At 40.0% G+C, this 72,089-nt stretch overlaps 1 protein-coding gene and 1 long non-coding RNA gene across 3 annotated transcripts; both read right to left on the bottom strand.

The window, feature by feature from the left end:
* Positions 1–43,716: 43,716 nt before the first annotated feature.
* Positions 43,717–51,896, bottom strand: LOC133642858 (uncharacterized). Of its 2 annotated transcripts, XR_009824614.1 has the most exons (4): positions 51,785–51,896; positions 49,603–49,773; positions 44,306–44,428; positions 43,717–44,193 (listed from the first exon to the last, which is right to left on the bottom strand). It is a non-coding gene; the product is annotated as an uncharacterized LOC133642858 (long non-coding RNA). The 2 variants fall into 2 exon arrangements; XR_009824615.1 differs by lacking the exon at positions 49,603–49,773 and having other exon boundaries at positions 43,723–44,193; positions 51,785–51,894.
* Positions 51,897–54,994: 3,098 nt separating this feature from the next.
* LOC133642621 (transcription factor Sox-9-A-like) lies at positions 54,995–60,587 on the bottom strand. Its single transcript, XM_062036930.1, has 3 exons — positions 59,839–60,587; positions 59,320–59,567; positions 54,995–56,690 (listed from the first exon to the last, which is right to left on the bottom strand). The coding sequence occupies exons 1-3, from the start codon at positions 60,264–60,266 to the stop codon at positions 55,966–55,968; spliced, it is 1,401 nt and encodes a 466-aa protein (XP_061892914.1). The 5' UTR covers positions 60,267–60,587; the 3' UTR covers positions 54,995–55,965.
* Positions 60,588–72,089: the final 11,502 nt, after the last annotated feature.

Raw genomic sequence — 72,089 nt, 5'->3', positions numbered from 1 at the left:
TCTTTAATAAGAAAATTGAACTCATTAGAAAGGAGATTAAAGACAACGCATCCCAGCTACAACTGGGCTCTATTAACACAAATACGACTGTATATACGACGGACACTGCCCTCCAAAATAGTCTCTCTATTTTTGATGAAATAACATTAGAGGAATTATTACAGCGTGTAAGTGGGATAAAACAAACAACATGTTTACTTGACCCACTTCCTGGGAAACTTATCAAGGAACTGTTTGTATTATTAGGTCCATCAGTGTTAAATATTATAAACTTATCACTTTCCTCCGGCACTGTTCCCCTAGCATTCAAAAAAGCGGTTATTCATCCTCTGCTCAAAAGACCTAACCTCGATCCTGACCTCATGGTAAACTACCGACCGGTCTCCCACCTTCCGTTTATTTCCAAAATTCTCGAAAAAACTGTTGCACAGCAGCTAAATGAACACTTAGTGACTAACAATCTCTGTGAACCTTTTCAATCCGGTTTCAGGGCAAATCACTCTACGGAGACAGCCCTCGCAAAAATGACTAATGATCTATTGCTAACGATGGATTCTGATGCGTCATCTATGTTGCTGCTTCTTGATCTTAGCGCCGCTTTCGATACCGTCGATCATAATATTTTATTAGAGCGTATCAAAACACGTATTGGTATGTCAGACTTAGCCTTGTCTTGGTTTAACTCTTATCTTACTGACAGGATGCAGTGCGTCTCCCATAACAATGTGACCTCGGACTATGTCAAGGTAACGTGCGGAGTTCCCCAGGGTTCGGTTCTTGGCCCTGCACTCTTTAGTATTTACATGCTGCCGCTAGGTGACATCATACGCAAGTACGGTGTTAGCTTTCACTGTTATGCTGATGACACTCAACTCTACATGCCCCTAAAGCTGACCAACACGCCGGACTGTAGTCAGCTGGAGGCGTGTCTTAATGAAATTAAACAATGGATGTCCGCTAACTTTTTGCAACTCAACGCTAAGAAAACGGAAATGCTGATTATCGGTCCTGCTAGACACCAACATCTATTTAATAATACCACCTTAACATTTGACAACCAAACAATTAAACAAGGAGACTCGGTAAAGAATCTGGGTATTATCTTCGACCCAACTCTCTCGTTTGAGTCACACATTAAGAGTGTTACTAAAACGGCCTTCTTTCATCTCCGTAATATCGCTAAAATTCGTTCCATCTTGTCCACTAGCGACGCTGAGATCATTATTCATGCGTTCGTTACGTCTCGTCTCGATTACTGTAACGTACTATTTTCGGGCCTCCCTATGTCTAGCATTAAAAGATTACAGTTGGTACAAAATGCGTCTGCAAGGCTTTTGACAAAAACAAGAAAGTTTGATCATATTACGCCTATACTGGCTCACTTGCACTGGCTTCCTGTGCACTTAAGATGCGACTTTAAGGTTTTACTACTTACGTATAAAATATTACACGGTTTAGCTCCAGCCTATCTCGCCGATTGTATTGTACCATATGTCCCGACAAGAAATCTGCGTTCAAAGAACTCCGGCTTATTAGTGATTCCCAGAGCCAAAAAAAAGTCTGCGGGCTATAGAGCGTTTTCTATTCGGGCTCCAGTACTCTGGAATGCCCTCCCGGTAACAGTTAGAGATGCTACCTCAGTAGAAGCATTTAAGTCCCATCTTAAAACTCATTTGTATAATCTAGCCTTTAAATAGACCCCCCCTTTTTTAGACCAGTTGATCTGCCGTTTCTTTTCTTCTCTCCTCTTCTCCCCTGTCCCTTGCGAGGGGGAGTTGCATAGGTCCGGTGGCCATGGATGAAGTGCTGGCTGTCCAGAGCCGGGACCCCGGGTGGACCACTAGCCTGTGCATCGGTTGGGGACATCTCTGCGCTGCTGACCCGTCTCCGCTCGGGATGGTTTCCTGTTGGCCCCGCTGTGGACTGGACTCCCGCTGATGTGTTGGATCCACTGTGGACTGGACTTTCACAATGTTATGTCAGACCCACTCGACATCCGTTGCTTTCGGTCTCCCCTAGAGGGGGGGGGGTTACCCACATATGCGGTCCTCTCCAAGGTTTCTCATAGTCATTCACCGACGTCCCACTGGGGTGAGTTTTTCCTTGCCCGTATGTGGGCTCTGTACCGAGGATGTCGTTGTGGCTTGTACAGCCCTTTGAGACACTTGTGATTTAGGGCTATATAAATAAACATTGATTGATTGATTGATTTGCAAATCATTGTATTCCGTTTATATTTACATCTAACACAATTTCCCAACTCTTATGGAAACGGGGTTTGTATGTATGTACAGTGCACAGGCGCCCGCATTGTTGATTCTGAAGGCCTGTGGCAGATTTTGTACAGCATGGCAACATAAGCTTGCTGAATTCTGATTGGATAAAAACTCAGGAGCATAATATGACATGAAGAGAATATGATTACTTTTAGATATTCAGGGAAAATAAATTAAATATTACATTTATCTTTAATTATGATCATAATTTTTGGTAATGTTAGACCAGCAGAGAAGGCATTGCTGGCCCTGACTGCCCACCACTGCTTTTCAACAAATCAACGGAAAACGCTTTGTCAAGCTCCACCCTCTGTAAGGTTTGGGTTGGTTATTTCTGGAACCCTCACACAATAAGGGTACCTAACAAATAGCTAATGCCATCCGTCCAGGAAGAACCCACAGAAACAGAAGCAATGATTGGCCTGTGGCCACCATCCTGTGACCGACTGTCTTCCCGCTCGCACCTCTTGAACGCAAGCATCAAATAACCCTGCGAGTTCAAACCTCTCACTGGATGTTTGGACAAAGGGGGCTCTCCCTGTCGCCTACTTAAATAACCACTTCCCCTGGAATGAAAACAGAACCCCTTATAGGACACTGCTATCTCCTCTCCGACCGGCTCTATTGGGGACGTCGGCTTAGCGACTGGCGCTGCGATACAGAGGGGAGACTTGACCCTTCCCTGTTGACTCAGTGCTGGAAGTGAGTAGGCTGAACTTGGGGCTCGTCTCGCGAGGGATCAGCCGCACCCCCCCAATAATGACAACCAGCCCCTGACATTCTTCATAAAGGAAAACAAACAAGGACATGAGACGCAGTGCTAACAAACACCAATCCAAGGCCATCTGGGGGATTGCTGGTGCAACTCGATGGAATGAGGTCCTGATGATTAGAACTTAGGCCCCGTTTACACCAAGCCGGATAAGGTTATCCAGGGTAAATCCCACCTAACCTTATCCCTGTCCACACACAACAATGCCACCGTTTATACGACACCCGCCCCCCTCCGTCCGACGGCGCAAGGCGACTTAGTACGCATGCGCGGAAAATGCACACGTCATAGTCACCTCCAGTGTTGCTTTGTGTGCAAGTTCTTAAAGGCCTACTGAAATGATTTTTTTTATTTAAACGGGAATAGCAGATCCATTCTATGTGTCATACTTGATCATTTCGCGATATTGCCATATTTTTGCTGAAAGGATTTAGTAGAGAAAATCGACGATAAAGTTCGCAACTTTTGCTCGCTGATAAAAAAAAGCCTTGCCTGTACCGGAAGTAGTGTGACGTCACAGGAGCTAGTATTCCTCACAATTCCCCATTGTTTACAATGGAGCGAGAGAGATTCGGACCGAGAAAGTGATGATTACCCCATTAATTTGAGCGAGGATGAAAGATTTGTAGATGAAGAACGTTACAGTGAACGACTTGAGAGGCAGTGATTGACGTATCTTTTTTCGCTCTGACCGTAACTTAGGTACAAGCTGGCTCATTGGATTCCACACTCTCCTTTTTATATTGTGGATCACGGATTTGTATTTTAAACCACCTCGGATACTATATCCTCTTGAAAATGAGAGTCGAGCACGCAAAATGGACATTTAAAGTGACTTTTATCTCCAAGACAATACATCGGTGACACACTTAGCTACTGAGCTAGCGCGATAGCATCGTTCTCAAATGAAGATAGAAACAAAATAAATAAACACCTTAAAGGAAGGATAGATAGAAAATCAACAATACTATTAAACCGTGGACATGTAAATACACGGTTAATGATTTCCAGGCTGGCGAAGGTTAACAATGCTGTGCTAACGACGCCATTGAAGCTAACGTAGCAACCAGACCTCACAGAACTATGTACACTCTCCTTTTTCTATTGTGAATCACAGATTTGTATTTTAAACCACCTCGGATACTATATCCTCTTGAAATTGAGAGTCGAGCACGCGAAATGGACATTTAAAGTGACTTTTATCTCCAAGACAATACATTGGTGACACACTTAGCTACTGAGCTAGCGCGATAGCATCGTTCTCAAATGAAGATAGAAACAAAATAAATAAACCCCTTAATGGAAGGATAGATAGAAAATCAACAATACTATTAAACCGTGGACATGTAAATACACGGTTAATGATTTCCAGGCTGGCGAAGGTTAACAATGCTGTGCTAACGACGCCATTGAAGCTAACTTAGCAACCAGACCTCACAGAACTATGTACTCTCTCCTTTTTCTATTGTGAATCACAGATTTGTATTTTAAACCACCTCGGATACTATATCCTCTTGAAAATGAGAGTCAAGCACGCGAAATGGACATTTAAAGTGACTTATCTCCAAGACAATACATCGGTGACACACTTAGCTACTGAGCTAGCGCGATAGCATCGTTCTCAAATGAAGATAGAAACAAAATAAATAAACCCCTTAATGGAAGGATAGATAGAAAATCAACAATACTATTAAACCGTGGACATGTAAATACACGGTTAATGATTTCCAGGCTGGCGAAGGTTAACAATGCTGTGCTAACGACGCCATTGAAGCTAACTTAGCAACCAGACCTCACAGAACTATGTACTCTCTCCTTTTTCTATTGTGAATCACAGATTTGTATTTTAAACCACCTCGGATACTATATCCTCTTGAAAATGAGAGTCAAGCACGCGAAATGGACATTTAAAGTGACTTATCTCCAAGACAATACATCGGTGACACACTTAGCTACTGAGCTAGCGCGTAGCATCGTTCTCAAATGAAGATAGAAACCCATCAACAGCCGTGCTCACCTGCATTCCAGCGATCAACGGCACGACGAAGGACTTCATCCGTGGGTTTGGCGGCAAGCATCGGCTAGGCGTCAGGGTAAGTAGTCCTTGTTGTGTTGCTGCAAGTATTGTAATGCCCCGCAGTGGAGAAGGAGTCACACAGACGAGGAAGCGCTGCTCAATCGCTTTATTAAAAAGCGGTAACTGGTTGTAGTTCAAAAAGTAACGCACACACATACACGAGCTGCTGTTAGCCAAAGCTCACACACACAAGTTCTCCGCCAACTCACTCGCGCATGCGCGTTCCCCAAACCCTTAAAGACAGTACACTAATGCAAATATCACAGATATTACAGTATTGTACTTAGCCGCTAAGACACCGATCGATCCCACCTACAACGTTCTTCTTTGCAGTCTCCATTGTTCATTAAACAAATTGCAAAAGACTCACCAACACAGATGTCCAGAATAATGTGGAATTTTGTCGAAGAAAACAAGAGGCTTTTCTATCGGGTCCGATGGGGTCCAACCACTTCCGTTGCTTTTGTGACGTCACACGCATAAATCATATCCAAAGGAGTTTTTCAACCGGAAGTGTGGCGGGAATTTTAAAATTGAACTTTATAAGTTAACCCGGCCGTATTGGCATGTGTTGCAATGTTAAAATTTCATCATTGATATATAAACTATCAGACTGCGTGGTTGGTAGTAGTGGCTTTCAGTAGGCCTTTAAAATTAACTTATCTGAACAATATCCAGTGTTGTGGTATTTCAATTAACTGGAATCCAGTGTGCTGTGGGGCCCAATTGTAGTGAATCACACCTGAGACATCCTAAATTAATCAAATCTTTATTAGACACGTAAACAATGTGATGAAGAACATTTTACATCAATCAAACTAGGGATCTAGATATCTGGTCAGGACACTCCTCACTCTTTTGCCTTCATCTTCATTATCCATTAGTTTTTGGTGACTTTATATACTCTGGACCTAGACGTTGAGTCCGCGACATACATGGCGGACAATAACTGATTCAGTCTGCTTTGCCAGTCCAAATGCATTCGCCGTTTTCCTCGACGACCAGGTAATACGAAGCACACGCTATTCGTTTTATCACATCGCATTCTCGTTGACTCCCCTTTGACAAATGGACAAAGTTTTTCATTAAGTAGCATCACAGCTGACCCGGCCGGACATTGGAAAGTTCTCTTGCTGTCGGAGAAATGTTGCATCCCAAATAGCTGCAATCGCTTTCTCTTAAGGTATTCATGTGTGATTTCCACAAGCTGTCTGTACATATAGAGCATGGGTGTCAAACTCTGGCCTGTGGGCCAAATTTGGCCCGCCGTGTAATTTCACTTGGCCCTTGAGGCGATATCAAATTAACACTGGAGCTGGCCCGCCGATTATATACAGCGGCGGTGCCGCGGTAACACCGCATTCACCGCTAATTCTCATACTTGCCAACCCTCCCGGGAGACTCCCAATTTCACTGCCCCTCCCAATAATAGTCACGTCTGCTTTTCATCCAGTCCAACAAGTGCTGGCCCAGTCACATGATAAGTGCGGCTTCTGCACTCACACACAAGTGAATGCAACGCATACTTAATCAACAGCGATACAGGTTACACTGAGGGTGCCCGTATAAACAACTTTTACACGTATACGCCACACTGTGAACCCACACCAAACAAGAATGACAAACACATTTCGGAAGAACATCCGCACCGTAACACAACAAACACAACATAACAAATACCCAGAACCCTTTGCAGCACTAACTCTTCCGGCACGCTACAAGGTGTGTGTGTGAGGGGGGGGGTATGAAGAGTTAGTGCTGCAAAGGGTTCTAGGTATTTGTTATGTTGTGTTACGGTGCGGATGTTCTCCCAAAATGTGTTTGTCATTCTCATTTGGTGTGGGTTCACAGTGTGGCGTATAGTTCTAACAGTGTAAAAGTTGTTTATACGGGCACCCTCAGTGTAACGTGTATCATTTTGTCCACCAAACGTTTTATACTGTGCGTGAATGCACAAAGGTGTGGAGTGCTGATCAGGCATATTTGGTCAGTGCATGACTGCAAGCTAATCAATGCTAGCATGCTAGTCAGGCTAGCTGTATGTACATATTGCATCATTATGCCTCATTTGTAGGTATATTTGAGCTCATTATATCCTTTACTTATATCCTCTTTGTATATAATTTTGTTTTGCATGTCTCATGACACATTATCTGTATGTAGTATTGGCTGCATTTCAGATAGTTGTTCGTGTGCTGTGTTGTTCCAGACCACAGCAAACATTACCTTGCTTGCCAAAGATTGTAATAAGTCTATTAAAAGAAGACAGCCAGCAGTTTCTTTTAACTTGGACACACACATCTATTCCTTATTAATGGTTTCTAATAGAGAAGTCCGATAATATCGGCCTGCCGATAAGTGCTTTAAAATGTAATATCGGAAATTATCGGTATCGTTTTTTATTATCGGTATCGTTTTTTTTTTTGTTTTGTTTTCTTTGTTTGTTTTTTATTAAATCAACATAAAAAACACAAGATACACTTACAATTAGTACACCAACCCAAAAAACCTCCCTCCCCCATTTACACTCATTCACACAAAAGGGTTGTTTCTTTCTGTTATTAATATTCTGGTTCCTACATTATATATCAATATATATCAATACAGTCTGCAAGGGATACAGTCCGTAAGCACACATGATTGTGCGTGCTGCTGGTCCACTAATAGTACTAACCTTTAACAGTTAATTTTACCCATTAGTCCAGGATAAGAATAGACTGCAACGCATCGTACGTGCTGCGGAGAAGGTGATTGGCTGCAAGCTCTCATCCCTCCAGGACTTGTTCTCCTCCAGGACCAGGAGGCGTGTGGGTCGGATCACAGCTGACTCTTCTCACCCTGGACACACACTATTCTCCCCTCTCCCCTCAGGCAGGAGACTACGCTCCATCCAGACCCACACCTCCCGCCACCTGAACAGTTTTTTCCCCTCGGCCATCAGGCAAATGAACAAGAACTCCTAACAGCAGCTCCTTGAATTCCTTGAATCCCTTCTAAGTCTATCTGATAGCTCAGTCACAGCTCTTTTTATACCAAATATGTGTTATATGTGTTTTATGTCGCACGTTTGCACCAAGAAAAATTCCTAGTTTGTGAACCCGTTCTCAAACAATGGCAATAAAACTATTCTGATTCTGATTTTCATTAATTACTAGTTTCTATGTAACTGTTTTTATATTGTTTTACTTTCTTTTTTATTCAAGAAAATGTTTTTAATTTATTTATTTTATTTTAATTTATTAATTTAAAAAAAAAAAGGACCTTATCTTCACTATACCTGTTTGTCCAAATTAGGCATAATAATGTGTTAATTCCACGACTGTATATATAGCGGTATCGGTTGATATCGGTATGGTTGATATCGGTATCAGTAATTAAGAGTCGGACAATATCGGAATATCGGATATCGGCAAAAAGCCATTATCGGACATCCCTAGTTTCTAATGTTGTAAAAATGTTTATCCATCCATCCATCCATCCATCCATCCATTTTCTACCGCTTATTCCCTTTTGGGGTCGCGGGGGGCACTGGAGCCTATCTCAGCTACAATCGGGCGGAAGGCGGGGTAAAAACATTTCTGTCAACTAAGATTTGCTTCAGCCTGCAACACAGTCATTTTGATAGTAGGCTATTATATAGTATATAAGCCTTCATTATAAGACTTATATACGGCTTTTAATTTTTTACGGCTCCAGACATATTTGTTTTTTGTATTTTGGTCCAATGTGGCTCTTTCAACGTTTTGGGTTGCCGACCCCTGGTTTAAGGGGTTAAAGGCCTACTGAAACCCACTACTACAGACCACAAAGTCTGATAGTTTATATATCAATGATGAAATCTTAACATTGCAACACATGCCAATACGGCCGGGTTAACTTATAAAGTGCAATTTTAAATTTTCCGCCACACTTCCGGTTGAAAACGTCTCTGTATGATGACGTATGCGCGTGACGTCAATGATTGATACGGAAGTATTTGGACCCATTGAATCCAATACAAAAAAGCTCTGTTTTCATCCCAAAATTCCACAGTATTCTGGACATCTGTGTTGGTGAATCTTTTGCAATTTGTTTAATGAACAATGGAGACTGCAAAGAAGAAAGCTGTAGGTGCGATCGGTGTATTAGCGGCGGACTACAGAAACACAACCAGGAGGACTTTGAGATGGATAGCAGACGCGCTACCGTGAGTACAGCTTTGGCTTCCAAACATTCGATCGCTTGCCCGTCCGTGCGTATCGCTATGTGCATGTCACGTACGTAACTTTGGGGAAATATATGTTTCTTGCCGACTCTGATGGCGGCCGGGGTGTCGTCGAAAGCTACAACGCCGCCGTGCCGTAGCTAAGTTAGCTTCAATGGCGTCGTTAGCAACAGCATTGTTAAGCTTCGCCAAGCTGGAAATTATTAACCGTGTAGTTACATGTCCATGGTTTAATAGTATTGTTGATCTTCTGTCTATCCTTCCAGTCAGGGCTTTATTTATTTTGTTTCTATCTGCATTTGAGCCCGATGCTATCACGTTAGCTCAGTAGCTAAAGTGCTTCGGCGATGTATTGTCGTGGAGATAAAAGTCACTGTGAATGTCCATTTCGCGTTCTCGACTCTCATTTTCAAGAGGATATAGTATCCGAGGTGGTTTAAAATACAAATCCGTGATCCACAATAGAAAAAGGAGAAAGTGTGGAATCCAATGAACCCTTGTACCTAAGTTACGGTCAGAGCGAAAAAAGATACGTCCTGCACTGCCTCTCCAGTCCTTCACTCTCACTTTCCTCATCCACAAATCTTTCATCCTCGCTCAAATTAATGGGGTAATCGTCGCTTTCTCGGTCCGAATCTCTCTCGCTGCATTGTAAACAATGGGGAAATGTGAGGAGTCCTTCCTCCGGTGACGTCACGCTACTTCCGGTACAGGCAAGGCTTTTTTTTTATCAGCGACCAAAAGTTGCGAACTTTATCGTCGTTGTTCTTTACTAAATCCTTTCAGGAAAAATATGGCAATATCGCGAAATGATCAAGTATGACACATAGAATGGATCTGCTATCCCCGTTTAAATAAAAAAAATTCATTTCAGTAGGCCTTTAAACGACTTAGTGTGGACATGGCCTTAGTCTGTTTCTAAACATCTCGTGGAGGAAGAAAGTATGCCGACCTGACATCAGAGAACTTCTCCAGTCATGTTGCAGGACTGAAGAGTGAAGACACACTTCTTCCTCAGGGGTGGGATGCGGTGCTCCGCCAACCTTATGGCTTCCCCGCGCCCCGGCCTCCACTACCCTTGCCTCACATCGTTGCCCCGCTAAACGCTGACAATTGGTGACAAATGACCCGCAAACTGTGCACCGGTTGCCCCGAGAGACCGTGGCATGCTGGTGAGAAGGGGGTTCAGGGAGGGAGGCGGTCGCCGCAAGGCACAGGTGCCTGGAATCAGCATGGATCCGGCCTCTGACTGGAGCTGACAGCAGCGGAGCAACAGAGTGTGGGAGCCCACTGAGTGCCACCCACAGCTCAATTAAATGATGGAGGGTCACGGACGAGTGGAGGAGCACTGAAGAGGTCAATAGGAGGCAAACAATGGTCATACCCCGTACATTTTATACTTGCATAATGTTACGTCTCTATTTGGTACTGCAAATTAGGACTTTGTTCTCATGCTATTTCATCGTTAGTCTTGTAAAGTTATGACTATTTTTGTAATAAGTAATTTATTACAAACCAAGCCTCAAACGTGTAGCATGTTTCTGGTGATATTATTTATAAGAAAAAGTGGTAACACTATGGGCTATGGGGAACATATTCACCATTAATTAGTTGCTTATTAAAGTAACAAAGACTTAATTTAGAGTTATTTGGACACTAGGGGAACATATAAGGGTAAGGGCAATAATTCTGAGGTTATTGAGGGAAGACTCTTAGTTAATGGTTTACTGGTTGTATGCAGAATAAGGCATTAATAAGTACTTAATTATTAATTAAGAGCCAATGTGTTACTAATTTGCATGTTAATAAGCAACTAATTAATGGTGAATATTAGAGATGTCCGATAATATCGGCCTGTCGAAATTATCAGCCGATAAATGCTTTAAAATGTAATATCGGAAATTATCGGTATCGTTTTTTATTATCGGTATCGTTTTTTGTTTTTTTTTATTTTATTAAATCAACATAAAAACACAAGATACACTTACAATTAGTGCACCAACCCAAAAAACCTCCCTCCCCCAGTTACACTCATTCACACAAAAGGGTTGTTTCTTTCTGTTATTAATATTCTGGTTCCTACATTATATATCAATATATATCAATACAGTCTGCAAGGGATACAGTCCGTAAGCACACATGGTTGTGCGTGCTGCTGGTCCACTAATAGTACTAACCTTTAACAGTTAATTTTACTCATTTTCATTAATTACTAGTTTCTATGTAACTGTTTTTATATTGTTTTACTTTCTTTTTTATTCAAGAAAATGTTTTTAATTTATTTATCTTATTTTATTTTATTAGTATTTTATACAAGGACCTTATCTTCACCATACCTGGTTGTCCAAATTAGGCATAATAATGTGTTAACGACTGATACCGTATATATCAGTATCAGTTCATATCCGTATCGGTTGATATCGGTATCGTAATTAAAGAGTTGGACAATACCGGAATATCGGATATCGGCAAAAAGCCATTATTGGAGATCCCTAGTGAGTATGTGTTCCCCATACTAAAGTGTTACCGAAAAAGTATTACTTTTTCTTTTAGTTGGTATGACTTTGCTCTCCTAATTCTGCACCATAATCATTGTAAAGTCAAATGTTACTCTTGTAAAACAATGGTTTTTTTCTGCATGTATTTTAATTCCAACGTTATTCTCATAAAATATTTTGTATTTGCTTGGGTAATATTATTTTCACGACCTTTCTTGTTTCCTTAGTTTTGTATTCTCTTTCTTGGTTTACTGTTATTTCCTGTCCAGCACTCTTTTTTTAGTTCCACTTTTTGTCTGTTTCCCTTACCCGTCTCTGATTGGCAACTTAGGCACACCTGTCCATGGTTGCCAATCAGGCATCTGATTGACCCTTATCATTAATTGATTAACGTGGACCCTGACTTAAACAAGTTGAAAATCGTATTCGAGTGTTACCATTTAGTGGTCAATTGTACGGAATATGTACTGTACTGTGTAAACTGTACTGTTTCATATAATGTATTCCCTTCCTTTGCAATCTACTAGTAAAAGTTTCAATCAATCTTTATATCCCAGCCTGGCCTAGAAGATGGTCAAATGTTAGCTGTGTGTCCAATGTTGCAAACTGTTTCATGTTTTTATTGACTTGCTTATACTGCACACTTCCCTGATGCTCAACTTGCATGTGAGAATGTAAGGACATTATTACCTGCATGTCGCTTCCCGTCTCCTGCATCTTGGGGTCACAACCACCGCAGCAATTATGAGTTTATTTATGTAACATTATCACATGTTTCTTGAAATAGTACGACTACTGTACTCTAATTGCACAGCATATTTCTGATGATACTAATACCGTACTATTTGTTATGACTTTTTCATGTAGATGTTATGACTTTGCTTTGAAATTATTGCACCTTAATCATTGTAAAGTTTTAAAAGCTATTTCAACTTCAATATTTTAAGATTAGAACTTTTTCTGTTTCACCTTTATTTTTGTGATTTATTTTTTAATTCTCTTGGAATTACAACTTTTTGATTGTCATATTCAAACTTCATTCTTATAAATAATTTATTTTTTGCCAGGGAAATACTATACATTTCCTCTTGACAATTCTCAATTTTTTCTTGCAATTGCATGACTAATGGACTCTAACAAAAAAAAGGTGGAATAACTGAAAACATGTTTTATGTTCTAGTTTCTTCAAAATAGCCACCCTTTGCTCTGATTACTGTTTTGCACACTCTTGGCATTCTCTCGATGAGCTTCAAGAGGTAGTCACTTGAAATGGTTTTCACTTCACTTGTGTGCTTGAAGCTCATCGAGAGAATGCCAAGAGTGTGCAAAGCAGTAATCACAGCAAAAGGTGGCTATTTTGAAAAACTAGAATATAAAACAGGTTTTCAGTTATTCCACCTTTTTTTGTGAAGTACATAACTCCACGTGTGTTCATTCATAGTTTTGATGCCTTCAGTGACAATCTACAATGTAAATAGTCATGAAAATAAAGAAAACGTGTTCAATGAGGAGAAGGTGTGTCCAAACGTTTGGCCTGTACTGTATGTGTAGAACCAATATAACAAGATGGTAATGGCTCAACAATCAACACAACTGTGGAGGTGGGCGTGGCCTGCGGGCCTGCCACGGAGTGGGGTGTGTAAGGACCGGCCTCGAAGACAGCGGCAGGTGAGTAGATTGCCCGGCTGGGGCTTGTTATCTAATCACCTGTCGCCCTTATTAGCAGCAGCCGGAACAAGACACGGAGTTGGGAGTTGGAGCAAAGCGACACACGCACAGAGCCAGAGAGCAGAGAGAGACACGCCGGACTGAAAAGGCCTAAAGTATATATTGCTGAAAAGCAAACGAGATTTGTGTATGACAATAAAAGACTGGCTCAAACCTGTACACCGGGCTCACGAAAGATCTATCTGACTCAGGAGAACCCACCCACCATAGAGAGATTTCCACAACAACATTATAGCAAGCTTAAACGTCAACACGCACAGACACACACAAGTCTGTTTCGTGCGCTCTAAAACTTTAGTCACTATGTTGCTACAATAAAAAACAAAAAAAAGGACAATCGTTTTACCTTGTAGCTAATTTGTGGCATTGTTGAACACTATGGGAGTTTAGGAGTGATAAACTACCAGAGGCTTAATGTAGTCACCGCTAGTGTTAGCACAAACTAGCAGTGTAAGGCGATCCTTCATCGGCTTGTGTCCCGGTAGTGCCTTCTCCTTTGCTCTAATAAAAGGTCCGCTCTGACATACTTTCTGTCTGATCACAATTAAAGACTTGTTGCAGAACAAAGCCTCCTTTGGTGATAAAATCCTTGAAATGAAGGCACTGCAAGCCAGAGACTAAATAGCTAAACGCTAGCTGAAAGTGGTTGTCTAATAACCCAAAGCTATGCAGCAAGACTGTGAGAGGTGGAACACATGTAAAGTTTTTCTGATCACACAAAGTCATCCCTAAGACAGGCTTTTACAACTCTGACCGGCGCTAGGTACAACAATTGTAGAAGTAGGTCAGAAGTGCTGTTCGCTGTCGAAACTCTTCGAAATGGCCGCGGGCGTGTGTACAGGGTGTAAACAGACATTCGAACGCCGAGACATGGGTCACACACAGAGGCATATTTGGCCAACGTAAAGGTTCGTAAACCGAAAAAGTCGCAAATAGAGGCATTTGTAAATCGAGGTTCAACTGTATTTGGATTATAGTAAATTGGGTCCTTAGTCTGTACTAGGGTTGTACGGTATACCGGTACTAGTATAGTACCGCAATACTAATTAATCATATTCTGTACTATACTGCCTCTAAAAAGTACCGGTCCCCCCCCCGCCCTCTTTTTTAAACGGGCATGGCGGCGAGTCGTCGTGACAATGCTGGTTTGACGAGCATGTTCGGCAGCGCACAATCACGGAGTACTTACAAACAGACACAGCGTGTAGACAGAAAAGGGAGAACGGACGCATTTTGGCTTAAAAACCAAAGATAAAGGTGAAGTTATAACACTGAAACGCCCTCAGGAAGAGGTGCTTTAAGACATGGCTAACTAGCTAGCAGCTAATGTCCATCCAGTCAGCAGTGTTTTAGCTACTTCTAAATCACTAATCCTCGCCTCCATGGCGACAAATTAAGTATGTTTCTTACAAGTATCATGCCTGCAGGACGAGGAATAGCTAAACATGCTTCACTACACACGTCACAATGTAAACAAACGCCATTGGTGGATCTACACCTGACATCCACTGTAATGATACCAAGTTCAGGAGCGTATCTAGTCGATACTACTATGATTACATCAATATTTTTTGGCATCACAACATCTTTCGTTTTTTTTTAATTTATATTATGTTTCTAAACTCAGGAAATATGTCCCTGGACACATGAGGACTTTGAATATGACCAATGTGTGATCCTGTAACGACTTGGTATCGGATTGATACCCAAATTTGTGGTATCATCCAAAACTAACGTAAAGTATCAAATAACAGAATAAGTGATTATGACATTTTAACCGAAGTGTATGTAAAAAATGTGAAAAGAGAAAGTAAGCAGAGATTAACAGTACATGAACAAGTAGATTAACAATTCATTTTCTACCACTTGTCCTTTATAATTTTGACAAAATAATAAAATGATAAATGACACAATATGTTACTGCATATGTCAGCAGACAATTTAGGAGCATTTGTTTGCTTACTTACTAATAAAAGAAAAGTTGTCTTGTATGTTTAATGTACCGTAAGAATTTTTGCTAAAATAAAGCCAATAATTCAATTTTTGTGGTCCCCTTTATTTAGAAAAGTATCGAAATACATTTTTGTACCGTACCGGTACCAACATATTGGTATCGGGACAACCCTAGTCTGTACTAAATATTATTTCACTGGAGTGTTAAACTTAACCCAATTAACTTGAAGAAGAGGAATATATAGGGATATTTAAAATAAAAATAAAAAAACATTTTACCAAAGTACGATTTACCTTCGGTTATAAATGATTGTCGAGGATTTTCACTGCAAGGTTGGCAAGTAGCTAAATGTGACGCCTCGATATCGCTGTAGCAAACACATATTAAAAATGTCTTCGATATCCACAAATGCTGCCTCTCATAGGCTGCCAGGTAAAACGTGTTGACATGGCCCCGGACTTCAGTCGCCTCCGATAATTATATAAAACGTGTAATCATGAAAGTTCTTTGGTGTTTGCACATGGATTTGTTGAGTAGTGTTTTTGGCAGGTTTGAGTCTCTGCTTGGTGCCACCGGGCAGTCCGTGTTAATGGATCTTCAGCAGGGGGTTACCTTGATTGCTCAAGCATCTTTCATCTGGCCTGGCTGCAGAGAACCTCAGCCAGTCCCAGAACCACATTTACGGAGCTCAGCTCATGTAAACACGGGTTGACCATCCCTGGCTCCATATGGAAGACATCAGTGCCTAGACAGCAGCGTGATGCCTGTCATAGTGGGGTCACGGGATTACATATATCCCCCACCCACTCCCCTAAATATTCCCCCTGACTCCTTCCACCTCCACCCCCACCAAATAGCCCCTCCTGCAAATATATTCCGATCTGTCAACATGGCTTGCAACCTGGCAAGCACTACCGGGCCTCCCCGGGTTGGCTTTGAAAATGGTTGCTCAGGTTCAATTTAAGACTAATAAATGTTCACACTGTCAACCCCTCCTGCACACTTACGTAGTGTGGGCTGCCAGCACTGGGGGGGCAAGACAAGTACTCTGGCTCTCCACCCATCCATATAAATGCTGCAGCTGCAAAAACAGAAACAAATTAGCTTTACAATGCCCAGAATTTAAATGTTTGTTGACGTGCTGATGATCCCTTATTATTGTTTCATTTCAATTATGAATAATGATGCCAGAAACCCCTATTACTGCACCATATATAACAAAATTGTGAATTATCCTCTTAAAATATTGCCTTTGATATACAAAACCCAAAACCTGTGAAGTTGGCACGTTGTGTAAATCATAAATAAAAACAGAATACAATGATTTGCAAATCCTTTTCAACTTATATTCAATTGAATAGACTGCAAAGACAAGATACTTAACGTTCGAACTGGAAAACTTTGTTATTTTTTGCAAATATTAGCTCATTTGGAATTTGATGCCTGCAACATGCTTCAAAAAAGCTGGCACAAGTGGCAAAAAAGACTGAGAAAGTTGAGGAATGCTCATCAAACACTTATTTGGAACATCCCACAGGTGAACAGGCTAATTGGGAACAGTTGGGTGCCATGATTGGGTATAAAAACAGCTTCCATGAAATGCTCAGTCATTCACAAACAAGGATGGGGCGAGGGTCACCACTTTGGGAACAAATGCGTGAGCAAATTGTCCAACAGTTTAAGAACAACATTTCTCAACGAGCTATTGCAAGAAAATTAGGGATTTCACCATCTACGGTCCCTAATATCATCAAAGGGTTCAGAGAATCTGGAGAAATCACTGCACGTACGTGGCAAGGCCGAAAAGCAAACAGTGAATGCCCGTGACCGTCAATCCCTCAGGTGGTACTGCATCAAAAACATCAGTGTGTAAAGAATATCACCACATGAGCTCAGGAACATTTCAGAAAACCACTGTCAGTAACTACAGTTGGTCGCTACATCTGTGAGTGCAAGTTAAAACTCTACTATGCAAAGCGAAGTCCTTTATCAACAACACCCAGAAGCGCCGCCGGCTTCGCTGGGCCCAAGCTCATCTAAGATGCACTGATGCAAAGTTGAAAAGTGTTCTGTGGTCTGACGAGTCCACATTTCAAATTGTTTTTGGAAACTGTGGATGTCGTGTCCTCTGGAACAAAGGCGCAAAGATCAAAAGCCAGCATCTGTGATGGTATGGGGGTGTATTAGTGCCCAAGACATGGGTAACTTACACATCTGTGAAGGCACCATTAATGCTGAAAGGTACATACAGGTTTTGGAGCAACATATGCTGCCATCCAAGCAACGTTATCATAGACACCCCTGCTTATTTCAGAAAGACAATGCCAAGCCACATGTTAAAAAAGCGTGGCTTCATAGTAAAAGAGTGCGGGTACTAGACTGGCCTGTCTGTAGTCCAGACCTGTCTCCCATTGGAAATACCACAACGGAGACCCTGGAGTGTTGAACAACATCGAGCATGAATGGGAAAAAATTCCCACCCAAAACGTTTACTGAGTGTTGTTAAAAGAAAAGGCCATGTAACACAGTGGTAAAAAATGCCCCTGTGCCAACTTTTTTGCAATGTGTTGCTGCCATTAAATTCTAAGTTAATGATTAATGACTATCCCTATACTTTATCAAGAAATATTTGTCAAGTGATCCCGGAGATTATCCGTCAGTCGCGTTCCCAGACATGTAGAGCTATCTGGTGCTCCAGACGCCATTCCACATGACAAACCAGATGAAAACTTGGAAATGCATGGAGGTCTAAAACTTCTTTGCGTGTGGTTGTTTCAAGGATATCGATATCACGACCCTCCTGGATAAATCATGCATTGTTTTTGCTCGGGTAAGGTTGCATTTCATGATTTAACTTTGCGTCTACAGCCATGTTTGTTGCATTTTGTTGTTTAGTGTTTTTTCCCCCCGTCTATATCAAAATGTAACTATAGACTTCAATGTTGCGTAAGTGCTGAAAGCTTCATTTATGGTTTCTGCCTTTGGTAAACGCCTAACTCTTTTAGATTTTGCTCACATTTGTTTTCTTTAATTTAGACTCGCCAAGTTGGTGCATTTAAGAACGCCATAACAAGATAAATCACAAATAATATTAAGATAATACTTACATGGGAAATAATAAACGTTAACGATATATCATACAAACCTTTAACAATGTGGTCACTATACAAACTTGTGCGGTCTTCGACTCGATCTGCTCCCTTTGTCTGGAGTGTGTCTCATTTTTCTCATCATTTTTTCGTAAAATCTTGCACTCTTTCACCCTTCTTGATTACCTCTCAAGCAATGTTCCCTCTAATTTTTCATGTGTGTGAGCAAACGCAAAAACTCAAGCCCATGTGAGCAACATCAGACGCGCACACTGTGGCTACACCAGAAGCACACCTGTCCCAAACCTGACTAAATAACAAGTTAAATCTCCATCCATCCATCCATTTTCTACCGCTTGTCCCTTTCGGGGTCGCGGGGGGTGCTGGAGCCTATCTCAGCTGCATTCGGGCGGAAGGCGGGGTATACCCTGTACAAGTCCCCACCTCATCGCAGGGCCAACACAGATAGACAGACAACATTCTCTTATTATTATAATCAAATGACAGCAGTCATTTCCATGAGGTTATTTTCTAATATAAGTTTTTAGGCCCGCTTACAATGACAATAACAAAAAAAAAAGTTTTTCATGAACTGTGTACTTGTATTGTTTGTCTGGGTGGAGGTCCTGGTTTGGAAATAATTTGTACCCCTTTCAGACATTGCATTTAGTTCCCATTCAAACATTCACATGTTGCACAATGAGATGTAAGCAAGGGATCATGTGTACATTCCTGCAACTTCCTGTTTGTAAAAAATACATTTTTATTAGTATTTATTTAATATACTAACAGCATTTCATTATAAATATTTATAAATTAAGATTCCTAATAAATGACACTAGAATAAGCACACATTTGATTGGTAAATCATAGTGTAACGACCTGGAATTACACTTTGTGTGGTGTTGGAGTTGTCTGACTTTTTGTGTGGCTGTAAACGCCTCACTGGCTAAGTGCCATATGTGCATGTGTTGGCGCAAGTGAGAAAGAGCGAGCGGCTGCTGTTGATATAACAAAGTTGCTTTTGGTCTGGTTTGTACTGCAGAAAATGACCAGTTTTGCTAGATATAATTTTTTTTACTAATGTTTTGGTGATGTGTTTATGGCCGACAAAGAGTTTTGCTCAGTAAAGTGATCGATGGAATTCATGTCCTCAAAGCGTCTCGACAGACATTACAATATTTGAACAATGATGACGAAAACTGTTTTCTCTGTCGTGTCCGTGTCGTGTCGAAAATTGTTATGGGCTTATTCTTTTTATTTGATTTTGTGCGTGGCATAGATTTGCCGTGCGCAGAGGACGCTTGAGCAGTGCGCAATTGCACAGGCGTGCACCTTAGAGGGAACATTGCTCTCAAGGATCCTTTAACCTTTTTCACATTTTGAACGGCTCCAACAGCCTAAAATAACGCAAACGTAGGGCATTTTTCTTTGAGAAAGGCAAAATGTCGCCCAAAACGCTAGTGTATGACAACAAACGCTCGCTCATGGCCCACCACTTCGAGTCTCACATGTTTAAGGAGCCGGACATGACGTCAGGTGAATACAACCTATAAACAACATCCTAGTTTACATGTATGGATATATTTATTGAACCCATATTCAGCTAGGGTGAGACAATTATGAACAGATTATAATGTCGATAGATAGATAGATAGATAGATAGATAGATAGATAGATAGATAGATAGATAGATAGATAGATAGATAGATAGATAGATAGATAGATAGATAGATAGATAGATAGATAGATAGAGATTTGTTAAAATATATATGTAGAGCTATTTGAGAATGAAAACCATGTATCTCAGAAATATGTTGTTGAATAAATTCCTTAAAAATCTTCTTTGTAAACACCAAATGCGAAGATAAATGTTTTTTAATGTGCACCATGCCTTTAGTGTCAAGAGACACCCCTTTGGTGTGATAATAGCACTTGACTTAAACGACTAAAAAGTCCCTGATTGGCTAATTGTCCACTTGAGAGTACCAATCCTCTTACCAGGAATACCGGTTACCATAACCATGGCGACTTCTCAGTACAGCTAAAAGGATGAACGTTATCATCCGAATTGAGCAGTTCTTCTGTGTCTTGAAGCTCAGAGGCTAACGAGCGGTGGCGTAATTACTGTACTAACTTGTTTCTTCTCATCATGGATGAGCAGTCTGGAAATAACTCATTAGCAGCTGCCCTGCCTGTGCAATTAGTCCTTGCACCACCAATTAAATTCCAGTTTTTCGCCTCAGTGCTCCCTCAACACGATGGCCCAAGGGTGTCAGTGCCCCCAGCGCCACGGTGCGTGGCTTACCTCCGCTGATGACAGCTATTCCGGATTGATTAGATTTGTTTTCTGGATTGTGCGTGTGACATAGCAGCACAAGGGGACACAGGTGGACCTGAGTCCTCCAGATGTCTGCTCGGGTGGCCCGGCAACAATGTTGTCTATCTGGAGGCCCGAGTCACTTCAGTCTGGACTGTGATGGATGGGGGAGAGCTCGGTTAGATGTCCAGCTGAGTATGCCCAACATGAGTCTAATCCATCAACCAAACCCCCAATTCCTGCTGCACCCCCCCATAACCCAATGGGTCAAAGGTTCTCTCAAGGCATCTCCAACACCTTGCACTCGTTAATTGATCACAAACGAACTAATCAAATTAAAATAAGTGACTTTATTGGATGGAGAGTCTACTTCCTCTGTCACTTTAAAGCTTGCAAGGACCAAAACATTAAGGGTTAGGAGGTAAGGTTGGTGTTTAGGGTCGCGCTAGGAGTTTATGTTCCAGCTAGGATAATGTTTGGGCACAGGGTTAAGGTTTAGGGCAGTGGTTCTTAACCTTGTTGGAGGTACCGAACCCCACCAGTTTCATATGCACATTCACCGAACCCTTCTTTAGTGAAAAATAAAATGTTTTTTTTTTGTTCAAATTCAAGACAAAGTTATGTTTTTTTTACTAGTGCACAAAATTAACCGTGCATGAACATCACCTTGTTGAAAGAACAAAACCAACACAGTGCATGAACTCACAACAAATTACAAACTTGCAAATCAGATGGAAAATTAGAGGGAACATTGTTTGGGGTATCCATACTTAGACTTAGACTTCCTTTTTATTGTCATTCAAATGTTAACTTTACAGTACAGATAGGGCGATAGGGAGAAGTTTTTATTTACACGATTGATTGATTGAATGAAACTTGTATTAGTAGGTTGTACAGTACAGTACATATTCCGTACAATTGACCACTAAATGTTAACACCCGAATAAGTTTTTCAACTTGTTTAATTAAGTCGGGGTCCACGTTAATCAATTCATGAGTCTGGTGTGTCTTGACCGCTGCGGCGGAGGCCCTGCCGAACCCCTGAGGCCGACTCACCGAACCCCTACGGTTCGATCGAACCCAGGTTAAGAACCACTGGTTTAGGGGTTTGAGTTGGGTGATAGGTTATCATTGGGTTAAAGGTTAAGTTTAGGTTGTCGGGTTTAGGGTCAAATTTAGTGTTGGGATTTAGGGTTGGGTAGGGTTTTTTTGGATTACGATGGTGTTGGGGTTAACAGTTAAGTTAGGGATATTCTACTGTTAGGGGTTGGGTTTAGGGTCGAGATGTGATTGTGGTGGGGTTTAGAACTTAGATTTGTGTTCAGGTTTAGGATTGGGATTACAGGTGGGATTTAGGGTCGATGCAAGGTTATGGTAGGGTTAGTGTTTAGGGCCAGGGGTTCGGGTTGTGTTAAGGTTTAATGTTGTGTAGCGGCTTAGCATCGGGTTTAGGTTTGGAGTCATGGGTGATGATTGTGTAAAGTTTGGTAGTTAGCTTCATGGGAGAGGTAAGGTTGTTAAGGTTCAGAGTTGTGTTATGTTAGTGCCAGGGTGGGCTCGTTTAGGGTTGGGTTGAAGTAACAACTGGATTGCGTTATGGTTTTGAATCGGAGTATGGATTTTGATGTCATTGGTTAGGGTTAGACTAGGGACAGATTGGGGTTTGGAATCAGATTGATTAATTAATAAATCAGGGCTAATTCCCTCATTATTTATTTCCCAACATGGGTTTCCGTGGGACTTTAAAAAGTCTGAAATCCAACAATTTGAATTTAAGGTCTTAAAATTCTCCAAAAATCTCATAAAAGATCCTAAATACGATGTCGAAAGGTCTTAAAAATCTATTTACGTTACTTTTATTCAAAACATGGATAAACTTCAGTCTTGCTTTTGAATGTTTTGATTTTTGAGAGCAGTATAACGGAACCACAAAACGGAATTAAAGTAGGCTGCCTGTGCTGCCCGGTCATAATTTATCGCGCACCACCTTGTGTGCTGTGCACGCGCAACCATGTGTTGTTACAGCTTAGCATAGCAGCGGGGAAAACCTGAAGGAAGCCTGCAGCAAAGCCGAATTACATGCATAAGATGGGTAAGTACAAGTTCAGCGATTTGTGGCTCCAGAACCATCAATTTAATGTGTGGAGCGGATGTGCAGCCATCAAGGAGGGAAGCGTTTGTAAACATTGCGGTGAAAGTGATTGGAATGATAATATAAAAGTTTAAAATATGAGATAAGTCCATGTCAAAACATGCCACAAACACTTGCACAACCCTTAAGGAGTGTTATGTGGGAGCAATTGTCAAAGGAAATCACTATGAGATGTTAACTTGTGAAATCCTACTATTGCAGTAAGCACACGCTAATTTATCTCTGCTAGTTGTGTGGTCAACGCAGTAAAACTATTAAAAAAAAATATCTTGTATTTTTTTATTATTTATTTCAATAATTCCAGGTCATCTTTCTCATGCCTAATCAATTTCTCCAAGTTTATACAGCAACTGACATTAAAAGCTACAAAGGTTCTCTGTTTGGTGTTCACACCTAGTTCATGGTGGGTTGAGCAAAGCAAGGGAAATTTGTAAATGTCATGTTGTCATGCTTAAATAAAAACTAGTCCTTGTTTATTAGCAATATGTTATCAAAAAAGTCACAAAAAACAAGTACAAATGTATCCATACACACCAGATACAAAATGAGCTGAGCAAATGTAAATGTTATCCACATTCAAATTCTGTTTGAGGCTTGCAAGCCATAATCCCTTTATTTCTTTTTAGACAATTGCTCTGTCTGCATTCTCTGTTTTTCACAACTTAGTACAGTACAGTAGTTGCACTGTGGATGTTTTTATCTCTTTGCTCAATTCTGACAGCCGCAAAAACACAACACACAAAAGTTAACCACCAATTATTGTTGTGCTTTCCTTTACCATCGCCGACGTTCTGGTTGTTGTTACAGGAAAACCCTTGATATGAACCCTTCTTGGTAACACTTTAGTATGGGGAACATATTCACCATTAATGAGTTGCTTATTAACATGCAAATTAGTAACATATTGCCTCTTAATTAGTCATTATTAAGTACTTATTAATGCCTTATTCTGCATGGCCTTATTATACAACCAATTATAAACTCTAAACCTAACCCTCTAACCGTAACCCTAACCCTAACCAAATAACTCTAAATAAAGTCTTTGTTACTTACAATATGTTCCCCTAGTGTCCAAATGACTCTCAATTAAGTATTTGTTACTTAGAATATGTTCCTCATACTAAAGTGTTACCTTCTTTTCAATTAGTTTACAATAAAGAAGCTTCTGGAGCAGTTAATCAGTTCAACCATTTTGTTTTCCAAAGTGAAAGAGCTGACAATTAAAATACTGACAATTAATTACGGCCCTTTGATCTTCCTTTATGTCTTTGTCCTTTTTGGTCCGTATGAATGTGAAATGGTCTTAAATTACATTCATTGTGGTCTTAAAAAATGTCTGTACAAGGACTTTTTGGATAATTACATTCCATCATCTGTGTCTGTGCCGCAGTACACAAGGTAACTCACCAATCAAACACCTGAAACAGAGATCTGTGACTGTTGACCCCACAAATGTTCTTTTGGATGAATGGTTAAAAGCAATACATATACTGTAAATAGCAGTGGCGGGCCTTGCGTTTCCCACCTAGGCCTTCAGTGATGTCCGACTTCAATGATTACTTCTCAAAATACCATAATTGATGTCACCACATGACCATTGCTGGATAAATACTATACAGAAACACATTTATGCCCGGCTGGTCATTGAATCACAATTTATAGAACCTTTTCGACGCCATATAAGCCAGTGATACCCCTCGTAGTCGGCTTATTCGAGTGGAAATTGCGAGGATTTCCCCATTTCGTCGCCAGAACAGCTGAGCTAGCCTCCGGGGTTGGCCGACGTCGTCTCACAAGATGTAGTTTCTCTTTAAATATCCTTCTTGAAAATGGCCTTGCAAATATATATCTGCCATCTAATCAACGTTTTGTTCCCCTTTCTCTGCTATCCCGGTCTGGCTACGGCGCAACACTTCCCACTTCCTGCTAAATTGAAATCTGTGAATGGATATTTACTTTGGAATGACAAGTGAGTATCCAATCACAGTCTCGTTAACATCAGGCTACTGCAAAAACTGAAATCTAAGTAAGATTAAATATCTCAAATAAGGGTGATATTTGCTTATTTTCTGTCTAATAAGATAATTCTTCTCACGAAGCAGATTTTATGTTAGAGTGTTTTACTTGTTTTAAGTGTTTTGGTCCTATATGATCTCAGTAAGATATTACAGCTTGTTGCTGAGATTTTATGACCTATATTGAGTAAAACATGCTTGAAACTAGCATATCAACTGTTGCAAAGCTGTGTCATCAACACTCACAAGTATAAAACTACTTTTTTAAAGTAATAATTTCTTACTTCAAGCATGAAATAAAAAATCATGACTTTGACACGATTGTGTCTCATAATTAAAACAGATGACAGCCAAATGGACTTTGCTGTTTTATTTTCAATTAAACAATAGAACATACGTACTCATATAGTAGTACAGTTGGCACAGTACAGCAAACTGACAGTTAATATTTAAACATTTAACATGTGACATTTCTAACAATTTTGAACAGAAATAGTTCATGCACATTCAGATAAATTCTTCAAAATTACAATAAAAAAACAATTTGGTCGGGGGCCGGGCTGTAAATTATATATATATATATATATATATATATATATATATATATATATATATATATATATATATATATATATATATATATATATATATATATATATATATATATATATATATATATATATAATTGACTGAAAGAGCACGAACTTGGCGCGATGATGTCATGTTATCAATGGGAAAATACAAGAAATGTAATGCCGAGTGCTTATCATTATGTCAAGATAATGGCACTAGCATTTACTTCATTTAAGAATATTTTTCAACATATTGAGCAAAAAGGTCTCATATTTGTTTTTTCTACCAAGAAAAGTGCACTTGTTATTAGTGAGAATATACTTTTTTTAAGGTATTTTTGGGTTCATTGAGGTTAGCTAATTTTACTTGTTTTGGAAAGTCTTGACAAACCAAATTTTCTTGTTCTATTGGCAGATAATTTTGCTTAGTTCAAGTAAAATGCCCCTAACTTTTGTATTTTTTTTTGTTGTTTTTGAACACTGACTTTTTACAGTGTACTTACTACTGTCAACAACTTGTGATCATCCGCTAACGGTCCTGATGAGTTCCAATCTCAGGACGTAAATGTCACGTTCAACCTTAGGCCAGCTAGAAAGCCTTACTGACAACTCGTGATCTGATTGGCTATCGCAACTGTCTATCAACTGTATGTCCTCGCTCACTTACAGTGCACGGACGCCTGCATTGTTGATTCTGAAGGCCCCTGGCAGATTTGGTACAGCATGGCAACAGAAGCTCGCTGAATTCTGTATGGATACAAACTAAAACTAAAACGAGCATAATATGAATATGAATACTTTTAGATATTTAGGGAAAGTAAAATGTTTTATCTTTAATTATGATCATGATTTCTGGTTATGTTAGGCCAGCAGAGAAGGCCTTGCTGGCCCTGACGGCACACCACTGGTAAAATAGAAAGTCTGGAATTTCCATGGCTATACCTTTTTCCACTTTACAGTGTTTGGTGTCAAAGAGGCCCCCTCTGCTTTCTCCTTTTTTTCCTCTATATTCCAGTCCTCGCTGCCCATCTTACCCCCCCCTCCCCTTCGCCTCCCTCCTGCTGTGAGCGGCCTCATTAGGGAAGTGATGATGTAAGCCTTGTGTTTCACCAGGCACCGCCATTTGTCATTATGACTGACAAGTGCCAAGGTGGCCCAACTGAGGAAGAGGAAGAAAAGCTTCCCGCTGCTTTCGTATCCTCTACTTTCTCTCGCTTTTGGTTTCAGGCCATGCAGAAAAACACACGTGAAAAAAAAAAAGGCCGCACTATTATCACTGCGAAATATTTCGATTGCTGCCTGTGTGAAGTCTCGGCGCTGCAACTGACGGCCAGTGCCAGAAACCTGAGACCACTCTTGACAAGCGGAGTCTCAGGAGCATGCGGAAAAATGTGTCGAGGAGCCTATCAATCAAGGTGGAGAAGACTGCTTCAAGCTGCTGCTCAAAGATCCTGACAAGATAATACATAGTGAGGCAGTCAAAAAAAAAAGGCCTTATATTCATCATGAATGAAACTTTCAGGAGTTCAAGCATTGACCATTAAAAAGTCAATGAGTTCCCATTAGGGTACTGGTATTAGTATAGTACCGTGATACTAATGAATCATGTACGGTACTATACCGCCTCTAAAAAGTACCGATCCGCCAGTCCCCCGCGCTCCCGTTGTCATCACGTCGTGTCATTGCTGGTTTACGAGCAGACGAGCATGTTCAGCAGCGCACAATCACTGAGTACTTACAAGCAGACACAGTGTGTAGACAGAAAAGGGAGAACGGACGCATTTGGGATTAAAAACTAAAAGGTAAAGGTGAAGTTTTAACACTGAGGTGCTTTAAGACATGGCTAGCTAGCTAGCGGCTAAAGTCCAGCCGCAGTCGGCAGTGTTTTAGCTACTTCTAAATCACTAATCCTGGTGACGAATTAAGTAAGTTTCTTACAAGTATCATCCCTGTAGGACGAGTAATAGCTAAACATGCTTCACTACACAGCGTAGCTCACCGGCGTCACAACTAATCGATTAAATCGATTAAAATTGATTATAAAAATAGTTGGCGATTAATTTAGTCATTGATTCGTTGGATCTATGCCAGTGGTTCTTAACGTGGGTTCGATCGAACCCTAGGGGTTCGGTGAGTCGGCCTCAGGGGTTCAGTGGAGCAGAGGTCGAGACACACCCGACAAATCTTGTAAATAAAAACTTCTCCCTATCGGCGTACTATGGATACCCCCAAACAATGTTTCCTCTAATTTTCCATCTGATTTGTAGGTGTGTAATTTGTTGTGAGTTTATGCACTGTGTTGGTTTTGTTCTTTGAACGGTTCATTTTGTGCACCAGTAAAAAAACATATAACTTTGTCTTGAATAATAATTTTTAAAAATACGTTTAATTTTTCACTAAAGAAGGGTTCGGTGAATGCACATATGAAACTGGTGGGGGTTCGGTACATCAAACAAGGTTAAGAACCACTGATCTATGCTATGTGCATGCGCAGAGGCAATATTTTATTTTAATTTTTTTTTTTTTAAATAAACCTTTATTTATAAACTGCAACATGTACAAACAGCTGAGAAACAATAATCAAAATAAGTATGGTGCCAGTATGCTGGGTTTTTTTTTTCAATAAAATACTGGAAAGGATATAAATGTAGTTTGTCTCTTTTATCCGATTTATCGAAGTAAATCGACAGATTAATCAATTATCAAATTAATCGTTAGTTGCAGCCCTCGTCAAAATGTAAACAAACGCCATTGGTGGATCTACACCTAACATCAACTGTAATGATTCCAAGTACAGTAGTGTATCTAGTCGATACTACTATGATTACGTCGATATTTTTTGGCATCACAACATCTTTCGTTTTTCTAATATGTATATTATGTTTATAAACTCAGGAAATATGTCCTTGGACACATGAGGACTTAGAATATGACCAATAAATGATCTTGTAACTACTTGGTATCGGATTGATACCCAAATGTGTGGTATCATCCAAAACTAATGTAAAGTATCAAACAACAGAAGAATAAGTGATTATTACATTTTAACAGAAGTGTAGATAGAACATGTTAAAAGAGAAAATAAGCAGATATTAACAGTAAATGAACAAGTAGATTAATAATTCATTTTCTACCACTTGTCCTTAATGTTGACAAAATAATAGAATGGAAAATGACTCAATATGTTACTGCATATGTCAGCAGACTAAATTAGGAGACTTTGTTTGCTTACTTACTAATAAAAGACAAGTTGTCTTGTATGTTCACTATTTTATGTAAGGACAAACTTGCAATAAGAAATATACGTTTAATGTACCGTAATTTTTTTGTTAAAATCAAGCCAATAATGCAATTTTTTGTGGTCCCCTATATTTAGAAAAGTACCGAAAAGTATCTAAACAATTTTGGTACCGGTACCAAAATATTGGTATCGGGACAACACATGGTTAAATATGGAATGGTAATGTTCTGTAGGCTGAATTTTAATATGGATTGAAGGTCACTTTTTACTTTATGGGTAGTTTATGTGTAATATACACACTCTGAAATTAGGCACACAAAATATTAGAATAAGCTCTATGATGCATTGAGCTTATTTAGAAATATTATTAAATTTAGTTTCGTAATTTTTATTAGGCTTTTGAGAATTTCTTTGATAAAATAACATTTACTAATATATCATCAGTGATTACTTTCAATATTATGATTGTTGTTTTTAGCTTTACGGCTGGGAGAAATGATGAGCGTCTATCCAAGTAATCAATATGGCGATAAAACCGAAGGGAAGAAAATAATATAGATAGGGGCGGCGTGGCGAAGTTGGTAGAGTGGCCGTGCCAGCAATCGGAGGGTTGCTGGTTACTGGGGTTCAATCCCCACCTTCTACCATCCTAGTCACGTCCGTTGTGTCCTTGGGCAAGACACTTCACCCTTGCTCCTGATGGGTGCTGGTAGCGCCTTGCATGGCAGCTCCCTCCATCAGTGTGTGAATGTGTGTGTGAATGGGTGAATGTGGTAATACTGTCAAAGCACTTTGAGTACCTTGAAGGTAGAAAAGCGCTATACAAATATAACCCATTTATCATTTTATCATTTATGTAATAATTGATTATAGTAAGTGAAAAGCCTAACAGCATTGATGTCCATTAAAAAAATGTAATTACATAATTTTTTTTTGCTATTAATATGAATAAAAACATTTTGGAAATGCAGTATTTGGTTATACTGGTATTCAATAGTGTTCCATCCATCCATTTTCCTCATTCTATAATACCCAGACTTCCTTTTCTGTACACCTCCTCTGTAGAAAGGACCCTCAAGTGTTCCCAGACCCGCTGGGAGACTTTGTCCCACCAGTGTGAACTTGGTCTGCCTCTAGACCTCCTCCTGCTTGGCTATACTCTGAGCACCTAAACCATTAAATGCTTGAGTCAGTTGGCTCCTATTGGTTTAAAATGAACTCTAAGGACACAGGAACTAGTCACTCAACATCAGCCTTGGTTCAATGTCCCCACAAACCCACCATGCATGAGGACAACATGGGGCTCGGGTCACACTTGCTGATCTGGACCAAAATCCTAAAAAAAATGCTTGACGCGCACGTTGGTGCAGTTTTCTCAGCGTAATATACAGGGCCTGATACCAAATGTTTGCATGTATTAAAACATGGGCAAAGTTAAAGCTGATCTACTAAGCTCGTGCAGAGAGGATTGCACCTCATAAATGAGCAAAATAAAGATAGGAATCTAATTACTGTGTTGGTCTTTTATGTTTTTGCAGAATATTTGATGATTATTAGAATGCCCACAATACTCGGAGACTGAAACTGAGACTGAAACTGAGACTGAAACTGTTCTACAGCTACTTTTGTGAATATATTTAGCACATTTGAAACATATGTGCAAACTGGCACACTTACGCATAAATGGCTGGGAGAAAGAAGGTGATTGTGCTGCAAAAAATATTGAGAGAGAAAATATTCCATCTGTCTGCCTGTCAGAAATAAAAAATATTAGACAACTTGTCTAATCAGCAACATCATTTTATCGGTGCTGGGTGAGTTAAGAGGCTGATTAAAGCAAATTTAATTGATTTGTTTTGGTGTCTGCTTGGAGTTGTATTTTATTGGTTGTTTTACATATAGGTGATGTATTATAGGAGATATAATACATCTCCAATAGGAAAAAACAACATGTATTTTCTAGCATCTGGATCATTCTTGATTAGAGATGTCCGATAATATAAATTCTTTAAAATGTAATATCGGAAATTATCGGTATCGGTTTCAAAAAGTAAAATTAATGACTTTTTAAAACGCCATTGTATGGAGTGGTACATATCCGGTAAAACACGGACGTAGGTATACTCTGGACTGAAGCTGTGTGTCTTCATTGTTTTTGTAGCTGTTGTTTTGAGGCATGTTTAAAAAAAATAAAAATAATGCACTTTGTGAAAGTCAAAGTATAGTATTTCCCATAGTTGTAATGGGTATCAGGATTATCTCAGGGAAAGCATCTCCCAAATTCCAAGCTGTTTTGAGGCATGTTAAAAAAAATAATGCACTTTGTGACTTCAATAATAAATATGGCAGTGCCATGTTGGCACTTTTTTCCATAACTGGAGTTGAAGTTGTTCTCTTATTTTGGAAAACCTTGTTTTTGATTGATTGATTGAAACTTGTATTAGTAGATTGCACAGTACAGTACATATTCCGAAAATTGACCACTAAATGGTAACACCCGAATAAGTTTTTCAACTTGTTTAAGTTGGGGTCCACGTTAATCAATTCATGGTAAAGTTACATTGTTTAATGCATCCAGTGGGGCATCACAACAAAATTCCACGACTGTATATATCGGTATCGGTTGATATCGGAATCGGTAATTGAGAGTTGGACAATATCGGAATATCGGATATCGGCAAAAAAGCCATTATCAGACATCTCTATTCTTGATGCACTATCGAAACAACGCAGCCTTTCCCAAAGCGCACCTTCAGCATGCTAAAATTAGATTCCGTTGTCTAAATCAGTGATCCCTGACCTTTTTTGCACCACGGACTGGTTTTATGTAGACATTATATTTAGGGACCAGCTTTCCACTTGTGGCAGATAAATACAGCAAAATAAGTGCATGAAAAATACAACTGACTATAACGCTGAATTAGTGGGAGCCCTGGGCTTGTTTCTTTGCAATGAGATGCAGATGGAAATCAGCCTTTGGCAACAATCTGTCACATTTATATTCTATATGTTCATTAATGTGCATTGTATCATGTCAAAAAGGTATGACAAATATAACAAATGGCAACTTCCTATGAGGAGTTTTTTTGTACATGTAGAAACAAGCTTATTTAGTGGGACAAGTGAAAGTTAAGCCGGAGAAAATGCAGTCACTTAATGTTTCCCTGCGGCCCGGTAGCAAATGCGTCACGGACCGGTACCGGCCCCCGGACCGGTGCTTGGGGACCCCTGGTGTAGATCATGCTTTAATACAGCCCATAAAAGGTGGTACGTATGTGCTGCATGTCAACGACATGACGAAACGCCACAGGTTGGACCATATCAATCAATCAATCAATGTTTATTTATATAGCCGTAAATCACAAGTGTCTCAAATGGCTGCACAAGCCACAACGACATCCTCGGTACAGAGCCCACATTATCCTGCCGATAATGTGGAGGGAAATGAGTGTCTCCATGGTGACAGACGGTATCCCGCAAAATCCTCATTTAAAATTGGGTGATCTTCCCCATGTTTGCACTTGTTATCAATTGTACATGCAGTCTTAGTAGATCACCCACAACACACCTACTAATAATATGTGCAATTTTGTAGTAGTTTTGTAGTAACGCATGTTATTTGGATCTTAGTAGTACAGGCCCATGGTGCATAAAGTTAAGGATCTTATTGGGCAGCATTTGTGACATATTATATAACGCTACTCAATTATTCTAAACCAAAATGCAGTCTGCTGGATTGACTACATACATTAGTTTTATATTCTGCTGTATTTACCAGCATACAGTTTAGGAATATAGCTTCCAAAATGTACTTTTGCAGAGCTTTGTTGAGAGTGGCGATGTGGGATACAGATTTGATTTCCGATCCAATACCGAGTAAAATTCAGGCTGGTATCGGCGATACAGTTTAAATACTGATACTTTGTGCAAATATACCTATTGTGTTTGCTAATAGTTATATGTAAAATAGCTAAACAAGGTTGTGTAATTTGAATAAGATAGTATAAAGAATATAAGGATCGTGAGATCAACAGGCGGATCGGTGCGGCGTCTTCAGTAATGCGGACGCTGTATCGATCCGTTGTGGTGAAGAAGGAGCTGAGCCGGAAGGCAAAGCTCTCAATTTACCGGTCGATCTACGTTCCCATCCTCACCTATGGTCATGAGCTTTGGGTTATGACCGTAAGGACAAGATCACGGGTACAAGCGGCCGAAATGAGCTTCCTCCACCGGGTGGCAGGGCTCTCCCTTAGACATAGGGTGAGAAGTTCTGTCATCCGGGAGGAGCTCAAACTAAAGCCGCTGCTCCTCCACATCGAGAGGAGCCAGATGAGGTGGTTCGGGCATCTGGTCAGGATGCCACCCGAACGCCTCCCTAGGGAGGTGTTTCGGGCACGTCCGACCGGTAGGAGGACACGTTGGGAAGACTATGTCTCCCGGCTGGCCTGGGAACGCCTCGGATCCCCCGGGAGGAGCTCGACAAAGTGGCTAAGGAGAGGGAAGTCTGGGCTTCCCTGCTTAGGCTACTGCCCCCGCGACCTGACCTCAGATAAGTGGAGGAAGATGGATGGATGGATGGATAGTATAAAGAATACAGTTATTTATTTATTTGTATTATTTATAATCAATTGTACATTATTTATTTATTATATAACATTTCTTATTATTTATTATACATTTATTTACAGCTAATTCAACAGAAAATACAGGACAAATTCATACAAAGTAAATGAAAATGGTGTTTCAAAAATAAAATGAGTGACATAATAAAAGCATTGACATAAAATAAGAACTACTATTTAAATAAAAAGTGAGTCACAATTCAGTTACATGAACATGACGAGGAAATATTAAACATGTTGTAAACAAAAGCACTACATCGACACATTGCCTCATTCACAAGTTTAGTTATTCATTTGCATTGTGTTCCTGTTAATGATACACAGTATTTCAAATAACTAAAGTATTTTGATTTTAAAATTCATATTAGAATTAAAAAAAACAGGTATCAGCGGCATTGATATTGTGTTGATCCGTTGCCCGGATCATGTTTTTTTTTTTAGTTTCCAACTCCCTTAGTTCCGTTTCAGCACCCCTGGGTTTATGTTTCTTAGTTGCCATTGGTGCTGATTATTTTCACTTGCCTCTGATTAGTGTTCGGGACGCTCACCTGCTCCCGGGCACTAATCAGAGAGCTATTTATTCCTGCCTTTCGCCACACTCGCTGGCTGTTTTGTTTGCTCCATGCAACAACTTATGTTTGGTTATACTTGTGATTCTTGTTCCATGCAACAGCTTATGTTTGGTTATACCTGTGATTCTTGATTCTTGTTCCTGTGCGAAGCTTCGCCATAGCTTCCTATGCTATCGGCACACTTTTCTGTTTATTCTTGTAATCTTGACTGATTTATGGAAAATAAATCATCTTCCGTCCTGCACGCTGCCTCTGGAGTTCTGTCTGCATCTTGGGGAAACGATCCGCACATTACAGTAACACCTGTATCAGAAAACAGGCAGCAAGAAGTTACCCCGCAATGGACATGGAGGAGTCGGACGATGAGACATGGATGGTGCTTAAGGCGATGGAAGCAGGGACGCTCCGCTATTCTCCCGAAGAGAACTACAATCTGATGTGGGACCCCGTGGGCTCGCTGGTCCCCATCGACTCCGTTTGGCCCGGGGACATCGTCGCACCACCATCCAAAAAGGTTTCAACCCCTCAAGCTCCTCCTCCGGATTGAAGCAAGCCGCAAACAGCCCTGTCTTCCTCGCCGCTGACCCATTGGTCATTTCGCAAAACATTTCTCCGCTTGGGCTGTTAGCCAGCCAGATACACGCTTCGATGACGTCACTTTGCCAGCGCATTCGAATGACGTCAGTCAGCAAAAAAAATGTTTCACAACAATTCTGTCAGCCTCTTGCTAAAGACATACATTTATAGCGGACTACCAGAACATTTTTTTACAGACAAGATCACCAGGTCAGTCCCCGAACTCAAGCTTCGCTCCCAATGACTCAAGCTCCGCCCAACTCACTGTTTTCCAAGATGGCGCCGCTGTAGTGGCTGCTGTGTTCTTGTGTCATCCTCTTGTTTTCATTAAAAACATTTTTTTTGCCTTTTGGTTCGGGACCCTTTGGGACTGTGCAACAAGGGGGTGGCACTTTCGTGATTTCTGCTGTGCTTTTTTGTGAACTTCTGGCTATGCCTCCCGGTAGCCTTTTGGCCATGGAGACCAGCTGCTGGGTCTCTGCCACACCATAGTCCGTTTGGAGAGACTGGAGGAGATGCGGACGAAGAGACAGGGCAGCGGAGCTGGCACTGAGCGTCGGGACGGACAAGCTTCACAGTGTCTTGACTGAATGAGCAGGTATCGGACACCTCGGTCTCCTTGGACGTATCCTCACTCATCCATGTAGACTGGACACTGGCCGAGAGATGGTCGGTGGCAGAGGGTGGAGTCGGCTCTCTTGGTTGCTTTGTTGGGTCTGCTCCTTTCTCTGGCCATGCTCCCCCCCACCCCAGCAGACGATGACGTGGAACACCGCAGAGGCCACTACAGTGTATATGTTTTATTTGTATTTATTTTTTGTTGTTTTACTTTTGTGGCTGCGTGTACAAGTGGCTGTTTGCATCAACTCTGCTCTTTGTGTTCTTTAATGTTTCCCTCTTACACACATGTGTATGTGTGCTATGGCTGTGAGTTTTTTTTTCTTTCCTTTGCCTCAGTCTGGACCCCCTCTCCAGGGGCCCAGGCTTAGACTGATTTTTTTTGTCTCCCCCTCCCCAGCGTTTACCTGTTTCTCATCTTTTTTGTAAGGTGCGCCGGAAGTTTGCAGACCCGTCAGCGATCCTGTTCTGTCTCCCTGTAATGTTTGTCTGCTCTTGAATGGGATTGGGCTGAAAATCTTAAATTTTCCCTCGGAGATTATTAAAATATTTCTGATTTTGATTCTGATCCGATTTTGTCTTCGCGACAACCCCCAATCTAGAAAATAGGAACAGTCAACCCACCAATAAAGCGGACCGGGTCAGAGACCCATCTCTCAAACGGTCTTGGTTTACTACCCAGGGGGTTCGAATGTCGTGATTATCCTGGACCAAACAAACTATACGAACAGAGCGAAGGCATCCTATGTGGAAAGTTGGTGTCTCGCGGACAACATTAGACGCGAGACTCCCAGTGACCCTCACAGTTCTAAGTCTGAGTGATTGAGATGATCTGGTCCTCCAGGAGCTCTTAGGGTCTACGTGTTTTATTTTTTGTGTGTGTGTCGCGCCCACCAAGCGAGGTAGAATGTGTTTGACATGACGCTGAGGCGGCCTGCAAACAGCAGGATACGATTAATGACCACAGGATAAGATTGTTACAATATGCCTTCCCCGGCTCCCCTCCAAGCGTCTTCACTGCGGGACTGTCATATTTCACGGACTCGTGTGTGCATGTGTGCGTTGCAGAGGGGCCCTTTCATCCTCTCTTCTCCTTCTCTGCGATGCGCCTCATTGATATGCATTCCTCAACCTTGCACTCTCTTCTCATGGTTGTTGCAGGAATGCTTTGGCGGATTAGACACAATCTCGACACCAGTGGCGGGCCGTGCGTTTCCCACCTAGGCCTTCGGTGATGTCCTGTGTCCAATGATTACCTCTCAAAATACCATCATTGATGTCACCACATGACCATTGCTGGAGAAATACTATACAGAAACACTTCTCCTGGCCATTGAATCGCATCAACAGTGCAAAAAACGGGTTATTTTTTGGCGCATTTAAAAATCAATAAAGCCGCATCAGCAAATAAAACATATTTTATGTCTTATTTGTAGAAACCATTCGAGCTTCCGGAGTTGGCAGACATCGTCTCACAAGATGTAGTTTCTCATTAAATATCCTTCTTGAAAATGGCCTTGCAAATATGTGTTGTCTTGTCTAATCATAAAAGATGCAGACGAGGGCGTGTTGGCTGAGTTCTTAAAGTTTACTCCACAGCGTGCTCATCAAAAACATCCAGAAACGGGGCTACTGCGCTTCACTACTATGGCATGCTGGGTAATGGAGTTCTTATGTTACCTAGCTTAGGCCAGCTAGAAGGCCTTACTGGCAACAACTCGTGATCTGAATGGCTATCGCAACTGTCTATCAACTGTATGTCCCCGATCGCTTACAGTGCACGGACGCCCGCATTGTTGATTCTGAAGGCCTCTGGCAGATTTGGTACAGCATGGCAACATAAGTTAGTTGATTTCTGATTGGATAACAACTCTATAACCTAAAAACAACAACATAATATGACATTAAGAGAATATGAATACTTTTAGATATTTAGGGAAAGTAAATAAAAAAAATACTTTTGTCTTTAATTAAGATCATGATTTCTGGTTATGTTAGGCCAGCAGAGAATACTTTTTGATTGATTGATTGAGACTTTTATTAGTAGATTGCACAATACAGTACATATTCCGTACAATTGACCACTAAATGGTAACACCCGAATAAGTTTTTCAACTTGTTTAAGTCGGGGTCCACGTTAATCAATTGATGGTAGACCTTGTTGGCCCTGACGGCCCACCACTGCTCGACACACTGTAGCGGTTTTGCCTCACAACAAAACATCGCTGAAATCTGGAGGCCACATGGTGCCGGATTGTTGGGAGCTTAGGAGTCGGTGCCTGGAAGCGCCGAGAGGCCACGAGAGCGTGGTGGAGCAGGGGCAGGTGAGTGCATGAGGAAAGGACAGGGGAAACCTTAACAAGATGTCAAACAGGGCCTTTCGGTCTTTGCACAAGAGCTCTGGTGGAACTGAACCTGCGCTGTGATGTTTGTTGACACGTCCGGGGGAGAATTTGGGAATTTTCACAGCCTTCATAAATCAGGAGAGGGCATCATTTTTTTCCCAGGGATCACCCCTCTTACTATTGGCTAACGCCAGAGTACTTCCACCATGGCAGCAGAACAAACAGAAAAATTATTTATTTGCAGTGCACCTGCAGGGGCCTAAAAACGATGCAAAGGTGTGGCAGGTTAGCAGGGTTTGGGAAGCTGGAACTATGCATCCTGTTGCCTGATTCCTGGCGTCTGTCTGGAATTTCACAGCAAGTTAGTGAAAGTGTCTTAAAGAGGAGAGGGAGGGGGCGAGCAAGGGAAAAGGACAGGATGTACCATCTGTCAGCCTTTTTGTTTTTGCAACAATTTATTAACGCATTGTCGTGTAGTTCTTCCACAAGGAGACATGAGTTCATTGAAGAAAAAATTTGGCCAGGGGCCGGGCTGTACATACATACATATACATATATACACATACATACATACATACATATACATTCCTCGCGCACTAATTGACTGAAAGGACACTGCGGCGCAAACGCGATGTCACGTTATCTCTTGCTAGATATCTCGAGTTGTATGTTGCAATATGTATATATGCTTTGCTATTGAGTTTTTTTCCCACTCCAGACTGGGCCCCCTTAGGAGCCCAGTCTAGATTGTATTTTTTTACTCATCCTTGCCCAGCGTTTACCTTTTTCCCATCTTTTACGGGGCGCCTTGTGGCGACCCATCAGCGTTCCTGTTCTGTAACCCTGTACACTGTTTGTCTCATCTTTAATGAGTTTGTGCTGAAAACAAAGTTTCGTTGTACTTGTGCAATGACAATAAAGACCTACCTACCTAAATACCTCTTTGATTAGTGCCCGGGAATTAGTACTCGGGAGCGTCCCGAACACTGATCAGAGGCAGGTGAAAACAATCAGCACCCATGACAACAAGAAACACAAAACAGGGGTGCTGAAACAGAACTTAAACCACAAGTGAATCAAAACCTAAATATCATAACACTATCATACGGTATATAATAATTAGGGTGCTAAAAAATGCTTTTTTTATCACATTCAAGTCCCATTTTTTTTTTTTAGTAATTTTCAAAAATCAAATGTATTTGTTTTTTTTGACAAATTAATTTAAAGAATGGTAACACTTTAGTATGGGGAACATTCACCATTCATTAGTTGCTTATTAACGTAAATACTTAATTTAGAGTTATTTGTACACTAGGGGAACACATAAGGGTTAGGGTTAAGGTTACTAATAAGCAATCATTCTGAGGTTATTGAGGGAAGACTCTTAGTTAATGGCTTACTGGTTATATGATAAGGCCATACAAAATAAGGCATTAATAAGTACTTAATGACTAATTAAGAGCCAATATGGTACTAATTTGCATGTTAATAAGCAACTAATTAATGGTGAATATGTGTTCCTCATACTAAAGTGTTACCAAAAAAATTTTTTTTTAAGCCATCTCTATGCTTACTTGTTTGTAGCGCAATCCAAGATAATTTCTTGATAGTGTCTGCTATTTAACATCAGCATAGCCATTAGAGACATAATATTTGTTCCGATATCACAGCGGATATCATGTCAGTTCAACATGGGACTAGTCCTCATAGGAAATGTGGTCTTCTGGCAAAACACTACCGCTTTGGTCCACTGGCGCCGCCAAAATCAACCAAAACTGAAAGTTCTTAAGTGGGGCTTTAACTGATACGTACATAAGAATTTGGAAATTAAAGACCAACAAATGTTTCCTGCAAAGTTGTATTCCTTCTGCAGGGAAAAAAAAAATGCTGATGCTTCAGAGGTTGTTGGAACCGAAGCGGACTGCCTGCAGAGAAAATAATGGGGGCACATAGCAGAACAAACCTGAACCGAGGCCAACCCCTCACGAACCCCCTCCAAGCACACGCATGAACTGCAACTAATTAATGTCCTGAAGAGGCTGCAAACACACACACACACACACACACACACACACACACACACACACACACACACACACACAAGAATACGACCGCATGAAACCACGAAACAAAGCCTGAACGCGTCAGATGCGAGCCTGCAAGTATGCGTGTCTCTGGCAACTCATCTTTAACTCATCGTCCTGTGTGTGCTTTTTATGGAGGAAATGAGGCTGGTCAATGACCGTGAGACACTTGGAACATATATTTCACTAAAGTCCACTCCCGAGGGGAAAGACAGCGCAGCCGAACCATGCCGGAACACATGTTGCTCACGCTGGTGAAAAGGGGTGTGGTCAGCAACATCGCAGGCGCAATGAAGCGAACACAAATACCGCAGGTCTCCGCCAAGGTTGCCTCGTCAACCTAAATCTTCATCCTCCCTGGTTCTTGTGGGTATACATAGGGTGACGGGATTGTGCCATTTTTGAATAAGGAGTGGTCACACAGGGATTCAAACAAAAATCTATCAAAATGTTTTAGTACGACTTTGGTAAGCTATGAAATCGCACCGCTTGACGGATTGTAGGCGCGTTAAACATATGAGTATTATGGTGTGTGTATAAGGTAAGACATTATCTGGCATGTTTCGCAATATTATGTAAAAGCAACTTTTCTTACCTTCTGGTACCTGCTGATCTGTATTTGGGGTCTTCATAAATCCTGAAAAATTGCGCGCTTCCGTGCCGACTCCGTAGTCGATAGAGTAAAAGAAGAAACTTTTCTTATTATGGGACATTCATCCTCCGTTGTTGCCATTTCTAATATAAAGTACTGAAACGTTCTTACTTATATCTGTCAGTAAACTCGCCATGAAAGTGCTAAAACATACCGGTATAGTGAGTTTACATTATTCACCCAAGGAACTTTAGTTATTAGAGTTCCGGTCGGACAATTTTTCACGGGTCAAATTTCCGGTGTTGTTTCCGGATGAGGAGATGCTGCTCCGTTATTGATTGAAGTAAAGTCTGAATGTCATTAGAACAGTTAGCTCCATCTTTTGACACTTCTTCCACTCCCGTCCTTGCACGCTACACCGCTACAACAAAGATGACGGAGAAAAGACGCTGCCGAAGGTGAGCCACGTAAATAAAACCGCCCACAAAACGGCACATCCGGAAGAGACTGTCAGAAAGCGACTTGAAGATGATCTGTAATACAATCTATGCAACATTTTGACCAAAGAACCACCATTTCATGTTATGTAGACCACAAGGAAGTGTGTTACATTTAGAAAAAAATAATAATAATATGACTCCTTTAATGCGCCCTATAATCCGGTGCGCTTTATATATGGAAAAAGATCAAAAATGGACAATTGCGCCTTACAATCCAGTGCGCCCTATGGTCTGGAAAATACGGTACACTATATACATCCATTCATACTTTATATTACTTCAATTTATTTTTATTAATTTCTAAATTGTGAGGACTTATTTTATTTTGTAGTAGTAGTAGCGACTTCCTTGTTCCTTTCCGGAATAAGGTCAACTTCCTTTGTTTTCACTTTATCGAACTGCGCTTGCAAGTTACGTCGAGGCCACCTTGGCGCCTGTGCGAATTTACTGTGAGACCCCATTTTTTTTTAATGACCTGATGGGGTCCCTGGGACCCCTTTTTAAAAATTCCTTGCACCAACACTGATTGCGCCAACATTGGTTTGTGCAAAACATCAGCAGGCGGCTGTGGCCTGCGGGCCGGTTCTTACACTAATCAAATAGTCTGATAAAGATCACATTTTACTTGCAGTGTAAACAAAAAAATCTGATTTAGATACAAATCTTACTTGGGCCACCTTGTCCTAGTCCTACTCACTTGTGTCCTTGGACAAGACACTGGTTTAAATGTAGCATCAAATGTAGATAATGGGTCTCACAATGCAAAGCGCTGTAAGTCTCTAGAGAAAAAAAAAAGACTATATAAATATAATTCACTTCACAAACCCTGCGTGGTTTACAAAATGAACACCATGCACCGGGTGAAAAATAGAAATTTTGAGTGAGTGTACCGTGTGAGTCACTGTGTGTCACTGTGTGTGTAATTAATTGGTTTTACTGCCAGGTTAGCCCATGTCTGTCACTGTGGAATTCGTATTTGGCCATGAACTTGTACGTGTTAGTTGAGGTATTAACTTATTTGAGCAAAGGATTAAGTCCTACTGGTTGTCCTGCACTTGGAATGGCCAAACAGAGGTTGCGGTATGTTTGACAAAGTAGACCCTGTCACTTGTCTGCAGTTTGGCCTTCTCCGTGTCACTGTGAGAACTGATGCTAACTCATTTGCCTCGGAGAAGGCAAACACACACACTGAGAGCCACGCCTATTTGAGAATAATAGTAGTTTAGCTGACTGTTGGCGACAAGCCCACGATCTTCGTTGTTTTACATGTTGTTATCCACTGCGGGCCAAACATGCAAGATAATGATGCGCTCAGAATGCGTGCAGACACAAATGTCAGAGCAGTAGCTCCACAAGTCTTTACAAACATTGTCTCACGAGGAACAAAACAAAGAAAACCACATGGGTGGCATGGCTCAGTGGGTAGAGTTGCCGTCTTGTACCTAGAGGATTACTGTTTCAATTCTGACCTAGCGAGTTAATGTCAACGGCCTTGTCCCTAGGTAAATTTGAACTTGTTTGCCCATATGCGACCTGTTTTGGATGTTTTCATGTCCATGTGAACAGTGCAATTCCGAATTTTTCATATCCGACCAAGACTTCTTTCGTATGTGGAAATATATGGAATATATGCGATGCATCCCCATCGTAATCCGACCAGAACATCATCAAAAAGTGATAAACACTGTCATCACAAAACTAGACTGTTATAAAATAAATAGTTGACAACAGAGTAGAAAAACAGCTTAAAATAAAATGTTTTAGGAACTCACTTGAAACTTCCAACACCCCTGTCACAGACTACTCGCCCAAAGACTTGCTTTTCAAGCAGACATCGGAGCAGATTATCCTGTAAAACTGTCAGAGCCAAAATACCTTTTAATCTGTTATGCGCATTAATTTGGTTCAGAAAGTGTTGACTTTGATTGCACAAAATCCTTGAAATTGTCACAATATCGTACAGAGACCGACTAGAGCTGAAACCATGTTTACTTCCGTAAACACTGCAGTGTGTGTGACTTCATAACGTCATGTCCACATGCCGGTCAGATTGCATTCACATTAAAAATCGCATTTTTTGTTGTTTTAAATGTGAACGACCACTAAAATGATCGGACTTGACAAAAAAATTGGAATTGGACATCCGACCCTGCAGCTTCTGATGGGTTGTGGTTAGCGCCTCGTTGGCAGATTCCGCCATTCCACAATTTCCTTGTTGTTAATGTGCAATGACAATAAAAGCCAGTTCTATTCTAGTCAGCACTGCATTAAGGAAACTTTACATTGTAAGGCTCTTTGAGTTTGAGGCTTGTTGTGAGTTTACATAATTCACCCACGGAACTTTAGTTATTAGAGATTTTCGGTCGGACGGTTTTTCACGGGACACATTCCACGGATAAGAAGATGCTGCTCTGTTGTTGATTTAAGTCAAGTCTGAATGTCATTAAAACAATTAGCTCCATCTTTTGACACTTCTTCCACTCCCGTCCTTGCACGCTACACCGCTACAACAAAGATGACAGGGAGAAGACGCTGCCGAAGGTGAGCCACGTAAATAAGACCGCCCACAAAACGGCGCATCCAGAAGAGACTGTCAGAAAGCGGCTTGAAGGTGATCTGTAAAACATAATCTATGCAACATTTTGAACAAAGAACCATCACATGTTATGTAGACCACAAGGAAGTGTTTTCAATTAAAAAAAAACATAATAATATGACCCCTTTAATGCGCCCTATAATCCGATGCGCCTTATATATGAAAAAAGATAAAAAATAGACCATTCATCTGCAGTGCGCCTTATAATCTGGTGCGCCCTACGGTCCGGAAAATACGGTACATAGCTTTTGTGCTCACAATGAATATGGTACGTATTAAAGTTATTCTTAGGTAGAACAAGCTCTTTATTTACTCGCCAACACCTAGTTTGACACATACTGATAAATACATGAATATTATGAATTTTTCAATAGGATTTCAATTTGATGGGGCGTGAATAACATTTAAACGTAAGACATGTTTTTCTTCCGTTCTTTGGTCGCGGCGTTCCTCGACCTTCCTCGCAGTCTGCTCACGAGGCCTCTGACACACTTAATGGGATTATGCTAATATCATTTTGGGACGCTGACCTCGGGCCGGTGCCAGGTTTCTTACACATGGCTGCACAAAGACGAGAGGGGCTGGGGTGTTTTCCACCCAGACCGGGCTTGGCACCGGGCGGCACGTCTCTAGTTTTAGTTTGTGTTTCATGTTACTCTTCCGATTCAGAAGAAATGTGTCCCGGTTTGAGTGAATGAGCGTTTCTTGTGGAGGGGGGGGTAAGAGTGACGTTTCCACGGAAACACGTTGATGCCAGCAAGGCTTCCTACGAGATGTGTCCTATTGGTAGCTTTATGGTCCATTTAAAAAGGAATATACACAGAATCAAACCACAACAGTGTCATACTTTGACCTTACTTGATCTATATTATTTGTTTTCCAGTGTGTGGTTTTTTTTTTACCTCTTTTTCTTTTCCTCTTCCTTTTGCCTTTAGAAAGACCACCCATCGGGCTCGGAGGGGGCAGTCGTCCCCGTGGAATAATAATGGGGTCGTCCTGGGAAAATTGCCCACGGAATGGCCTGTCTGGAGGAAAAAAAGAAAGAAAAATTTGCTCCCGTTTCCGATCCCTCTTGGAAACATTTATCAGGCTACTTGATCGGGGAAGCATGCAGTTGCACTGCAAAAACTGAAATTTAAGTAAGATTAAATATCTCAAATAAGGGTGATATTGGCTTATTTTCTGTCTGATGAGATAATTCTTCTCACTAAGCAGATTTTATGTTAGAGTGTTTTACTTGTTTTAAGGGTTTTGGCCCTAAATTATATCAGTAAAATATTACAGCTTGTAGCTGAGATTTGATGACCTATATAGAGTAAAACATGCTTGAAACTAGAATATCAACTGTTGCAAAGCTGTGTCATCAACACTCACAAGTATAAAACTACTTTTTTAAAGTAATTTCTTACTAAAAATACATGACGTATGCATATCATTATGTCAGATAATGGCACTAGCATTTACTTAATTGAAGAATATTGTCAATATATTGAGCAAAAAGGTATTTTTTTTTATACCAAGAAAAGTGCACTTGTTATTAGTGAGAATATACTTATTTTAAAAGGTATTTTTGGGTTCATTGAGGTTAGCTAATTTTACTTGTTTTGGAAAGTCTTGACAAGCCGAATTTTCTTGTTCTATTGGCAGATAATTTTGCTTAGTTCAAATAAAATACCCCTAATTTTTGTAATTTTTTTTTCTTGTTTTTGAACACTGACTGTTTGCATTGTGTTGTTCGGGATATGTTTTGCCCTTTATGTCAAATGGGGCAGTATGGTTTAGAGCAGGGGTCACCAACGCGGTGCCCGCGGGCACCAGGTAGCCCGTAAGGACCAGATGAGTAGCCCGCTGGCCTGTTCTAAAAATAGCTCAAATAGCAGCACTTACCAGTGAGCTGCCTCTATTTTTTAAATTGTATTTATTTACTAGCAATCTGGTCTCACTTTGCCCGACATTTTTAATTCTAAGAGAGACAAAACTCAAATAGAATTTGAAAATCCAAGAAAATATTTTAAAGACTTGGTCTTCACTTGTTTAAATAAATTCATAAATTTTTTTACTTTGCTTCTTATAACTTTCAGAAAGACGATTTTAGAGAAAAAATCCAACCTTAAAAATGATTTTAGGATTTTTAAACACATATACCGATTTACCTTTTAATTTCCTTCCTCTTCTTTCCTGACAATTTAAATCAATGTTCAAGTAAATTTTTTTATTATTATTGTAAAGAATAATAAATACATTTTAATTTAATTCTTCATATTAGTTTCTGTTTTTTCGACGAAGAATATTTGTGAAATACTTCTTCAAACCTATTATCATTAAAATTCAAAAAAAATATTCTGGAAAATCTAGAAAATCTGTAGAATCAAATTTTAATCTTATTTCAAAGTCTTTTGAATTTCTTTTAAAATGTTTGTTCTGGAAAATCTAGAAGAAATAATGATTTGTCTTTGTTAGAAATATAGCTTGGTCCAATTTGTTATATATCCTAACAAAGTGCAGATTGGATTTTAACCCATTTAAAACATGTCATCAAAATTCTAAAATTAATCTTAATCAGGAAAAATTAGTAATGATGTTCCATAAATTATTTTTTAAATTGTTTCAAAAAGATTCGAGTTAGCTAGTTTTTCTCTTCTTTTTTTCGGTTGAATTTTGAATTTTAGAGAGTCGAAATTGAAGATAAACTATGTTTCAAAATTTAATTGTCATTTTTTTCGTGTTTTGTCCTCTTTTAAACCGTTCAATTAAGTGTAAATATAATTAATTATTAATAATAACAAAGAGTTAAAGGTAAATTGAGCAAATTGGCTATTTCTGGCAATTTATTTAAGTGTGTATCAAACTGGTAGCCCTTCGCATTAATCACTACCCAAAAAGTAGCTCTTGGTTTCAAAAAGGTTGGTGACCCCTGGTTTAGAGTTACTGCGGGTGAAACAAATTAATTTCATCCTAACGTTTGGTAGGACCACAGAACGGAATGAGTCAAGCGTGGTCCGCGTGAGGGAAAGTCTCATCAGTGCAAGAGTCATCTCCTTATTACAGAAGCAACACACCAACATTGTAAGAATGCCGCTGTTTTTGTTCTCGTTGTGTAGCAACTTTTTGGTCATCACACAAAACAAATGAGTCATATATTGCTGACCTTGACTTGCTACTAAAATAAATGTAATAATGGAACTTAGATGTATAGTGACTAGGGGTCTGGTAAAAAAATCGGATTCGAACTCAAATCGCCATTCTCACGTTGTACGATTCAGAATCCATTCTCATTTTTTCAAAAATCTATTTTTTTTTATTATAATTTTTTTTTTTAATTTTTTTTTTTTAATTTAATCAATCCAACAAAACAATACCATAACAATGCAATCCAATTCCACAAAACAACCCAAAAGTAGTGAAACAAAAATGAATATTATCAACAACAGTATCAATATTAGTTACAATTTCAACATAGCAGTGATTAAAAATCCCTCATTGACATTATCAGTAGACATTTATAAAAAAAATAAATAAAAAAAAACAATAGTGTCACAGTGGCTTACACCTCATAAGCTTGACAACACACTGTGTCCAATATTTTCACAAAGATAAAATAAGTCATATTTTTGGTTCATTTAATAGTTAAAACAAATTTACATTGTTGCAATCAGTTGATAAAACATTGTTCTTTACAATTATAAAAGCTTTTTACAAAAATCTACTACTCTGCTTACATGTCAGCAGACTGGGGTAGAGCCTGCTGAAATCCTATGTATTGAATGAATAGAGAATCCTTTTGAATCGGAAAAATATGGTTTTTGAATCGAGAATCATTTTGAATAAAAAAAAAAATCGATTTATAATCGAATCGTGACCCCAAGAATCGATATTGAATCGAATCGTTGGACAACCAAAGATTCACAGCCCTAACTGTGACCTACCTATCAGTGGTGGGCAGTCAAGGCCAGCAGAGAAGGCTTTGCTGGCCTTGACTGCCCTAAAACATGATAATAAATTGATAAAAGTTTTTCATTTTTCAATTTACTTTCCCGAAATATATAAAAGTAGTCATCATATTCTCTTCATGTTCCAGAGATTTTATCCAATTACAATTCAACTAGCTTGTTGCCAACGTTGTATGAAATCTGCCCGAGGCCTTCTAAAATCAACAAGGTGGCGGTCTGTGCAGTGTAGGCTAACAGTTGATAGACAGTTACGATAGCCAACCAGATCATGAGTTGTTGACAGTAGCCCTTCTAGGTTGCTTCTCGTTGAACGTAACATACTGTACGCCTCCTGGGATAAGATAGAGAACTCACAACAAGAATCACAATGCGAGTAGGGTTGTACGGTATACCGGTGTTAGTATAGTACCGCGATACTAATGAGTCATATTTGGTACTATACCGCCTCTAAAAAGTACCGATCCCCCACCTACTTCTAAATCACTAATTCTTGTCTCCTTGGAGTTTATTTCAAGTATCATCCCTGTAGGACGAGTAATAGCTACACATGCTTCTCTACTCACCAGAGTCATGACATTGGATGTGTTAAAAATGGTCTAAAGTTGACATGACAAAGTCAAGACAAGATTTCACTTCATCCTGTCATTAGCTATTAAGACAATCAATCTTAACTTTAAACACAGTACTTACAAGTGAATGAAGTGCATACTTAGTCAACAGCCATACATGTCGCACTGCAAAAAGTCAGTGTTCAAAAACAAGAAAAAAACAAAAAAAAATCAGGGGTATTTTGTTTAAACTAAGCAAAATTATCTGCCAATAGAACAAGAAAATTTGGCAGGTCAATACTTTCCAAAACAAGTAAAATTAGCTAACCTCAATGAACCCAAAAATACCTTAAAATAAGTATATTCTCACTAATAACAAGTGCACTTTTCTAGGTAGAAAAAAAAAGACCTTTTTGCTCAATATGTTGGAAAATATTCTTAAATTAAGTAAATGCCAGTGCCATTATCTTGACATAATGATATGCGCTCGGCATCATGATTTTTTTTTTCATGCTTGAAGTAAGAAATTATTACTTTAAAAAAGTTGTTTTATACTTGTGAGTGTTGATGACACAGCTTTGCAACAGTTGATATTCTAGTTTCAAGCATGTTTTACTCAATATAGGTCATAACATCTCAGCTACAAGCTGTAATATCTTACTGAGATCATTTAGGACCAAAACCCTTAAAACAAGTAAAACACTAAAAATAAAATCTGATTAGTGAGAAGAATTATCTTATCAGACAGAAAATAAGCAAATATAACCCTTATTTGAGATATGTAATCTTACTTAGATTTCAGTTTTTGCAGTGTACACTAAGGGTGACCGTACGAACAACGCCAACACTGTCATAAACATGTGCCATATAGTGAAACCACACTAAAAACAACAATGACAAACACATTGTGGGAGAATATTTGCACCGCAACACAACATAAACACTATAGAACAAATTCCCAGAATTCCCCGCAGCACCAACTCGTCCAGGACGCTAAAATGTAAACAAACGCCATTGGTGGATCTACACCTAACATCCACTGTAATGATACCAAGTACAGGAGCGTATCTAGTCAATACTATGATTACATAGATATGTTTTAGCATCACAAAATCTCTCTTTTTTTAAATTTATAATAAGTTTATCCATCCCCATACATTTTCTACCGCTTGTCCCTTTTGGCGTCGCGGGGGTGGTGCTGGAGCCTATCAGCTGCATTCGGGCGGAAGGCGGGGTGCACCCTGGACAAGTCGCCACCTCATCGCAGGGCTATAAACTCAGTAAATATGTCCCTGGACACATGAGGACTTTGAATAAATGTATGATCCTGTAACTACTTGGTATCGGATTGATACCCAAATTTGTGGTATCATCCAAAACTAATGTAAAGTATCAAAAAGAAGAATAAATTATTACATTTTAACAGAAGTGTAGATAGAACATGTTAAAAGACAAAATAACCAGATATTAACAGTAAATGAACAAGTAGATTAATACTTCATGTTCTACCGCTTGTCCTTAATAATTTTGACAAAATAATAGAATGGAAAATGACACAATATGTTACTGCATATGTCAGCAGACTAAATTAGGAGCCTTTGTTTATTTACTCACTACTAAAAGACAAGTTGTCTTGTATGTTCACAAATTTAATTAAGGACAAACTTGCAATAAAGAAACATATGGGGTTAGTGCATGTACCTCACAATACGAAGGTCCTGAGTAGTCCTGGTCAATCCCGGGCTCGGGATATTTCTGGGTGGAGCTTGCATGTTCTCCCCGTGACTGCGTGGGTTCCCACCGGGTACTCCGGCTTCCTCCCACCACCAAACCTAGGGGTTCGGTGAGTCGGTCTCAGGGGTTCGGCGGAGCCTGCGCCGTGGAGGTCAAGACACACCCGACTCATCGTGTAAATAAAAACTTCTCCCTATCGGCGTATTATGGATACCCCCAAACAATGTTCCCTCTAATTTTCCATCTGATGTGCAGGTGTGTAATTTGTTGTGAGTTCATGCACTGTGTTGGTTTTGTTCTTTGAACAACGTGATGTTCATGCACGGTTCATTTTGTGCACCAGTAAAAAAACATATACCGTATTTTTCGGACTATAAGTCGCAGTTTTTTTCGTAGTTTGGCCAGGGGTGCGACTTATACTCAGGAGCGACTTGTGTGAAATTATTAACACATTACCGTAAAATATCAAATAATATTATTTAGCTCATTCACGTAAGAGACTAGACGTATAAGATTTCATGGGATTTAGCGATTAGGAGTGGCAGATTGTTTGGTAAATGTATAGCATGTTCTATATGTTATAGTTATTTGAATGACTCTTACCATAATATGTTACATTAACATACCAGGCACATTCTCATTTGGTTATTTATGCGTCATATAACGTACACTTATTCACTATTCTTCATTTATTTTAAATTGCCTTTCAAATGTCTATTCTTGGTGTTGGCTTTTATCAAATAAATTTCCCCCAAAAATGCGACATTAACTCCAGTGTGACTTATATACGTTTTTTTCCTTCTTTATTATGCATTTTCGGCCGGTGCGACTTATACTCCGAAAAATACGGTAACTTTGTCTTGAATTTTAAAAAAAAAAAATATATATATATATATATATATATATATATTTCACTGAAGAAGGGTTCGGGGAATGCGCATAAGAAAGTGGTGGGGTTCGGTACCTCCAACAAGGTTAAGAACCACTGCCCTAGTGTGTGAATGTGAGTGTGAATGTAGACTGTCTATCTGTGTTGGCCCTGTGATGAGATGGCGACGTGTCCAGGGTGTACCCCGCCTTCCGCCCGAATGCAGCTGAGATAGGCTCCAGCACCCCCCGCGACCCCAAAAGGGACAAGCAGTAGAAAATGGATGGATGGAGTTTTTAATGTACCGTAAGGTTTTTTTTGTTAAAATAAAGCCAATAATGCAATTTTTTTGTGGTCCCCTCCCCTTTATTTAGAAAAATACCAAAAAGTATCAAAACAATTTTGGTACCGGTACTAAAATATTGGTATCGGGACAACACTATTACAGATAAATACTTGTAAGTCCATTTAAAAAAAAGGCTAGATCTCGTGAGTGTGTCACGACCAGAATTGGACTCTGAACACAGGCGCAGGATTTCAGAAGCAGTTCATTATAATGGCAAGGGAAGGGATCCAAAAACAGATCTAACCTGACCCCAAAATGATTAACAAACTCAAAACGCTCCAGCTACGGAGGGAAAAGGGTTCTAAGTAGATAATATAGGCCTGCCGATATTTTCGGCTGATAAATGCTTTAAAATGTAATATCGGAAATTATCGGTATCGTTTTTTCGTGTTTTTTTTTTTTATTAAATCAACATAAAAAACACAAGATACACTTACAATTAGTACACCAACCCAAAAAACCTCCCTCCCCCATTTACACTCATTCACACAAAAGGGTTGTTTCTTTCTGTTATTAATATTCTGGTTCCTACATTATATATCAATATATATCAATACAGTCTGCAAGGGATACACATGATTGTGTGTGCTGCTGGTCCACTAATAGTACTAACCTTTAACAGTTAATTTTACTCATTTTCATTAATTACTAGTTTCTATGTAACTGTTTTTATATTGTTTTACTTTCTTTTTTTATTCAAGAAAATGTTTTTAATTAATTTATCTTATTTTATTTTATTTTTTAAAAAGGACCTTATCTTCACCATACCTGGTTGTCCAAATTAGTTATAACAATGTGTTAATTTCACGACTGTATATATCGGTATGGGTTGATATCGGTATCAGTAAATAAGAAATGAACAATATCGGACATCCCTAGTTCTAAGAACACCAAAAAGCACTCCAACTGAGGCGATACTATGAAGCTAACTTTACCTGAAAAAGTCACAAACCAAAACTCTCCTGAGGATCCATAAGATAGCCCCAAAACGTGGCTATGGCTGTGGACAAGAAACTCTGGAGGTACGCACAAGAAGATATAAAACTCTCTGGCGCAGGAGAGAAGGAGGACGAGACATTTAAGCATGGGAGAACAGGTGAAATCAATCAGGACAAACGATGACACACCAGGAAGAGCAAGTGATCTGAAACGAGAAGGAGAATTGGCTTTTCAAAATAAAACAGGAAATGACCAGACAAGACTTCACCCAAGTGTGACACTGTGAAACGGTTTGTTCGCCACTTCCAATCGAATCAACTCAACTCTGAGCGGTACCACTGGCCTTCCCGGCTCCCGAAGAGTGCTGCAAATTTAGATTTGAAATATTTTTTTATGTAAAATATGTTTTTACAATTATTTAAATTACATCTACACTGCAAAAACTGATATCTAAGTAAGATTAAATATCTCAAATAAGGGTGATATTTGCTTATTTTCTGTCTGATAAGATAATTCTTCTCACTAAGCAGATTTTGTGTTAGTGTTTTACGTGTTTTAAGGGTTTTGGTCCTAAATGATCTCAGTAAGATATTACAGCTTGTTGCTGAGATGTTATGACCTATATTGAGTAAAACATGCTTGAAACTAGAATATCAACTGATGCAAAGCTGTGTCATTAACACTCACAAGTATAAAACTACTTTTTTAAAGTAATACTTTCTTACTTCAAGCATGAAAAAAAATCAAGATAATGGCACTAGCATTTACTTAATGTAAGAATATTTGTCAACATATTGAGCAAAAAGGTCTCTTTTTTTTTTCTACCAAGAAAAGTGCACTTGTTATTAGTGAGAATATACTTATTTTAAGGTATTTTTGGGTTCATTGAGGTTAGCTAATTTTACTTGTTTTGGAAAGTCTTGACCAGCCGAATTTTCTTGTTCTATTGGCAGATAATTTTGCTTAGTTCAAATAAAATACCCCTAATTTTGGTATTTTTGTCCCTTGTTTTTTAACACTGACTTTTTGCAGTGTATAAATGTAATCTATATATCAATATATAGATTACATCTATATATTCAAGCTTTTTGTTGAAGACAATTTCAAAAATTAAAAAAATCCCTTTTTTTTTCTCCTCCAGGCATACGTTTTGCTCCTTAACCCACCAGTGCCTCCATGGAAATACCCCCCTTTACCTCAAATAACTACTCACCTCCAAATCTTCCACACGACAACTCCGCTCCGGACAGGCTAACCTCTTCCAACCTCAGAGGACAAAGCTACGAACAATAGTAAACCGGGCTTTCTGCTCCGCCGCTCCCAGTCTGTGAAACGCTCTCCCTGACCAACTGAGGGCACCACAGACTGTGGATGCTTTTAAAAACGGCTTAAAAAGCCTTCTTTTAAAAAAAGCCTTTTTTATATGTATGCATACTAGTTTTAGCTATTTGGCTGTTCTAGTTTTGATTTGTATTTATTTTTTATTATCTTTTTCTTCTTCTTTTTCTTTTTATTTGTATTGTATCTTTTATTACACTGTAGCCCTTTGAGGTTGTTTACTCAATGTAAAGTGCTTTTTACAAATAAAATCTATTATTATTATTATTATGCACCTGGGGATAGGCTGATTGGCAACACTAAATTGGCCCTAGAGTGTGAATGTGAGTGTGAATGTTGTCTGTCTATCTGTGTTGGCCCTGCGATGAGGTGGCGACTTGTCCAGGGTGTACCCCGCCTTCCGCCCGATTGTAGCTGAGATAGGCTCCAGCGACCCCGAAGGGAATAAGCGGTAGAAAATGGATGGATGGATGGATTATTATTATTAGGAGTTTCAGTTTCAGTTCAGTACAGACATAAGAAAAGGGGCACATAGTGTCACATTTACATGTTAACACGGAAGGATGAATAAAATACAGTAGTAAAATATACCTTCAAAGAAGTGTGGAATATATCACCTAAAATACTAAAATGTAATAAATACAAAAAAAGATTTTAAGAAAGAAATAAGAAACAATCCTGTCTAACTGGATTTGAATGCCAGGGAGTAAAGATATGTTGTTAGCCTCGATTTAAATTGGCTCAGAGGCTGGGAGGACCTAATAGATAGTGGAAGGTTGTTCCATAGTCTGGGCCTTGCCTCTCGTTTTTAGCCTAGTTTTTGGGACAGCGAGGAGGATGCCACCCGAAAAGGGGGGGTAAAGGAGACGGATTCTAGGGGCCCATGATGGAGGGGGGCCCAGAGAGGCCCCTAATGATGATGAAATTATAATACAGAAAAAATAATGGGGGCCCTGTAAAGATTCTTTTCATGGGGCCCAAAATCCCTAGCGGCGCCCCTGCCTGTGCAACAAATCCAGTCGTGAAATTTCCTCTTCGAAATATTCCAAAGTCAACTGTCGGCTTTATTATAAGAAAAGTGAAGAGTTTGGGAACAACAGCAACTCAGCCACCAAGTGGTAGGCCACGTAAACTGACAGAGAGGGGTCAGCGGATGCTGAAGCGCATAGTGCAAAGAGGTCGCCGACTTTCTGCACAGTCAGTTGCTACAGAGCTCCAAACTTCATGTGACCTTCCAATTAGCCCACATACAGTACGCAGAGAGCTTCATGGAATAGGTTGCCATGGCCGAGCAGCTGCATCTAACCCATTGGTGTAAAGCACGTCGCCACTGGACTCTAGAGCAGTAGAGACGTGTTCTCTGGAGTGATGAATCACGCTTTTCCATCTGGCAATCTGATGGAGGAGTCTGGGTTTGGAGGTTGCCAGGAGAACGCTACATTTCGGACTGCATTGTGCAGAGTGTGAAATTTGGTGGAGGAGGAATTATGGTGTGGAGTTGTGTTTCAGTGAAAGGAACTTTGAGTGCTCCAGGATACCAAAACATTTTGGAGCGAGCCCTTTCCTCTTCCAACATGACTGTGCACCAGTGCACAAAGCAAGGTCCATAAAGACATGGATGACAGAGTCTGGTGTGGATGAACTTGACTGGCCTGCACAGAGTCCTGACCTGAACCCAATAGAACACCTTTTAAGATGGATTAGAACGGAGACTGAGAGCCAGGCCTTCTCGACCAACATCAGTGGGTGACCTCACCAATGCGCTTTTGGAAGAATGGTCAAAAATTCCTATAAACACACTCCGCAACCTTGTGGACAGCCTTCCCAGAAGAATTGAAGCTGTAATAGCTGCAAAAGGTGGACCGACATCATATTGAACCCTATGGTTTAATATGATCGCTATAAAAAAGTACACGACCATGACAGTTTTACAGTGTTTTGTTTTTATTGCAAACAATATAATACAAAAGATAAGCTTTTAAGACAAAGACGCCATGTTTACCTAAAGGAGACTCCAAGTAAGTGATGACACAAAAAATATGAACTAACGATACAGAATATAAAAAAAGGGAGAATGACAATTCTCAGTAAATGTCCATTCCAGAACATTTATCCCCTCAAAAAAAAAAAAAAAAGGCAAACCAGTGCTACGCTACGCAGCTTCCGTTTGTGAGAGAGAAAATAAGAAGAAATGAATCATCTGTACACAAGTGAATGATAACATTTACAAAACGATAAATAAATCTGTACCACGCAGCGATCTACTCCGCTCACGCTGCTGAATCGATCATTGCAAATAGTTAATTTTTCCAATAAAGTTAATGCTAAAGAATAAATTAAAAGAGGTTAGGGTAGGACAGAAGCGTGCCCCGGGGGGCTCAGACCTGCTGGCTGCACAGGAGGTCAAGAGGTCACTTCCTGTGGACAGAGCCTCCTCGCTCGTGGCTCCGCAGGCACCAGTGGTATCGAGGCGGGACGGAAGCTGGCGTGGCAGACGCAGTAAAGTACAAGCCAGGTGGGGAACGGACTCTAACCCAACAGTAGAAAAAAACTCTCAGTCACTTCCTGTACAAAATAATGGCGACACGTAAGGCCACTGAGGGTGCTTTTTTTTTTTTTTTTTTTTTTTTTTTTGTGTTAACTTGGCGTTGCCGCAATGGATGACAGAGCAGAACACATACACAGTACATACTAGAATATTCATAACCACTATGTCCTCACAGAGGATTTATGCAAGTATTATATCTAAAAAAATATAATCACAAAAAGGCACTGACGGGAGCCAATCCAGAGATGTACAACTAGAAAAGAGTCAAATGTTTTTGTTTTTAAAAAGTCCTCATGGCCGGGAGAGTTGGGTGTAAATGGGCTGCTGCTCCCAGTGCTGAGGACTGCTGGTCTGAGGCACGGACGGGACCCCCGCGGTGTCGGCGATGGGGGTGTACATGGGCCTCTGGCTGGGGCTCATGTAGCTGAACGGGGAGTAGAGGCCAGAGCCTTGGCCGGCGGCGTAGTAGGAGGCGCCGCCCTGCTGGTCGGGATAGTCATACTGCGCCCTGGGGGGGTAGGCGGCGGCGCTGTAGTGCTGCAGGCTGAAGGAGCCGTAGGCCACGTGCTGCGGCGAGCCCTGCTGCTCGCTGTAGTGGCTCGGGCTCAGCTGCTCCGTCTTGATCTGCGCCGAGCCCCGCTGTTGAGCGTCCAGGGTGCTGAGGGAGTGCTGCTGCTTGGACATCCATGGCCCCACGTTGCCGCCCTGGCCGACGGAGGAGGCGTAGCCCCCTTGGGCGGAGGAGGCGTAACCACCTTGGCCGGCGGCAGCAGCAGCGGCGGCGGCGGCGTGGCTGTGCGGCGGCAGGTACTGGTCGAACTCGTCCACGTCGAAGCTGCCCATGTTGGAGATGACCTCGCTGCTCAGCTCGCCGATGTCCACGGCGCCGAAGTCGATGTTGAGCTGGCGGCTGGAGCCCTCCTGAGCCGGGCGGCCCTCGCGCTTCAGGTCGGACTTGGCGGAGGGGAGGTCCGTCTTAGGGGTGGTCGGGGGCGTCGGCGGACCCTGGGACTGACCTGAGGGGGGAGGACAGGGACAGTTCAGTCACATGTGTACACATGCTATGTATTGGTATAAACCAGGGGTCCCCAAACTACAGCTTGCGGTAAGTCCCAAGTTTTGAAAATAAATAAATAATAAAAATATACATCTATATATATATATACATATATATATATATATATATATATATATATATATATATATATATATATATATATATATATATATATATATATATATATATATATATATATATATATATATATATATATATATAGCACAGAGGCTATATCATCCCTACAAGCCTGCGAAACAGGCTTGTAGGGATGATATAGCCTCTGTGTTTTTTCCTGACCTAACGTATATTCCGCTCTACCCCGGTATTGAGCACTGTATAATGGATAAACCACAGAAACCCCGATTATATATATATATATATATATATATATATATATATATATATATATATATATATATATATATATATATATATATATATATATATATATATATATATATATATATATATATATATATATATATATATATATATATAAAATATATATATATATATATTTTTTTAATTTGTATTTTTTATTATTTATTTTTTTAAATTATTATTTTAAAAAAACTGTCCTTTCTAATCCATTTTCTACCGCTTGTTACTCTCGGTGTCTCCTAGCCACTCAGGCAAATCATATTGTCTAAAAATTAATTTTTTCATTGATAACGTGACATTAAGTGCGCACTCTTTCAGTCAATTAGTGCGCAAGAATATATATATATATATATATATATATATATATATATATATATATATATATATATATATATATATATATATATATATATATATATATATATATATATATATTCGTTAGGTCAGGAAAAAACACAGAGGCTATTTAAAAAGTCTAGGGACGCAGGGAAACCTGCAAAACAGGCTTGTAGGGATAAAATAGCCCCTGTGTTTTTTCCTGACCTAACGTATATTCCGCTCTACCCCGATATTGAGCACTGTTTAACGGATAAGCCACAAAAACCTCAACTATATATATATATATATATATATATATGTATATATATATACAGTATATACATGTGTATATATATATACAGTACATACATTCCGGACCCCGGCCAAATTGTTTTAACCCAATGCGGCCCCCGAGTCAAAAAGTTTGGGGACCCCTGGTCTAAACTATCACACTCCAACAACTCCAACAGTAATACATGAAAAACCGTAACAGTGATACTTCTGTTTTTGATCATTTCTCTTTTGTTTCCACCAACTCTCCTTATCCTTTTTCTTCTGTCATTTTTATTTAACTTTTTAAAATCAACACACTTATTTCCACTCAAAACCCAATTAGATTTATGGATGCCACCCACAGGTGTTCAAATATTGTACTAACGGTATTATTATAACCATGCTCATAAACTAGAAGCAGTAACATGTAAATACTTGAAATGTACACAAACAGGGATGGTTTTAGGTCAGGGATTCTCAAGCTGTGGTACAAGTACCACTAGTGGTTCACGGACTCCTTTTAGTGGTACGCCAAATATTTTCTTCATTATTCAAGCACACGGTTTTATTTTCCAACATTTAAACACAGTGTTACTGGTCAAGCGGTTTGTAATAATACTTCTGCCTTGTTTTTAATGAATATTTAGGCCTACCACGCTACTGTATTTTATTGTTGGGCATTACAGTGTTTTTGGAGGTGATACAATGGGGAAACAGGTTTGAGAACCACCGTTTTAGGTCATATCTCTTATGTCCGTCTTATATTCGCTCTTTATTTATTTTGTGTCGGGCAACTTTTTGACCGACAAATTCTCCCGCATAAATGATTTCATTTAACTTTTTATGACAAATGTCCAAACTTCTTCAGGCCAAGACATATTTAGAAAGACAATTAGTAGTTTTGGGGTAATTTTCCTTCACGTCTATTTGTTCCTGCCAACTCTCCCTATCCTTCCTCTTCTGTGTGAGGCAGCTAATTTGTGACAGGCACATTTAACGTAGATTCATTTTTCTACGTCTTACCCAGGGACTTGAATAAATTACATTATTTTTTACATTATTAATACTGTGGAAAATATTGGACGCAATGTGTTGTCAAGCTTATGAGATGTTATGCGATGTGAGTTGTATTTATTTTTTATAAATGGTTGTGATGATAATGTTAATGAGGGATTCCTAGTCACTGCTATGTTGGAATTCTTATTGTTGTTGATATTATTCATTTTTGTTTGACTACTTTTGGATTGTTTTGTGTCATGTTTGTGTGTCCTCCCAATTGCTCTGTTGATTGCTATTCTGAATGTTTGGTTTTGGAATTGGAATTGTGTTATTATGGTATTGTTGTGTATTATTTTGTTGGATTGATTAATAAAAAAAAGAAAAAGAAAATAAAAATAAATACTGATATACAACATACAAAAACTAGTGACAATAACACTTTTAAACCCAATATAGGACTTTTGTCAAATATTATGCGTGCATTGCAAAAAGATGCATTTAACTGTAAAAAAAACGAGAAGTAGTAATATTGGTTCCCTTTTTAATACTTGCAGTGACATTTATTACACGTCCTTTTATTGTTGCAAAAAAAAAGAAAAAAGTTTGATGCTTACCTGAATGCTCTCCTGGAGAATGCATCTCGCCCAGGCTGGAGGCAGGAGAGTCCGCCTGCTGCAGCGCCTTGAAGATGGCGTTGGGCGAGATGTGAGTCTGCTCGCCGTCCTCGGGCTCCATCTGCCCGTTCTTGACGGACTTCCTCCGCCGGGGCTGGTACTTGTAGTCCGGGTGGTCCTTCTTGTGCTGCACCCTGAGGCGCTCCGCCTCCTCCACGAAGGGACGCTTCTCGCCCTCATTGAGCAGCCTGGAAACAACACAATATGTTTTAAAAAAAGTGTGCATTTAAGGAGGTTAATTGGGTTTTGTAAAAGAAAAGAAAAAGGTGTGTTTTAACAGCGTGCGCAGTGGTTGGGTCCATGCGTAAAAATAAAAATAAAAGCAAAACATGCATTTTAACAGCGTGCACGGTGGTTGGGTCCATGCGTAAGAACCCACATAAAAGAAAAATATGAATTTTAACAGCGTGCACGGTGGTTGGGTCCATGCGTAAAAGTCGTGCGTAAAACCAAACGTACCTCCAAAGTTTGCCCAAAGTTTTGCTGAGCTCCGCGTTGTGCAGGTGCGGGTACTGGTCCGCCAGCTTCCGGCGTGCAGCCTGAGCCCAAACCATGAAGGCGTTCATGGGTCTCTTGACGTGCGGTTTGCTCTTACTGGAGCCGTTTACGCGCACCGGCATGGGCACCAGAGTCCAGTCGTAGCCCTTCAGCACCTGGGACACGGCGTCGCGGATGCACACCGGGAACTTCTCCTCGTCGCCCTCCTTCTTGTAGTCCGCGCCGTGCAGGAGGTGGTTGTCGGAGGGCCGGGTGTTCTCCGTGTCCGACCCGGAGCCGGAGGGGCAGGGCGAGCCGGCGGAGTCCTCGGACATGCTCGGACTGGGCGCGTCGGAGAGACACTTGTCCTGTTCTTCGGTCATCTTCAGGTACGGGTCGAGGAGATTCATGCGAAATGAGTTGCAGGACAGCTTGACGGAGGAAAATTAAATAAAAAAAATAAAGAAAAAAAGTGGGAATCCAATCCACACACGCACCGAGCCCAAAGGACGCAGTGACAGCCAAGCCTGCTGCGCGCACTGGGCGCGGAAAACTCCTTTTCTTACTTGAATTGGGAGAGGGGGGGGGGAATCCAAAAAAAAAGCAGAAAAGCGTCGATCCTTTTGAGTCTTAAAATGTGATTGCGACTCCTCAACTTTTTGTTTTTTTTTTGTTTTGTTTTCCCCAAACTTGACTCACGGAGCGACTCTTGGAGAGGATGTGAGCTGCTTTTTGAAAGACGCTGCATTTATTCTGAGGGCCAGGAAGTGATTGGAGGGAGGGGGGTGGGGGGAAGGAGGTGTTTATAGGCGGGGACGTAACTCTGCTGCAAAGAACATGGACACAACTCTCTAAAAATCTGCCTTTTATTTTTGCTTCGAATGCAACATTGCAACCCCGAAGTGGATGTAAAACATGGAAATATAAACACAACAAAAGTTGCACAAATTATTATATATTTTTAATTTTAAATGTGTTTTATACTAAATTAGTTAAAAGACACTGACATGATATTTTATTAGTAATTGGTGTATAAAAAGAAAAAAAAAAGCAGCTCAAAAAGTAAAAGTAAAAGTTTGCATCGAATAAAAAGCTGCACGCAGGAGCTGTCAGACAAGGCTGCAGTCTAACATTGACCAATAGGGGTCGACAAAGGTCCAGAAACATGTACTGTGTATGCATGCTGCAAAACTCTCAAGTTTTTTCTTAAATGTGCATTGAATGCATTTTTATGAACTGTATCAACTAACTAATCAAGCTAGTTTAAAAATGTTTTTTTTTTAATAAATTTTTATTCACTCGATATCAAATTAAAAAAACAATCGATAAGATATTAAAGTAAAGGAACACAAAAGGTTATAAACTTCTATATTACCCCCATTCGCACGAATGCAACAATATTATTTAGGCCATATTCTAGTTCATAACGTACAACAAAAATTAATTGAAATATCAGCTTACTAAAAGTCATATCTTTTCATGATCATGATTTATTTATTTTTTAATGCAGAGAGTTTTACATTGTTTTGTTCCACTGTCATGTCTGTTTCAATAACTAACACATTTGATTAGAATAAAATGTTCACATACAATTAGATTTTTTAGCTCCTTTTTAGTTTTTTTTTTTTTTTTTTTACAAATCTCTTTTCAATGTTATTTGGTATAATTGTTATATGTACTTGCATTCATATTTTTTTTTATAAATATTGTACTCTACAACTGGTACACAAACACAAATATATTTATATAATGCTATAATGAGTTTATCCATCTACAGTGTTTTACATCAAACCAAACATTAAATTGACTTTTGTAATAAACGTATGTTGTTGTAATCAATCAACATACAATTGTAATTGAGATGCATATGTATCTATGATAATACCAAAAAAAACCACACATATATATATATATAAAATAATAAGTATTTATCAACATAACCACAGTTATACAAATGTAGCATTTCCTACACTCATACAATTATTGTAGTAAGTTAGAAACTTTTTGAAAACTATATGAGTTTGTTGCTTTAATCTAAAACATTTAAAACAAACAGTGGGTAAATGGGAAAAAAAACATTATCTTAGCTTTTGTATCATATAAGACAAAGTAAATAGTTATTAGTTTTATACTGTATCTGATACAAGTCATTATTAATGAATTGATTTAATTTGAAAAACGTGTTGATAACCAATCAAAATGATGTAACCTTTTTTTTTTTTACTGTATTTATTTCATTTTATTTGTATTTATGTTATATTTATTATTGTATTAATTGTATTCTATTTGTATTTATTAACCATTATTTTATGTACAAAAATTACACAAAATGTTAATCACTCTAATGAAATACAATACAAGCTCAATAAATCCCAACTCCAACCAAATCTCAGCTTTGCAATACTTTGGACAGAAATCTACAAAACAATAAAAAAAAAAAAAAAAAAAAAAAAAGGAAAAACTAAAGTTAATAATAGCAACAACAGCATCAATACCAATAATCACGATAACATCAATAATAGTGGTTGAACACATAAAAACACACACACACACACACACAATTAATCACATAACAAACAAACAATATGTGTCATTATTATTATAATTTCCATCACCATCACAGCCACTAGTAGAAAAATAATGTAGTGTATTTCAATAAATATTACTATACAATATAGTATGATATTGTTTTGGGACCATTAAAGTTTACAATATCATTATCAGTGTTCAGTAATTAGCTGGATGTAATCACAGTCATTATTGTGATGCTTAGAATGACAACAAATACAATAACCCCCCCCCAAAATGCCTTTATTGTTGTACAAATTGGAATACAGTAAAGCTCCTAAAATGCATTAAATGTTCAAAATATCAGTTAACTTTAGATTATTGATTGATACGGAAGGAACTGACAACAAAAACAAATACCATATGTCAGGTTTTGTATACGTTTGTGTTGATTGTGATGATATAGTGAGAAAGGTATGGTCTTCCCAAGTTGAAATAAGCTTGAAGTGAAACTTTTAAAGTTTCATCTTGAGGGAAGGTGTGATGCGGTGCTGCCATGTGAGAAGTCCTGTTGTGAGGCCACAGTGTCAACATGCAGAGGAGGAAAGCCACCAGCAGCTAACACGAGCACATCAGAGGGGCGCTGGGCCACGTTCTCGCCCCCGCGGCGCTGAGGCCTTTTTTGAGCCACCCTAAAGACGTGAAGACTTACGTGGCGGGTGGGCTACTTCGGGAGCCGGGCTCGCCGTTTACACGGAAAAACGCCTACCGGACCCCGCACGGTCGAGTGGGCCTTGGGAAACTTCTCAGCTCGACTTCGAGCCGTGGCGTGAAAATTTTGAGGCAAACACTGAGGGTAAACTGCCAAATCATGTCTTCCACCTCTCCCAGCGCTCTGAGATTCCATTGAAGAGCTTCAAGAGAACCGCCCCTCCTTATTTTGAACAACCGGCGCTAATGGGAATGTCGCTTTTACTACGGGATTTTAAAAAAAAATTCCATTCCTGAAAATGCGAGCGTTAGTCGATGAAATATTTCATTTAAAGTGTACCTAATGAAGGGTCCAACAGGATCATCCGGCAGATACAAAACGGAATCATCCGGCGGATACAAAAATAAGCAGGACATTTGAGAGAGGCATGCAGAGACCACGCTCACAACCGACATCACACCTGTCTGACACTTTCCGCCGCCCGGTCCAGACATGGCGGACGACCAAAGTCTGATCCGTCCTAATCTTCCGTCCTGATGTCCCCGTCATTTCTTCCCCCCGTCTGAATGGCAACAGAATTGAAGGCCGCCTGCACAGTCGGGGTCTCCCGCAGATGGACGGATCTTTGTCGCGGGTGTTTGCCTAAACCAGATCAGAGCGCCTGGGCCACGGGCAGTTGTTGACACATGGCATTTTGCAGAGGGCAGAGTTTAAACGGGGACTTATCAAGGGCTTGACACCTCTGGGGGGCGCAGGGGTTGGGGTGGGGGGTTTTAAGAGAGTCTCGGGCCATTCTCTCACACTTCCCTGAGATCCCGCAAGACAGCTCTGAACCGCCTTACAAGTCAGACCGGAGGGGAAAAATGTACACATGGAAGTAGCAGAGAACGCACCAGGGTTTCCACCAGGGTTTTGTCAGATGAAACAAAAAGGTAGCTGTTTGGCCACAATACCCAGCAATATGTTTGGAGGACAAAAGGTAAGGCCTTTAATCCCAGGAACACCATGCCCACCGTCAAGCATGGTGGTGGTAGTATTATGCTCTGGGCCTGTTTTGCTGCCAATGGAACTGGTGCTTTACAGAAAGTACATGGGACAATTAAAAAGGAGGATTACCTCCAAATTCTTCAGGACAACCTAAAATCATCAGCCCGGAGGTTGGGTCTTGGACAATGACCCCAAACACACATCAAAAGTGGAAAATGAATGGCTAAATCAGGCTAGAATTAAAGTTTTAGAATGGCCTTCCCAAAGTCCTGACTTAAACGTGTGGATAATGCTGAAGAAATAAGTCCATGTCAGAACACCAACAAATGTAGTTGAACTTCACCACTTTTGTCAAGAGGAGTGGTCAAACATTCAACCAGAAGCTTGTGGATGGCTACCAAAAGTGCCGTATTGCAGTGAAACTTGCCAAGGGACATGTAACCAAATATTAACATTGCTGTATGTATACTTTTGACCCAGCAGATTTGGTCACATTTTCAGTAGACCCATAATAAATTCATAAAATAACCAAACTTCATGAATGTTTTTTGTGTCCAACAAGTATGTGCTCCAATCACTTTATCACACAAAAAGTTGTAGAAATTATTGGAAACTCAAGACAGCCATGACATTATTCCGCGGGGGTTGCTGGAGCCTATCCCAGCTGCACCCTGGACAAGTCGCCACCTCATCACAGGGCCAACACAGATAGACAGACAACATTCACACTCACATTCCCACACTAGGGCCAATTTTAGTGTTGCCAATCAACCTATCCCCAGGTGCATGTCTTTGGAGGTGGGAGGAAGCCGGAGTACCCGGAGGGAACCCACGCAGTCACGGGGAGAACATGTAAACTCCACACAGAAAGATCCCGAGCCCGGGATTGAACTCAGGACCTTCGTATTGTGAGGCACATGCACTAACCTCTGTGTACCACCGGGCTGTGTATATGATTTTTGGTTTTTTTATTGTTGTTTTACTACTCAGTGGCCTAGTGGTTGGAGTGTCCGCCCTGAGATCGGTAGGTTGTGAGCTCAAACCCCGGCCGAGTCATACCAAAGTAGGGCTGCGAATCCTTGCGTGTCCCACGATTCGATTGAATATCGATTCTTGGGGTCACGATTCGATTATAAATCGATTTTTTTTTTCAATTCAACGCGATTCTCAATTCAAAAACGATATTTTTCCGATTCATAAGGATTCTCTATTCATTCAATACATAGGACTTCAGCAGGATCTACCCCAGTCTGCTGACATGCAAGCAGAGTAGTAGATTTTTGTAAAAAGCTTTTATAATTGTAAAGGACAATGTTTTAATTGCAATAATGTAAATTTGTTTCAACTATTAAATGAACCAAAAATATGACATATTTTACCTTTGTGAAAATATTGGACACAGTGTGTTGTCAAGCTTTGATTGATTGATTGATTGAGACTTTTATTAGTAGGTTGCACAGCTTATGAGATGCGATGCAAGTGTTAGCCACTGTGACACTATTGTTCAATTTTATTTGTATTTTTTTTTATAAATGTCTAATGATAATGTCAATGAGGGATTTTTAATCACTGCTATGTTGAAATTGTAACTAATATTGATACTGTTGTTGATAATATTCATTTTTGTTTCACTACTTTTGGATTGTTCTGTGTCGTGTTTGTGTCTCCTCTCAATTGCTCTGTTTATTGAGTGTTGCTGGGCCGGGCTTGGTTTTGGAATTGGATTGCATTGTTATGGTATTGCTGTGTATTGTTTTGTTGGATTGATTAATTTAAAAAAAAAAAATTAAATTTAAAAAAAAAAAAAGAAAAATTTTTTAAAAAAATGAACATCGATTTTTGAAAAATGAGAATCGATACTGAATCGCACAACATGAGAATCTCGATTTGAATTCGAATCGATTTTTTCCCACACCCCTATACCAAAGACTATAAAAATGGGACCCATTACCTCCCTGCTTGGCACTCAGCATCAAGGTTTGAAATTGGGGGCTAAATCACCAAAAATGATTCCCGGGCGTGGCCACCGCTGCTGCCCACTGCTCCCCTCACCTCCCAGGCGGTGATCAAAGGGATGGGTCAAATGCAGAGGACACATTTCACCACACCTAGAGTGTGTGTGACAATCATTGGTACTTTAACTTAACTTTAACTTTGTGTTCTTTGATGTTTCCCTCTTACACACATGTTTATGTGTGCTATGGCTATGAGGCTTTTTTTCTCCTTGGACTCAGTCTGGAACCCCTTCTCCAGGGGCTTAGACTGAATATTGTTTTGAGCTGAGCTAGAGAGAAAGTAGAGGGTCAGAGCTCCATGCAGATGTACATTAGTAGCAATCTAAGCTGCACGTGCAGAAGCTACAATGTTATTATTTTGACCACTTCTATCGACGGGTCAAACGGGATAAGACCGAGGCGCGCCCACAGGTATGGTCCAGCTGCTGCCAGACAGATGCATTGTGGCCTTCACCCCTGTGCAGTCATAATTGCACTTTTTTCTACAGCTTCCTCTTCTCTCCCGCCTCCTCTGGAGATAGCGCCAACTCTAATCTCCGCCTTATCTCTGCCGGATTTTGCTGGTAAACCGAAACTCCTTCGGCCGCTCATTGATAGTCTGCGGGGGCGGGAAACGCACGCCGTGATGACGTTCTGCGCAACACGGCAGCTTCGGGTGAGGACAATGGAAACAGAAGCCGCTCACACGGGTTCGATATTGAACATCGCTGAGTGACTCCGGAGCGAGGGCCCCGCATGCCTCCGGGTGAGCTGACCCCTGAGCTGCTTACAATGACAATGGAGCGCAATAAAAGCGGAGCGCGGGGATCTCTGCGGGTCACTCGCCCGCATTCCTGGTAGTAGAAGCTGACCTGTAATTATGTCTGCATGACAATGGTTCATTTCAACTGCGCTGACAAAATGCTACGACACTACCTGGCTCAATGAGGTGCTCTCTCCGCAGGGGTCCTCTCGCAGGTGGCCCTTTAAAAAGAGTGCAGGTGCAGATTTCAATGCTCACTGGATTTTAAGGATGTTTGACTTGTCAATATCTCGGCATTTTTAGACAAACTGAAAAATAACCATTTATGGTATAAAGGGGATGTGGCTCTTTTAGATAATTGTGGGTTCCAGGTTCGAATCCAGTCATTGCCGTTGTGTCCTTTGGCAAGACACTTCACCCACCTTTCTCCCAGTACCACCCACACTGGTTTATAGAAAACGTCAATTCTGGACTAGAAACCGATAACTTTTTCCGACACTTTGAACCCCGCAGCTTATAAAACTGTGTCAATTCTGGACTAGAAACCGATACCTTTTTCCGACACTTTGCACCCTGCGGCTTATAAAACTGTGTCAATTCTGGACTAAAAACCGCTATCTTTTTCCGACACTTTGAACCCCGCGGCTTATAAAACTGTGTCAATTCTGGACTAGAAACCACTACCTTTTTCCGACACTTTGAACCCCGCGGCTTATAAAACTGTGTCAATTCTGGACTAGAAACCGCTACCTTTTTCCGACACTTTGAACCCCGCGGCTTATAAAACTGTGTCAATTCTGGACCAGAAACCGATACCTTTTTCCGACACTTTGAACTCCGCGGCTTATAAAACTGTGTCAATTCTGGACCAGAAACCGATACCTTTTTCTTACACTTTGAACCCCGCGACTTATAAAACTGTGTCAATTCTGAACTCGAAACCGATACCTTTTTCCGACACTTTGCACCCCGCGGGGGGGGGGGGGGGGGGGGGGGGGGGTCAACCACATATGCGGCCCTCTCCAAGGTTTCTCATAGTCATTCACATCGACGTCCCCCTGGGTTGCGAGTTTTTCCTTGCCCTTATGTGGGCTCTGTACCGCGGATGTCGTTGTGACTTGTGCAACCCTTTGAGACACTTGTGATTTAGGGTTATATAAATAAACATTGATTGATTGATTGATTGATTCGCTGATGGCAATAATACAAAAACAAACAAACACTGATGTATTTTATTGTTTGTGCTATTACGCCATCTTTTGGAGAAATGTACTCACTGCAGCTGCTGCACTGTTTCCACTCAAATGGTTTCTTAAGAACAACACCAAATTGCTCGGGGAAAAGTCATTGTTTGCCACTTTGTGTTTTGCATGTTAAATCCCTACAACCCAAATATAAGACGGCCTGTCTTTTTCCATGCACAAAAACCCCAAACCAGTGAAGTTGGCACGTTGTTTAACTCGTAAATAAAAACAGAATACAATGATTTTCAAATCCCTTTCAACCGATATTCAATTGAATACACTGCAAAGACAAGATACTTAACGTTCGAACATTTAAACTGTGTTTGTTGATGCATGTTTCAAAAAAGCTGGCACAAGTGGCAAAAAAGACTGAGAAAGTTGAGGAATGCTCATCAAATACTTATTTGGAACATCCCACAGGTGAACAGGCTAAATGGGAACAGGTGGGTGCCATGATTGGGTATAAAAGCAGCTTCCATGAAATTATCAGTCATTCACAAACAAAAATGGGGCGAGGTTCACCACTTTGTGAACAAATGCGTGAGCAAATTGTTGAACAGTTTAAGAACAACATTTCTCAACAAGCTATTGCAAGGAATTTAGGGATTTCACCATCTACGGTCCATAATATCATCAAAAGGTTCAGAGAATCTGGAGAAATCACTGCACATAAGCGATGATATTACAGACCTTTGATCCCTCAGGCGGTACTGCATCAAAAAACAACATCAGTGTGTAGAGGATATCACCACATGGGCTCAGGAACACTTCAGAAAACCACTGTCAGTAACTACAGTTCATCGCTACATCTGTATGTGCAAGTTAAAACTCTACTATGCAAAGCTATAGCCATTTATCAACAACACCCAGTGCCCGAGCTCATCTAAGATGGACTGATGAAAAGTGGAAAAGTGTTCTGTGGTCTGACGAGTCCACATTTAAAACATTTTTTGGAAACTGTGGAGGTCGTGTTCTCCGGAACAATGAGGAAAAGAACCATCGGGATTGTTATAGGCGCAAAGTTATAAAGCCAGCATCTGTGATGGTATGGGGGTGTATTAGTGCCCAAGGCATGGGTAACTTACGCATCTGTAAAGGCACCATTAATGCTGAAAGGTACATACAGGTTTTGGAGCAACATAAGGGACAGCGTGGCGAAGTTGGTAGAGTGGCCGTGCCAGCAATCGGAGTGTTGCTGGTTACTGGGTTTCAATCCCCGCCTTCTGCCATCCTAGTCACGTCTGTTGTGTCCTTGGGCAAGACACTTCACCCTTTGCCCCTGATGGGTGCTGGTTAGCGCCTTGCATGGCAGCTCCCGCCATCAGTGTGTGAATGTGTGTGTGAATGGGTGAATGTGGAAATACTGTCAAAGCGCTTTGAGTACCTTGAAGGTAGAAAAGCGCTATACAAGTATAACCCATTTATTTATCATTTATATGTTGCCATCCAAGCAACGTTATCATGGACGCCCCTGCTTATTTCAGCAAGACAATGCCAAGCCACGTGTTACAACAACGTGGCTCCATAGTAAAAGAGTGCGGGTACTAGACTGGCCTGCCTGTAGTCCAGACCTGTCTCCCATTGAAAATGTGTGGCGCATTATGAAGCCTAAAATACCACAACAGAGGAAAAGTCGGTCCTGTGCGAGTAGCAATGTGTTCAATTAACACAAACTGATTCAGTTAGTCAGCCATTTTGGTTTGAAGTTGCTATTTTGGGAGGATTTAGGACTTTTTTTACACAGCAAGTTACTGAAAATAAAACATTTTTGTGACTGTGGAACCTCATATGAGGAACTGCCATTCCCACTGAACAACTATGCCGGATCTCTAATTCTACAGCCAAGGCTCCAAAAAGTACCCACGAGGACTTAAATAAGTCTGCAAATCTCCAGGCCCGCAACGATTTAGGATGTTTTGAAGTGTTCTGAAGTGTTCCACCGTCACCAATTCTTGCACATTCGAGTGTGAAATGCAATGCTGACTCATGCCACCCGAGAAGAAGAGCGCTCACAGCTCCCCGGCACAAACGACAACACATCAAAAAGTCCCGTCGACCGCCCGGGATGATGTCAGTGTAACACCTCAGTCGACGCGCAGAAAGACGGCTTTCACGCGCGTGTGAGCGCCACTCTGCTGTATGTCATGGAACATTCTGCCCGCCTCCCCGCCCACCTGGCTCAGGTGAAAATGAGACTGTCGCCTACAGTGTTAAAAGTTAAAAATAAACTGCAGTGGGTTTCCCCCACTTCCACTCCTGGTTGATGTCATCTACTCCTGGGGGGGCTGGAGCCTATCCCAGCTAGTACTGTAATATTGGAATAAAATAAATATAAAAGAAATATGGTGTATGTTCGAAAAGGAGCAGAGAGAAGCAAAAGCTTATAATGTCCTGCCCTATCACTCAAATATAATAATAATAATAGTAGTAGTAGTAGTAGTAGTAATAATGATAACAATGATGATGATTATTATTATGTATAAACTTGCATTCTTAGTCCCAATTTATTTTTGTCTTGAATTTACAAAAGAACAAGAAATTTCCATTGCCGGAAAAAAAATACACCTTCCTATATTACTACAAAAATAATAATACTTTACAGAACTAATCAAATAAAATGTTTTTAAAAAGTATGATTATTATCATTATATAATTTTAAACATCCATGTATGTTCTTTGCTTTCCCCCATTTTTTTCCCCTATTTATTTTATTTAAAAAATCATACAAAATGTTTATTAATCAAATAAAATAAATGCTTTATTTTTGTCTTAAGTTTACAAAATGTTGTCCAATGCATAAATCAAACACAAGGACGAGAAATTTCCATTGGCTCTGATGGCGTTGCAGGGAAAAAAATAAATACACCTTCCTACATTACGACAAAAATAATAATAGTTTATAGAACTAATCAAATAAAATATTTTTTTTAAAGTATGATTATTAATATTATATAATTTTAAACATCCATGCATGTTCTTTGCTTTCCCCCATTTTTTTAAATTAAAATAATCATACAGAATGTTTATTAATCCAATAAAATAAATACTATTCGTATTATTTTTGTTTTACAAACCCCAAAGCCAGTGAAGTTGGCATGCTGTGTAAATCATAAATAAAAACAGAATACAATGATTTGCAAATCCTTTTCAACTTATATTCAATTGAATAGACTGCAAAGACACAATATTTAATGTTCGAACTGAGAAACGTATTTTTTTTTTTTTGCAAATAATCATTAACTTAAAATTTAATGGCAGCAACAGATTGCAAAAAAGTTGGCATTTGTTCACAAAGAGGTGACCCTCGCCCCATCCTTGTTTGTGAATGACTCAGCATTTCATGGAAGCTGCTTTTATACCCAATCATGGCACCCACCTGTTCTCAATTAGCCTGTTCACCTGTGGGATGTTCCAAAATAAGTGTCTGATGAGCATTCCTCAACTTCCTCAGTCTTTTTTGCCACTTGTGCCAGCTTTTTTGAAACACGTTGCAGGCATCAAATTCCAAATGAGCTAATATTTGCAAAAAATAACAAACGTTTTTCAGTTCGAACGTTAAATATCTTGTCTTTGCAGTCTATTCAATTGAATATAAGTTGAAAAGGATTTGCAAATCATTGTATTCTGTTTTTATTTACCATTTACATAACGTGCCAACTTCACTGGTTTTGGGTTTTGTAGTAGACTAATGTATTAAACAAGTATACATTATTATTTATTTTTTTACATTTTAACTGTGAATGGAGTATTTTTTTTTACTAATAATGTTTTATTATACTAAAATAAATCTTTATATATGTCATATATTTTTAGTATAGTGTGGTAAAGTATTTTTTTTAATAATTACATAATATGCAGTACAATTTTGGTGAGATTCTACAGAATTGAAAACAATTTCACAATAATATCTTTGCCGTTTTTAAAAGACGACATAATGACTCTAGAAAAACAAATGAACAAATCTCAAAACATGAACTCCTTGGTGTAGGTAAATAGAAACAACCGCATTGTGATAAAAGTCTTAT

Source organism: Entelurus aequoreus, linkage group LG25, assembly GCF_033978785.1.
Source record: "Entelurus aequoreus isolate RoL-2023_Sb linkage group LG25, RoL_Eaeq_v1.1, whole genome shotgun sequence".
NCBI lineage: Eukaryota > Metazoa > Chordata > Actinopteri > Syngnathiformes > Syngnathidae > Entelurus > Entelurus aequoreus.
The sequence above is the reverse complement of the archived record's forward strand: the minus strand, read 5'-3'. Positions and strand labels throughout refer to the sequence as shown.

Bases quoted from the DNA above. Each gene is read 5' to 3' on its own strand.
- LOC133642621 (XM_062036930.1), bottom strand. From the start codon at position 60,266: ATGAATCTCCTCGACCCGTACCTGAAGATGACCGAAGAACAGGACAAG. The intron at 59,568-59,838 runs GTACGTTTGGTT...TGTTGTTTCCAG, and splicing joins ACTTTGGGCAAACTTTGGAG to GCTGCTCAATGAGGGCGAGA. The intron at 56,691-59,319 runs GTAAGCATCAAA...CTCCCCCCTCAG, and splicing joins TTCTCCAGGAGAGCATTCAG to GTCAGTCCCAGGGTCCGCCG.